This window comes from Oryctolagus cuniculus, chromosome 1 (assembly GCF_964237555.1).
Source record: "Oryctolagus cuniculus chromosome 1, mOryCun1.1, whole genome shotgun sequence".
Taxonomy (NCBI): Eukaryota; Metazoa; Chordata; class Mammalia; order Lagomorpha; family Leporidae; genus Oryctolagus; species Oryctolagus cuniculus.
In genome coordinates this window covers 175,588,208-175,660,296 of record NC_091432.1, presented here as the reverse complement: position 1 = coordinate 175,660,296, position 72,089 = coordinate 175,588,208, and the positions used below count along the sequence as shown (strand labels likewise).

Below are 72,089 nucleotides of genomic sequence, written 5' to 3'. Positions count from 1 at the left end.
GGATAAGAGCATGTGTGTATGTCTGTGGGCATGTGTAAAATACACGTATATACACACATGTATAATCCTATATAAAATTAAAAAGAAACACTTTTTAGTAAATACATTTTAGATTATACTTTTAAAAAATGGAAATGAACTTTCTGTCTGATTTGACCATAGCATCATATACATCATTCTCTTAGACTCATAAGTCAGTGTTAGCACAGTTTCATATTTTTAGCATTAGCCTTTCGGAAAGGGACGCTTTCTAATGAATGAGACTTTAATCTTACATCTAGAGAATTTGAGTCCTCCAGAAAACTAGCATCACACTTTCTTGTTAGAGATGCAGCTTGCTCTTTCAATGGGACCCCTGGAGTTGGTGGGAGGTAAATGACTTAAAAGGCTGCAAGTATGGTTTCAGGCTTGGTATAAAAGTAAGACACATTACCCTAACACTAATTTCATCCCAGTGGAGACTTTGGTTTCTTTTATCTTTCTTCTTCTCCAGGCAACAATTAGATTCTCTTCTGCTTTTAACTGTTCCCATCTATGAAATAAAGCTCACTTGAGAACAGAAATATAAGGAACAGGAGTGCTAAAATTTAATGTGAGAAAATCTGCCTAAGCATCACACGTGAAACACAAACTATCTCTGATTGCTCAAGTGTTTTTTTAAATACTTTCCATAGATTTTTAAGAATGGCATATTCAGCTATTGAATGCACAATTCTTCTCTCTCCAAAATACAACCCGATCTCAAGATTGCATAGAACATGAGATTCCAAAATTGTTTTATTGTCATTTTAATTTCTAAAATCCTTGATAATCATGGATCTCACTTACTCTACAAAGTTATTCATAACATTTTCCCAGCCAAACTCTTTGACTTCATTGTTCACCACTTATACTTCGTTCAAGCTTCTTTTCACCAAAACTGATGTATTGTCTTGTTTAAATCGACTCTGACAAGCACTACCATACATTCTTAATAATGCAATAATAAAAGCTCCACCACCTATTTCCAATCATATAAGGATCATCTCTGGATCATATCCCTTCACTAGATGTTATCCTTAATACTTTCAATTCTTTCTATAATGTGATCCCACAAGTCATTGTGCTTGCTATTTAATATGGTACAAAATAAGCCTCATAGTATATTTGGTTCATCTACCCATTTGTACTATTCTTAAAATGCTACACTTAATGAAGCATTTATGGTATGGAAGAATATATTGAAAAGTAGTTGTTCAAAACTATAGAATAAATAGGGGGCCGATTTGCGGCTCACTTAGTTAATCCTCTGCCTGAGGCGCCAGCATCCCATATGGGCGCAGGGTTCTAGTCCCGGCTGCTCCTCTTCCAGTCTAGCTCTCTGCTGTGGCGCAGGAGGGCAGTGAAGGATGGCCCAAGTGCTTGGGCCCCTGAACCCGTGTGGGAGACCAGGAGGAAGCACCTGGCTCCTGGCTTTGGATCATCGCAGCGCCGGCCGTGGCAGCCATTTGGGGGGGTGAACAAATGGAAGGAAGACCTTTCTCTCTGTCTCTCTCTCTCACTGCCTGTAACTCTACCTGTCAAATAAATAAGAATTTTAAAAAAACTATAGAATAAATAAATGAATAAAAGTCATCAGACATGATACAAAAATACAGCTCTAACTTCACAATTTATGATAGAATACAGACAGTTTGGAAACAAAGAACCAACATGTTTGTTTCCTTGTTTTTTAATTAAGATAGCTCTTTAAAATGGAATGACTAAATAATATGGAGTCAATTTGAATTGTCTGTATAGGTAGATCTAAACCTAGGCTCATTTTATCAGGTCTTAGAATGAAATGAAACAGAGGCTGTCGCTATGGTGCAATGGGTTAAGCCCTGCCAGCAACTCATATGGCTGCAGGTTTGAGTCCTGGCTGCTACACTTCTGATCCAGCTTCCTGCTAATGCACTTGGGAAAACAGCAGAGGATGGCTCAAGTGCCTGGGCCCTGGCACCCGTGTGGGAGACCTGAAAGAAGCTGCTGGCTTCTGGTTTTGGGTTGGCCCAACGCCGGCTGTCGCGGGGAGTGAACCAGTGGAAGGAAGATTCTCTCTCTCTCTCTCTCTTTCTCTCTCTCTCTCTCTGTAAATCTACCTTTCAAACAAACAAATATATCTTAAAAAAAAAAAGAATGAAATGGAACAATCTTTAGGGAGACTAAAATGAACTTTAATGAGTAATCTTTAAGAGAAACACTAAATATGCACCGCTGCATTCTGGTGAATTAGAGTAAGAATGACACATTCAAGGCCAGAAGTCAGCTGGCATAGGTTAATTTCATTACTACTATATCATGATGTACTCAAAGGAAGCTCACACAACTTAATATGTAGAACCTTGTCCATTTCCTGGAACAAGGGAGAAGACTGGGATTCATAATCGAAACATTTGTGGCTTTTTTCCATACTCATAATTGGGAATGAGATAAATAAAATTATACATGTTCTGACATTCATATAATCAGAAATAAGAAGAGATTGTACCTTAGGAATAATTATGCTTTTCCCCCTTTGATTTATGCTTTTATTATAATTGGTCAATTAAAATTGCTTTTAAGAAGCTTAAATTATCTTTAAAGGAATAACTAAGATGAAAGCTACTTCAAGGGACAGGCATTTGGCCTAGTAATGAAGACACTAATTTGGATGCCTGGGTTCAATTTGTGGCTTCAGTCTCAATTTCAGCTTCTGACTAATGAAGAACCTTGGAGGCATCAGATAATGGCTCAGATAGTTGCATCCTTGCCACCCATGGGGGACAACTAGATTACATTTCTGGTTCCTAGCTTTAGCCAACTCTAACCCTGGCCATTGCAGACATTTATAGAGTGAACTAGCAGGGTCTCGCTCTCTCTCTCTCTCTTTTCCCCTGAAATAAATGCTAGCTAGAGTCTGTGTATTGCTAAGGCCATGGTTCTTAATCTTTCTCTGTGTCAATTTCTTCACTGAGAAACAATAATTTCCCACTTTATAATAGTGCCAACTACACAATCTATATTTAATTTTCTAGCATTTATGTTTTTAAAGATTTATTTATTGATTTGAAAGGCAGAGTTATAGAAAGGCAGAGGCAGAGAGAGGGAGGAAGGGAGGGAGAGAGAAAGAGAGACAGAAAAGATCTTCCATCTGCTGGTTCATTCCCTGGATGGCTGTAATGGCTGGAGCTTCTCAGATCCAAAGCCAGGAACTAGGAGCTTCTTCAGGGTCTCCCACATGAATTCAGGAGCCCAAGGACATGGGCCATCTACTGCTTCCCCAGGCCATAGCAGAGAGCTGGATTAGAAGTGGAGCAGCCGCAACTCGAACCAGCATCCATATGGGATGCTGGCACTGCAGGCGGTGGCTTCACCAGCTTGGAATATAATACCAAATTAGAATATAATTTCTGTGTAAATCTCTAAATCATTATTCATTTATTTTTAAGGATACTTAAGGGCCGGCGCCGTGGCTCAATAGGCTAATCCTCCACCTTGCGGCGCCGGCACACCGGGTTCTAGTCCCGGTCGGGGCGCCGGATTCTGTCCCGGTTGCCCCTCTTCCAGGCCAGCTCTCTGCTATGGCCAGGGAGTGCAGTGGAGGATGGCCCAGGTGCTTGGGCCCTGCACCCCATGGGAGACCAGGAAAAGCACCTGGCTCCTGGCTCCTGCCATCGGATCAGCGCGGTGCGCCGGCTGCAGCGGCAGCCATTGGAGGGTGAACCAACGGCAAAGGAAGACCTTTCTCTCTCTGTCTCTCTCTCACTGTCCACTCTGCCTGTCAAAAATAAAAAAATAAAAAAAAAAAAAAAAGGATACTTAAAACATAAGATAGGAACCAAAGGGGAATCTAACTTTGGAAGAGTTTGCTGCACCAAATAAGATGTTCTTTTCTTTTGTTTTTATTTTCTACTCATTTGAGAAGATTCTCAAAACCAAGTGCAGATGAAGTGGCAGAAAATAGAAACTATGCTAATTTGAGATGTCTTCTTTTTAAAAAAAGTTATTCGAAAGGCAGAGCAACAGTGAGAGATAGACAGTTTCTATCACTGGTTCACTCCCCACATGGCTGCAGTAACCAGGTCTAGGTGAGACTGAGGCTAGGAGCCCGAACTCCATCTAGGTCTCCCATGGAGGTGGCAGGGACCCATTTACTTGGGCTGTCACTGGCTGATTTTCCGATGCATTAGCAGAGAGCTGGATCTGAAGTGGAGTAGCCAGGACTCAAACTGGCACTCTGATATAGGATACCAGCATCACAAATGGAGGCTTAATCTACTGTACCATAACACGGATCCCACCCAGCATTCATAAAACAGAAAACTAGGTGTAACACCGCTTTCTTCATAATGCTGACTTTGCAGAATATATGATTCTTTCTCTCTCTTTCTCTCTCTCTCTCTCTCTCTTTCTCTCTCTCTTCTCTCTCCTTTCTTTCTTTCTTTCTTTCTTTCTTTCTTTCTTTCTTTCTTTCTTTCTTTCTTTCTTTCTTTCTTTCTTTCTTTCTTTCTTTCTTTCTTCTTTCGAGATAGAGTTAGACAGTGATAGAGAGACAGAGAGACAGAGAGAAAGGTCTTCCTTCCATTGGTTCACCCGCCAAATGGCTGCTATGGTCGGTGCTGTGCCGATCCGAAGCCAGGAACCAGGTGCTTTCTCCTGGTCTCCCATGAGGGTGCAGGGCCCAAGCACTTGGGCCATCCTCCACTGCCTTCCTGGGCCACAGCAGAGAGCTGGACTGGAAGAGGAGCAGCCGGGACTAGAACCCTGCGCCCATATGCGATGCCAGCACCACAGGTGGAGGATTAGCCAAGTGAGCCATGGTGCCGGCCCCCCGAATATATGATTCTTGTCATATTTAAACAGTCATCTCTTAGTACACAAACCATGCATGAAGCAGTTTTACCTGAATCAGTTTAATAGCCCTAATAGGAAGAGGAATTGTGTGCCATGCAGCTAACAAAATAGCAGGATGGAAGATGGACGGTTGAAGACAATGAGGGCTTTGTATGGCAATAATAGACCTAGAACTTGGATGGTACATTTGTATTAGTGATGGCCAATTCTAGCTTATGGTGTAGACACTATTATAATTATAGTACATGAGAGAAATTTGCAAATTTCATAGAAAACATGTATTATGAAAAACTATGCATAAATTCAATTTTTTTCATAAAAATATTTTAATTCCATTTTGCCATGAACTTTTTGAAATGCTATGGTATGTTGGACAACAGCACAAAACATAATGTATAATATAAATTTATGAAAGGCTTTTATTCTAAACTGAGCTGATACTTCTAGGTCTGTTGCCTACTGGCTGTCTCATCTTGATTGAATATGAATATACTGATTTCTCTGTGATAATTCCTTCATCTATAAAATGCTGTAAGATCTAACATCCAGAAGAAAATAAAATAAAATACATATGATACATTTTACTTGGTTTCTAATATATAGTTAGTGTTCAATAATGGCAATGATTAACATTATTACTATGATCTTGTTTATAGGTGATAGGATTTAAAACTGATCCATGCTATACATATAGTTGGAGCAAGTACAAAAAGTGTTGGTTGCAATATAAGTTGTACCAAGTCTTAGATATTATATGTTAATTTTCATTATGTCCTCCAGATAACGTATTCTGTTCTTTTTGTTAAAAAAAGATTTATTTATTTGAAAGGTAGAATTACAGAGAAGTGCAGGTAGAGGCAGAGACAGAGGCAGAGGTTGGTCTTCCATCTGCTGATTCACTCCTCAAATGGCCACAATGGCTGGAGCTGGGCCTGTCTGAAGCCAATACTTCTTCCTGGTCTCCCATGTGCGTGCAATGGTCCAAGGACTTGGGCCATCTTCCTCTGTTTTCTCAGGAACATTAAAAGGGAGCTGGATGGGAAGTAGGGAGCTGGATGCTTATTTTAAGGAAATCTTAGCAAGGGCAATATTAATCTCACTTTTTTTTCCTTTGCTATTTGTGGAATGCCTATTTGTTTTATGGGATAAGGTTTGCAGTACACTGTTGTTATAGCAAACTGCAAATTATCTAAAAATTATACTTGTAATATCTTATTAATATTCAATTTTATTTTTAAAATGGGCAAACTTTCTTCCTAAGACATGGCAATTTATTCTCAGAATGACTATTGATAAATAGTTCCAGTATATCTGGGATATGAGGTATGTTTCTTATTTTTCTGTTTGCCTTTAAAAAACTCCACAAAACAAAAAGCATGAAAAATGAAGCAATAACTCTTGAATTGTCTACAAAAACTTATTAATTTACATTTGGACACAAATTTAACTCTATTATTTCATAATATATAAAATATTACATAATTTTTTGGCTTCTGCAAGTCTTCTCCCAATGAATTCTGCTTGTTATATGAATCCTTTCCTATTGTCTGTTGGACCCCTTTGCTTCTCTCTATATTGGAAAAAGTTCAAATATCTGCCTGACACATGAAACTCATAATAATCTGATAGTAACCCGTTTTACTACATTTATCCTCAACCACCCTAAAATATCCCTGTGTTTTTACCCATAACTTTATCAGTAATGCTAGAATATTGATTGTATGCTAATTTTAATACTAATATAATATGTGCAACACATGAGAATGTTTGTGTACTTTTTTTCTTTTTATGTCCATCTTCAGCACCATTTGGGCTTTTCCTCGTTCTACCGTCTAGTGTTTATTCTTACACCTTTCGATATTCTTATGTTTCTATTATTTGATTTTTTCAGGCTTAAGTAATTAGTTGTGTATATGTTATATGTCTGTATGTGTCTAGGTGAAATAAGCTGAGTAAATCAAATAAGCTGAGTAAATACCAAACCCAACCCTCTAGCTCCCATGAATAATAATTAATTTGATATACAAATGTTTAGAATTATGTGAAGCACTGGAGAATAAATAAAAACAGACCAATTTTAGAGATGAGTTGACAACTGGAAAAAGATAGTGATCTTATATAACTTTGCTGTTTTATGACAATTAAACCAAAAACATACTACAGTTGATCTTTCATGAAGTGACTGAAACTCTTAAGATCTCTGTAGTCTTGGAGGACCAAAGTATCCTTGCATAGAGTTTAAGGTATTTACAGTCACTAAGAAGTAATGGGAATTCTAGGAAAGAGTCAGAAAAGAGGAGTCCCAAATACTGTGCAAAACATTGTTTGCAACATTGGAACAAACACAGGACAAAATCCCACTAAGGATAAAGGACTGAAATGATACTTGAGCAGGTCAATGAGGAAGTTTACTTTTGAGTATGACCATATTAATTGTCTGCTAAAACTAATAAAATAGCATTCTTCAGGCTAATATAACAGAGTCTAGAATCTCTACAATGTAACATTGGCCGGTGTCAGCATCAAATCCAAAATAACTTCACAGATAAATAGAAAATATTACCCACTCTTAAGAGAAGAGACAAAATAATGGAAACAAACTCTGAGATAACCCAGATGTTGGAATTATCAAACAGGAATTTCATAGCACTAATTCATCTTATAGTCAGAATGTAAAGGATGATTTGCCCACAGTGAGTGAAAAAGGAGAAAACAGCAGGGAAATAGGAACATAAGAAAAATGGAAGCTCCGGAACTGTGTTTTCAAAAAGCAAAAACAGAACAAGGAAACTTACACTCTATTATCTTTATTTTAGTTTTTAGTATTAAAATTTTAAGACTACACACAAGGGGAAATAGTGGGCATCTGTGCACCAATTTATCAATTAAAAAATATTGGTTAGTTTCTTTTTTCAATATATGATCTAGTTTCTCTATTTTAACTGAGATATTTTAAAGTAAATTGCTGCCATGAATCCTTAATAAAAAAGTTTTTAAAATACATCTGTATTTATAATTAATATTACTTTTGTATTTATTTGAGAGATGATGAGAGGGGCAAGAGAGACAGAAACAAATGTTAATCTGCTGATTCACTACCCAAATACCTGCAAAATCCATGATCAAATTTGGAGACTGGGGAGGCAATTCACACCTCCTGCAAGGATGGCAGAGATCCACTCAGTTGAACCCAATCTTTGAGCTGGCTGCATGAGTAAAACTGGTGTTACAGCCCGAGCTCAGAACTGAAGCCAGACATTCTGATGTGGGATGCAGGCATCTTCATTATTAGGCTAAATGCCTAGAGCCGATTTTTAATTTTTAATATTATCTGATACCAGGTTCATTCAGATTTTCTGGATTGCCTCAAATAAAGCTATTTTTCTTCTCAGCCATTTTGTTTTAAAAGTTAACTCCAACAAGGTTCACGTATTATATTTGGTTCTAGCAGCTTAACTGGTTTTTCCTTTTTCTTTGACAATCCTCCCCCTTCCTCTATTTGTTTATTGCAGCTCAATTCACAATAGCTAAGACCTGGAACCAACCCAAATGCCCATCATCAGTAGACTGGATAAAGAAATTATGGGACATGTACTCTATAGAATACTATACAGCAGTCAAAAACAATGAAATCCAGTCATTTGCAACAAGATGGAGGAATCTGGAAAACATTATGCTGAATGGATTTTCATTTTTTAACAAGTCACTCTTTATAACAAATTCATCATTCATTCTCTACATTTCTTTCTTTCTTTCTTTTTTTTTTTTTTTTTTTTTTTTTTTTTTGACAGGCAAAGTGGACAGTGAGAGAGAGAGACAGAGAGAAAGGTCTTCCTTTTTTCTGCTGGTTCACCCCCCAGTGGCCACTACTGCTGGCGCGCTGTGGCCAGTGCACTGCGCTGATCCGAAGCCAGGAGCCAGGTGCTTCTCCTGGTCTCCCATGCGGGTGCAGGGCCCAAGCACTTGGGCCATCCTCCACTGCACTCCCGGGCTACAGCAGAGAGCTGGACTGGAAGAGGAGCAACCGGGACAGAGTCCGACGCCCCGACCAGGACTAGAACCCTGTGTGCCAGCACCGCAGGTGGAGGATTAGCCTATTGAGCCGCGGCGCCGGCTCTCTACATTTCTGTTTTATTGCTAGATTTATTGTTTTATTTCTCTGTTTTATTTCTAGGTCTTCTAGTATGTCATCAACTTCAATCCTCAAGCTTTCTCACCAATTATTGTTGTTCTCAAGTACTTGGATCTTAATCTCACACCTATTCAGTTTTTCTCTGTGAGCACCAATTCTGAAGGTTCTCCCATAGAGAGGAAAAAAAATAAGAAAATAAACAAGACAGGAAAACAGTAAACATACAATCAAGCTGTGTTTACTCTTTGGAAGGTAGAAATACCAATACCTGTTTTTACAAAAAAATTATTATTGCAATTTTTGCCACTGTCATTACAGCACTTATTTTTTATCATTGTATTTATGTATATGACTACGGACTATTGAATCTTGAATTCGGAGGAGTGTCTTGTGCACAGTGGGTTGAATTACTGCTTGAAATGCCCACATCTCATTTACTAATGCTGGTTTGAGTCTTGGCTCCTCTGCTTCTTTTTTAAAAAATAATTATTTTATTTATTTGAAAGAGTTACAGAGAGAGGTCTTCTATCCCGCTGGCTCACTCCCCAAATGACAACAACAGCCAGAGCTGAGCCAATCTGAAGCCAGGAGCCAGGAGCTTCTTTCAGGTCTCCCATGCGGGTGCAGGGCCCAAGGGCTTGGGCCATTTTCCGCTGCTTTCCCAGGCCATAGCAGAGGGCTGGATCAGAAGAGGAGCAGCCAGGACTCGAACCAGCGCCCATATAAGATGCCAGCACTGCAGGCTGGGGTTTTAACCCACTGTGCCATAGCGCTGCCCCCCCTTTTTTAAAGAATTATTTATTTTATTTGAAAGTCAGATTTACAGAGAGAGAAGGAGCACAAGTGAGAGAGAGGTCTTCCATCCGCTGGTTCACTCCCCAATTGGCCGCATCCACAGGTGCTGCGCCAATCTGAAGCAAGGAGCCAGGAGCTTCTTCCTGGTCTTCCACACAGGTGAAGGGGCTCAAGGACTTGAGCCGTCTTCTACTGATTTCCCAGGCCATAGCAGAAAGCTGGATTGGAAGTGGAGCAGCAAGGAATCGAACCCATGCCCATATGGGATGCCAGTACTGCATCCCGCTAAGCCACAGCACCGGCCCCTCCTCTGCTTCTGAGCCAGCTTCCTGCTAATCCATTCTGAAAGGAGAAGATTATGGCTCAAGTGCTTGTGCTCCTGCTACCCATGTGGGATGCTCTGATGGAGTTCCTGGCTGCTGGTTTTGACCTGGTCCAGCCCTGGGTGTTGTGTACATTTCGAGAGTGACTCAGTGGATAGAAAATTCCTCCCCCCCCCCCACTCCCTCACCCCTCTGCTGCACCCCCTTTCAAATAGATTAAATAATTTCAAAAAAAAATGGATTCAGACTTTTCTTTTACATTTCAACTCCATTGTAGCACTCATCTCAGTTTGAACACATCATAAAATGTTTGTTGAGTGAATAACCACCTGAATGATGAGAAGAATCTTCATGAAAATGTCCTCTCCCTCACATGATGGCTCACCATTCTTCTAACATATAAACCTGGATCCAGAACACATGAGTCCCACCTACTATGTTGTGTCCAAAATTTATAATAGTACAACATTGGTAATTCATGAAACCACACATAGATTAGCCTCCTACAGATCCTTTTTATCTGTGTATAAGCATCTTTCTCTTCAGAAATGCAAGAGATTCTATTGAAGTCCATGTTAAAATGAAGGTTTTGTTTATTTTGCGAGAATTAAATTCAGATTAACTTCAAGTCTAAATAACAAAACCAAAGTGGTAGTTAACTTGGCACACTAAGCAGAGAACAGAGCAAGCACTCATGTGCATTTGGACATGGACAGTTTCAAATGAATACATTTTCAATAAAAGCCATTTTACTCAGGTTTCAATTATGAAACCAAGCAGAACCACACATGAATAACGCACACATCAAAAAGTCATTGTGCAAGTCTGAGAAATAAAAAGCATTATTCCAAAATCAAGTTACACAAATCAAATTACAAACTTGACTTGAAACTAACCAAACAAGATTGAAAGACGCTCTGGAAAATGATGTGTTAGTGGAATTTTTTTTCTCATATTAGTCATATAATGTATACTTTCTGATGATCTACAATTTATTCGGTCCTAGATTAAAGAAATTCAATCATTCTCAGGGCTAATAGCTTTTGAGTAGCTTTTTTTTCTTTTTTCAAGTCTTTTTCATATGTAGAGATCAGATAGCCTTTAGTAGCCAGCATAGATCTTGAAACTAAAACAGCAGTCTTAGTTTCAATAATAGGTGATTATCTCATCTAGCTTTTCTGGAACTATGGCATTTTTAAGATGTTCTGGATTTATAGAATATTTCACTTGAAAAGCTTTCAGATGAATCATTAATACACATCACAATCACCAAACAGTAATAAATAATTGATAGAAACTTCCCTGGAGAGCTGCCTTCTGCAGAATCAGGTCATAAATCAAAAGGAAAGCATGTTTTCTAACTTTTGTGGAGGATTTTTCAGTTTAATCACGCTGTTGATTTACTCCTCACACAGCTCTGGAAGTTGAATTTTCAATCTGATGCACGAGAAAACACATTTGTAGATGATCATAGAGCTCAAAGTCTTTGGATTTTAACCCAATGGAATTAACTACGTATATGAAGAACTTCCTAAGAGCACAATGCTCTCACAGTGATAGGTAAATCCGACATTTCCAAATAACGAGCTATCTAAAAATTAATCTACAAATTCAGTCTTTAAAAATGAGAGGTATGTGAAAATGACATAGGACTAAAGATATGCATCTCTATACAGGGACCAATGATAAAGCTATCAACAGATGGCATTTAGAGCCAGAAAGAGAGGCTGGCATTGTGACAGCAGGTTAAGCTGCCACCTGTGATGTTGGCATGCCATACTGGAGTGCTGGTCAGAGTTCCAGCTGTTCCTCTTCAGTTTCCGACAGTTCCCGACAAATGCACCTGGGGAAGCAACAGAAGATGGCCCAAGTAATTGGGTCCCTGAAGCCAACATGGGAGACTGAGATGGAGTTCCTGGCTCCTGGAATTCAACCTGGCCCAGTCCTGACCGTTGTGGCTATTTAGGGAGTGATCCCTGGGAAAGCTGTGGAGGATGGTCCAAGTTTTTGCAACATGTATGGGAGACCCAGATGAATCTCCTGCCTCTTGGCTTTGGCAGGGCCCAGCCCTGACCATTGCGGCCATTTGGGGAGTGAACCAGCAGACAAAAGATCTCCCTATCTCTCCTTCTCTCTCTCTGTAATTCTGATTTTCAAATACATAAATCATTAAAAAAATAATACAAGGGTACTTCAAAAAGTTCATGGAAATTGGATTATATGCTAATTTTGGAGCAAAGGTTTTTTGAAAACATGCATATTTTTTCATAATAAACATTTTCCACAAAATCTTTTAAGATGCCTATATGCCTATGACTGCAACAGATGATTAACTCCCCAGAATCCCACAATAGCTGGCATTAGCCAGGCTGAATCCTAGACGCATAAGCTCAATCAGGGCCTCTCACATGGGTGGCAGGGACCTAAATGCTTAAATCGTTGCTGCTATAGACCAAGGTTCACATTAGATGGAAGCTGAAATCAGCAATAGAGCCAGAACTCGAACCTGATTTTGGACGCAGGGGTCCCTAGTTACATCTTAACCACTGCACTAAACACCCTACTTTCCACCTACCCCCACGCCTCTGCCAAGATCACTTTCATATATTACTTTTTTAATTGAACTCTTTAAAATTTTTTCATGTCTTCTATTCATTTATATAAATAAATGCATTGGTAATTTTCTCTCCTGTTCTGTTATTTATATTATTTCATTTTCTTCAATTATTTTTCCCAATCCCATCATTTTTTTCTTTTAAATTTCACAGTATTAACTTTTCTGAATAAAATTTTTAATTGTTTTGGAATCTGATTTTTATTCCAATATATTTTAAACTTAAGTATGTGTTCTTCTCTAGTTCTTTTATAGTTATTTTTAAAATGAACACTCTGATAAACATGGGATTTAGTTTTGTTTATAGTGAGTTGTACATCTAAAAAGATTTTTGTCTTCAAATTCCTGACATGTTATCTCAATGTCATAAATTAAATAAACTCTTTCCCCAATTTTGGGTGCTTATTTTTAGAAGTATTAAATCATTAAGTGTAATTTTACTTATGCTATTCCAGCAGATATTTTTGTACCAGAAACATATTGTCTTAATATTTATAACTCTAAAAGGATTTATTACCTGATAGAGAATTTTTTCTTTTATTCTTGATTTGCTCAATGGATGCTTTCATATTTTTGCTGTCCTCCAGCTAACTGAAATTCAAAATGTATTCTTTTTGTTAGCTTTTTCCTTCTATAACAATCTATTTTACACCATTATTCAGCTTCATTAAACATTAGCTAATGAGAAATATATATACACACACATATGTTTATAATAGCTTTTTATGTTTTCAAATTTTATATATTTTTTTCAGGTAGGACAGATTCTTTTCTCATTAAAACTGTTAAATATCTTTTTTTTTTTTTTTTTGACAGGCAGAGTGGACAGTGAGAGAGAGAGAGAGAGAGACAGAGAGAAAGGTCTTCCTTTTTCTGTTGGTTTACCCCCCAAGTAGCCACTACGGCCGGCGTGCTGCACCGATCCGAAGCCAGGAGCCAGGTGCTTCTTTGTGGTCTCCCATGAGGGTGCAGGGCCCAAGGACCTGGGCCATCCTCCACTACACTCCCAGGCCACAGCAGAGAGCTGGACTGGAAGAGCAACCAGGACAGAATCCGGTGCCCTGACCAGGACTAGAACCCGGTGTGCCGGCACCGCAAGGCGGAGGATTAGCCTATTGAGCCATGGCGCTGGCCACTGTTAAATATCTTTATGTAGTTTTTCTTATTGTGAATGAGATCTGTCACGTATTTTAAATGAGTATGACAGAACAAAACTAGATTTTAAAATATCTATTCATTCATTTTATTAATACCATTATCAACTTAAAATTTTTAATTTATCACTGGTATTTTTACCCACAATATTGTATAACTTCTCAATGTTTTTTTCTTTGACTTCTTTTATTTCTGTTCTGATATTTTTATCATACATTTAAAAATTTTAATAATAGCTATATTTGTTTCATAATTTAAATAATACTGATAATTACATAATAATATTATTAAATGAATACTTTGTCCTACTTATTTCAATGGCAGAAGATTTTCTGTTTTATGTAGATGTTTTAAAATGCATTCTATTAATTTAATTATATAAAATAGCTGATGACTGAGGATGAATATGATAAAATGCATAATAGTACAGGTAACAAAGAGCTAAAAATTTATGATCTCAACTTCAAGTTGTTTATGACATCACACACACACACACACACACATTAAATTCCTAATTACCAAAGTTTGTGGTACTTAAGATCAATGAAACTACAAGTTGACATAAAAATCCAATATCTAAAGAAGGTAGATCTTCAGAGGTGAATGAGTTTGGATGGCTAGGAATGAGACCAGAGACAAAAGCATTTTTGAACATGAGTAAGGAGAAGCATGGCTATGCAGATAGAATTTTCAAAGCATATTCAGAAAAATGGGGCAATCAATGTTGATGGTATCAATTCTCTAGCTCGACCTGCCTTGTATTTCTCTGCTAGTCTTTAGAGCTGCCTGCTGTTTTGTGTGGAGGATGGAATTTTACCTTTCTTTATTTGAACTCAAACCTTTTCCCCTAAAATTGCCTTTAATAAGGTTTCATACTCATAGCTGTATATCTTGATATACACTCTCTCTGATTATCTTCCTGGTCTCTGAATCCTGGTTGTTGAGCATAAATCATGGTTTTGCATAACTTTTAGCAGTGGTTTTTCTACTAGCTTTGTTTTCTTGTTAATCTCTTAGGTTTTTTTGGACATTTCCTGTGTTTTTGCTCATCTTATTAAAAAGGAAAAACGCTGTTACATTGCAAAACTGACATTGGGCACATGAAGTTGTAGGTTAAAGTGTCAGCCTAAAGAGATAATTTTAAAACAGAAAGCTCTTAAAAGTAATGTGTTGGAATACTGAAAATACTGGACAATTATGGCTAAAGAAAACCTTTACATAAAATATGTGGGTTTTTTTGTAATTTCTTTAAAATAAGTCTAATATGAAAAAAGAGATAGGATAGGCTATCATAACTAGAAGCACACATCTCTACATGAATGTGGAAATGTTTGCAACACTAAATGAAAGAACGGAGCACAATATTTGTTTAAAAGTTAATTGTTTAACTTGAAACCAAATAATTCCAGTTACAAATCATGGTGACCCCAGCATTAGTGATCCAGATTTTCTTGCAGCACTCTTAAGATACAATCTTGTGCTAAAAAGACATTGTTTGTTTTACTGTTCCCAATTCCAGAGCAAAACCTCAAAATTGAACTCTGAGCCTTCAAGACCTGTAAAAGTGTTCCTCATCAGAACAGAAACATCAAATAGATGTGAATGGCACTGTTGCTGGGATATCTTTGTTTCTTTTCAAAACAGAGGTTTTTTTTTTTTTTTTTTTTTTTTTTTACAGGCAGAGTGGACAGTGAGAGAGAGAGAGACAGAGAGAACAAAACAGCGTTTAATAGATCAGATTTGTCTAACTTTGTACATTCTCTGAGGAGCTCGAAGATTTAACAGTCCCTGCCTTGCTGGCCATCTTTGAATGCAATACATGGGATCTCAGCTGTTTTCATAGGGCTCCCAGTCTTGTGGAATTTGGGGATATTTGCATTATGCCTCTCATTAACCCAAGTGGGAACTTTCAGTCATCAACTTGGTGAGGACTTTTACCCTAACTATTGGCAAATATTTAGACATTTAACAATGCCAGTGAAATCCTCAAGGATTTAAAAATTCCTATGTACTATGAATAGCAGTAAAAGTGCAGGTGGGTAGAATCATAATAGATTTTTGACAAATTATTCAGTAAATTTGCTAAATTAAAATGCCCTCTTTGATAAATGGCATATGTGACTGTAAGTAGAATCTCTAAACATCATTTTGTCACCTGTTAATTTCTCACTGATTGATTTGACAAACTTAGAAGGAAAAAGTAGATCAGGAAGAGCTGCATTTTTAACTACTCTTATTTGTATTGGCCTTGTTTTACACTCTATAATAAATCTCTCAAAATAAGCTACCATTTATCTGGTATTACATCTGTAAGTGATCCAAGAGAAGAAAGTGACACATTAAATACATATTTCTTTTCCATTTTTAAACATTCAGCTCTGAGTGAAATTTGAGACATCAAATTAAGAATATTTTAGAAAGCTTTGATGTCTATTGAATTTTATTTGTACTTTGACTGGTTTTCAGAAACTAAATTTGAGAGAACAGTTGCTGGATTTAGTATCATTTCCTCATTCTGAAGACTGACTATTCTAAAGCATGTACTATAAAGGCAAAAACGTTATTTGCTTGAAAAACATTCCCATATCAAATAGATATAGATGGTGAAACCAAGATTAAAAAACTGTAAGTAGTTTAAGTAATTGGTGCACTGTGTAACACTTCTAAGATGCATATTATACTTTCAGTGCCTTTTCCTGCAAGACTTTTACAGATTCCATAGGAATTAGGGTATAAGAATCTCCAAATGGTCTTAGTTCAAGAATCGTTTTTATAAATAGCTCAAAGACAGCAAAAGATTTCCCAGGAATCTCTGTAACAGCTTATTTGACAAAACTTTGTCTCATGACCATGACTGGCTACAAGGGTGATTATTAATGTAAATATTCAACATTTGCAGGGTCTATAGAGAAAATTGTCAAGTAAAAATCTCTTCAGAAATGATTACTGGATTGGTCAGACAACAGTATATAATATTAAATCATCTACACTACAATGAGCAAGTCTTAATTTCTTCATTAAAAGATACAAATCAGATTATTTTGCTTAATCACTAATTGTAATGATAGCAATATCATTTATTAAAGATTTCTGCATGCTAAGTAGTATTTCAGGGACTTTATTTTTTTAAAAAATATGTATTTATTTATTTGCAAGGGGGAATTTCAGAGAAGGAGATGCAGAGGCAGAGAGAGGTCTTCCATCCATTGGTTCACTTCCCAGATGGCCACAATGGCCAGGGCTGGGCCAAGGTACACGTGAATACAAGGGCCCAAGGACTTGACCCATCTTCTGCTGCTTTCCCAGGAGCATTAGCAGGGAGCTGGATTGGAAGTGGAGTAGCCAGGACTGGAACCAGTGCTCATATGGGATGCCAGCACTGTAGGTGGTGACTTTACCTGCTTCACCAGAGTGCCTCCTCACAGGGTACTTTCCAAGTATTAATTAATTCTCCATTGGTATGCTTCATTACACCCATTTTACAGTTGATAAAACTGAAGCACAGAGAAGTTATTTGGAATAAGTTCATGCATCTAGCAACTGGTAGAGCACATAGATACAAAATCCAGAGACTATATTCTACACCACCCCTTAACTTACTATGCCATTTTACTTCTTAAGTATCTTTCTTATTAGTTTCATACTACATTATTTGTATTTTAAATGGATTTTGTTGCTTTGTTAATTTTCCATGAAAACACCTTGAGTAATTCATTCTGTGTGCAAGTGTGAATTATTTTCTGAAATATAATTTAGAAAAAACAACTTTCCGCAATGGCTACAGTATGTGCAAGTTGCTAAAGAAGGCTTCACTTCCCTTGTTTTCAAATTATTATTTTAAAATAATAATATTATTATTCCACATGTCCACATAACACCATAAAATCTCTGAACTATAATTAAAAAAACAGAGTTTTTAAATGTTTAGTAGAATATACATAATCACTTCAGTCCATTTTTTTTATGGCCAAACTTTTCAGAGATTGCTAGAGAGTTGTTACTAACAATCTTGCATAGCAGCTCCAATGAAACCACAAAGAAAAATGCTTTGAGTAAAAGGCCAAGTAACAAAAAGCTGGAATACATCAGCCATAAAGGAATAAGGGATCTTCTGATTCTTGAAAAGTACTCCTTTGCACAAGAGGAAAAATGCACATTTGATAGCTAGCACTATATTTGATTTATAAGCAGATTTGGCTGATGTGAAAATAATTGCAGTAAATTACTCCAAGTGTAATCTAAAAATATCAAGAATTCATACATTTCCCTATTGGTACAGGATTGCTCATTAGTAAAGAATGAAATAATGTAGCCTCTGAAAATTCTTTCTCCCACTTTGGATAAACAGGCCTTGCACACCATGTTAATGACTTGAAGGAATGCCAACTTTGGGCAATGTTTGGAATGTAAGTAGCACTCAAATATAGGTACATGAGATTCAATCTCAGTACCAGCTCTGGTTTGGCTCAAATAGACCTTGGGTTAAGCATGTGGCACAAAATAATCCATAATATAGGTGAGAATATCAAATGTGCATTTTTCCTCTTGTTTCATTGGATTTTGTTGAATGTTGGTTGGTATTTAATGAGAATGTTCTATTAAACATTTAAACAATGATAACTGTGATTACTTAGAAGTGGTGAAAGATTTATGCACAAATCAATAAAATCCATGTTGAGAAATAGAAAATAGACTCTGTACCCTGCTGAGTATTCTATTGCTCGTGGCCTCCTCTGTCAGCCAGCACTGTAACATTTTCAGCATCTTCACTTCCCTTGCTCCTCAATACTCTTGCCTCTCTCTTGTAAAGACCCTTACACTGGGCACAGTAGATACACCAGGGTCATCCCATCTCAGAGTCTTTAACTTAATCTTGTTTTCAAATTCCCTTTTCCATGTGAGTGGCATATTCACAGGTTCTGGTAATTAGGAAATAGAGAGCCTTAGGTGTATGGATTGGGAGCATTATTCTTCCCTCCAGAGAAGCATGCTATGCAAATGAACTCCTTGAGAAAGATGACAGATTTTGTAGTTCATGATAGGAATTTGGATTTGACTCTGAGGGAGATGAAGAACTATTAGAATTTGGAATTGAGGCTGGCAAAATCCAGCTTCTATCTGACAGGTTTACTTTGCAATGTTGAGCAATGACTGAGAAGGTAGAGATAAAACAAGGAAACAGGACAGGGCTATTGCCATGCTCTCAGGGAGAAGTGATGGTGGCTTTGAGTTTTGGCATTGGTAGCCTTGTAGGTATATTCATAAGATAGAGGTCATAGGATTTGGATGTTATATAGAGGAAAGGAGTAACTAAAGATACCTCAAGGATTTCAGCTGAGAATTTGATGAATTCAGGGAAACACCATTTATTAAACTGGATAAGAATCAAATCAACAGCAAACTTTCAGTTTGAGATGCTAATCAAAGAGTAAGTAGAGCTGCAACGAGGGCAAGTGGACATAAGACACTTGGTTTTAGGGAAAGACTCATGCTTGAAGCATGCATTAAGAAATCCCAGCAAATATTACTCCAATTTAATCCCATCAAGGTGGCATGTACCAATGCCATCTCACTATTCCAAGTGATCAATTTCAGTTCACAATTGATCATAATGAAAGGACTAAGAGTCAAAGGGAGCACATAAACAAGTCTAGTACCTGCTAACACTAACCGATAGAATAAATAAAGGGGAGAGTGATCCAACATGGGAAGTGAAATACTCAGCAGACTCATAGAATGGCAGATGTCCTAAATAGCACTCTGGCCTCAGAATCAGCCCTAAAGGCATTCGGATCTGGCTGAAAAGCCCATGAGAGTATTTCAGGCATGGAAAGCCAAGACACTCTGGCAAAAGATCTCTGTGAGTGAGATCTCAGTGGAAAGAACAGGTCTTCAAAGAAGGGGGTACCTTTCTCTGAAGGGAGGAGAGAACCTCCACTTTGACTATGACCTTGTCTAAACAAGATAAGAATCGGAGAACTCAGAGGGCTTCCATAGCCTTGGAAACTCATGACTGGAGCATAGGGAGATTACTGATGCCATAGACAGGAGTGTCAATTGGTAAAGTCAACAACAGGAGTCACTGTGCACTTACTCCTCATGTAGGATCTCTGTCCTTAATGTGCTGTGCATTGAGATTTAATGCTATAACGAGTACTCAAACAATATATTTCACTTTGTGTTTCTATGGGGGTGCAAACTGTTGAAATCTTTACTTAATGCATACTAAACTGATCCTCTGTAAAAAAAAAAAAAAAAAAAAAAAAGAAATTATCAACTCCCAACTTGACTCTCACTGGGATTAAACATGACAATAGGTCTGATCTGATTTCATCATCATTTAAAAAAAATCATCTATTATTTTTCACTTTATGTTTCTGTGTGGGAGCAAACTGTTGAAATCCTTACTTAAGGTATGCTAACCTGATCTTCTGTATATTAAGATAATCGAAAATGAATCTTGATGTGAATGGAAGGGGAGAGGGAGTGGGAAAGGGGAGGGTTGTGGGTGGGAGGGACGGTATGGGGGGGAAGCCATTGTAATCCATAATTCGTACTTTGGAAATTTATATTCATTAAATAAAAGTTAAAAAAAAAGAAATCCCAGCAAATAGCATTTGAAATTGTGACACTAGATAAATTATTCTGGGGAGCTGTTTTAGAAGAGGTAAGCCCAGGGGTACTCTTTTGGAGGTCTGGAAAACGAAGAGAAACCAGCAGTGGAGTCAGAACAAGCAAACAGTAGGAAAGGAGAGGATGAGTGGGAGGCCAAGTAAAAACATTCCTTTGAAAAGTAGTGATCAACTATGTCAAGGGCTACTGAGATATCAGTAAGTAGGGGACCTCCAGTGAGCATTTGTTTTGGTATCATGAAAGTGCTTGTGTTTTGCAGGAGCTGGAAAAACAAGTGCTTGCTTGACTGAAATTATTTGTGCCTGTATAATGCACTGAACAGCAAGATATGTTTGTTGCATTTCTTAACATTGATAAGTATTTAAATTTTTATAGTAAGCAGTTTGGAGCTGACTGGTAACATAAGTTCCACCATTCCCTTAAAGTTGAGGTAAGGCTTCTAAATTGGTTGTTCATCTAGAATTCCTTTATTTGCAAACACCTAAAATGTACTTTAACTCAATTACTTACATTAGTATTTCCTTACATTCAAGTCCAGAAAAAGAAAGACATTAATATAACATAGGAAAATTCCATTTTTTTTCTGGGAAAACATAACTCAGTGCAGGTATAATAGTATAAAACACACTTTAGTTTTAGCTTTTTGCCTCATTTCCTCGTGGTGCTGACAGAGATTAAATAGCAAAAGCTCTAGCTTAGAGATTAGTTAGGGGGATACTTTAGTTGAAAATTAGGCACTTCTATGCAATCATTGTCTTCAAATCAATAAATATGTTAGTAATTAATGTTGTTTGTACATTTCCCTCCTCTTAGTAAAAGCCACTATTGCAGCTCAATTCACAATAGCTAAGACCTGGAACCAACCTAAATGCCCATCAACGGTAGACTGGATAAAGAAATTATGGGATATGTATTCTTTAGAATACTATACCGCAGTAAGAAACAACGAAATCCAGTCATTTGCAACAAAATGGAGGAATCTGGAACACATCATGCTGAGTGAAATAAGCCAGTCCCAAAGGGACAAATACCATATGTTCTCCCTGATCGGTGACAACTGACTGAACACCAAAAAGGAAACCTGTTGAAGTGAAATGGACACTATGGGAAACGGTGACTTGATCAGCATAGCCCTGACTGTTAATGAACAACTTAATACATTATCCCTCTTAGTAGTTTTTTTGTCTGTTCTACTTAATATGACTGGTTTAATTCTGTAATTAATACACAGTTATTCTTAAGTGTTGAAAATTAACTGAAATGTGATCCCTGTTAAACATAAGAGTGGGAATAAGAGAGGGAAGAGATGTATAATTTGGGACATGCTCAAGCTGACTTGCCCCAAATGGTAGAGTTAGAAACATACCGGGGGATTCCAATTTAATCCCATCAAGGTGGCATGTACCAATGCCATCTCACCAGTCCAAGTGATCAATTTCAGTTCACAATTGATCATAATGAAAGGACTAAGAGTCAAAGGGAGCACATAAACAAGTCTAGTACCTGCTAACACTAACCGATAGAATAAATAAAGGGGAGAGTGATCCAACATGGGAAGTGAGATACTCAGCAGACTCATAGAGTGGCAGATGTCCTAAATAGCACTCTGGCCTCAGAATCAGCCCTAAAGGCATTCGGATCTGGCTGAAAAGCCCATGAGAGTATTTCAGGCATGGAAAGCCAAGACACTCTGGCAAAAGATCTCTGTGAGTGAGATCCCAGTCTTCAAAGAGGGAGGTACCTTTCTCTGAAGGGAGGAGGGAACTTTCACTTTGACTATGACCTTGTCTAAACAAGATAAGAATTGGAGAACTCAAAGGGCTTCCATAGCCTTGGAAACTCATGACTGGAGCATAGGGAGATTACTGATGCCATAGACAGGAGTGTCAATTGGTAAAGTCAACAACAGGAGTCACTGTGCACTTACTCCTCATGTAGGATCTCTGTCCTTAATGTGCTGTGCATTGAGATTTAATGCTATAACGAGTACTCAAACAATATATTTCACTTTGTGTTTCTATGGGGGTGCAAACTGTTGAAATCTTTACTTAATGCATACTAAACTGATCCTCTGTAAAAAAAAAAAAAAAAGAAATTATCAACTCCCAACTTGACTCTCACTGGGATTAAACATGACAATAGGTCTGATCTGATTTCATCATCATTTAAAAAAATCATCTATTATTTTTCACTTTATGTTTCTGTGTGGGAGCAAACTGTTGAAATCCTTACTTAAGGTATACTAAGCTGATCTTCTGTATATTAAGATAATCGAAAATGAATCTTGATGTGAATGGTAGGGGAGAGGGAGTGGGAAAGGGGAGGGTTGTGGGTGGGAGGGACGGTATGGGGGGGAAGCCATTGTAATCCATAAATCGTACTTTGGAAATTTATATTCATTAAATAAAAGTTAAAAATATATATATATATTTGCCTTATAGGAGGGTGCTTCAAAACTTTGTAGAAGAATGAAATTCAAAGAGAAATTTGTTTTGGTGCAACAAAATTCAGAAATTTTTACATTTTTTCCTAATATATCTTCCATGAACTTTTCAAATTTATATCTTTTATCTTTAAAAGAATTGTTTATATATTTAAAAGGCAGAAATACAGAGAGAGAAGAAGGGAGAAAAAGTGAAAGAACAGAGAGAGAGTGAGAATCTTCTATCTGCTGGTTCACTCCCTAAATGCTGCAATGGGCAGAGCTGGGCTGATAAGCAGCTAGGACCAAGGAGATTCCTCTGGGTGTTCCACGTGGATGAAGGGACCCAAGAACTTGGGCCATCCACTGATGCTTTCCCAGGAGCATTAGGAGGGAGCTGGATCAGAAGCAGAGTAGCTGGGATTAGAACTGGGGCCCATATGGGATGCCGGCACTGCAGGTGGAGGCCTTACCTTCTATGCCACAGTGCCGGTTCCTTCCATGAACTTTTGGAAGACCATTTGTATATTTAAATTATGCAATTTATATTTGCTATCTTTTACAAAATTAAATAAATATAAAATACTGAAACTCATAAAGCTAAGAAAATTTTCAAATGTTCTGTCAATGTTCATTATAGGTTCCTTAAAATACAATGCATAAGTGAAACTATTCTACACCTTTCTCCCATGTTATATACTTTTCTAATTTCCTTTCTGTAGAGGGAAAATTTATAGGTGTTATGAGGTGGAGAGATAGCAGGGGAAGCCTTTTGGAAAAAGAGGATATAAAAAACTACCCCTATTGAATCCAAAATCTAGGACTGTGATCTGAGAACAGAAACCATCTTTCATTGGCATGGATTTTCCTAGGCAACTTTGGGTTTTAAAGGAGTTAGAAGTTTCATTTTATAAATATACTCTTATTGACTGTCCACTTCTCTGTTAAGGATATTTTCCTTGCAAATGCTGTAGACATGGTCACATATTTTATTACCTTGTTTGTAATTCATCAGTTTTGGTTCTTAGTATGTTTTCTATGATTCATCGTGGTGTGTATTTTTGAATTTTACTCTGGTAAATTATCTGTGCTAAAAATAGCTTAATTTAATTCTAGATTAAAACCAAGTAAAGCAATAAACTAATTCATCTGTACTAGATTGATAGTGAAAGTATGAAGAAAGGGGTGGGGCAATTAATTAGGAAGGTTGAAGAGTGGGCACTTCTTGATTCACTTGTTTTTTTTTTTTTTTTTTTTTTTGACAGGCAGAGTGGACAGTGAGAGAGAGAGACACAGAGAAAGCTTTTCCTTCACCGCTGGTTCACCCTCCAATGGCCGCCACGGCCGGCATGCTGTGGCCGGCGCACCACGCTGATCCAATGGCAGGAGCCAGGTACTTATCCTGGTCTCCCATGGGGTGTAGGGCCCAAGCACTTGGACCATCCTCCACTGCACTCCCTGGCAACAGAAGAGAGCTGGCCTGGAAGATGGGCAACTGGACAGAATCCAGCGCCCCGACCGGGACTAGAACCCGGTGTGCCGGCACCGCAAGGCGGAGGATTAGCCTAGTGAGCCGCTGCACTGGCCATTCCTGATTCACTTGTAAGCATAAAATTGACTTCATTATACTTAGTGGAACAAGCCAGTACCAAAAAGACAGATACCATGTTTTGCCTGATCTGGGGTAACAAATAGAGTACCTAAAAGGTAATATATTGGAATGAAATTGACATTTTTGAGATTTGACGATTGTTTACAGCCCTTGTCTCTACTGTTGAGGAATAGTGTTCTTTTTTTCATACTATTTGTTGAACTCTTTACATAGTGTATGGTTAACCTTATGAGTATAAAGTAAACTGAAAATAAATCTTTGTAAAAATTAAGAGTGGGAATAGGAGAGGGAGGAGGAAGAGGGTTACAGTATTAGTGGGAGGGAGGGTAGAGCAGAAAGTATCATCTATGTTCCTGAATCTCTATGTAGGAATACATGAAACTTGTATACCTTAAATAAAATTTTTAAAAAACTTAAATAAAAAACCTGACTCTGGACATGTGATTTCAAGAGCAGGCTCAGCAAGCTCAGTATTGGAAAACATGGAGACCACTGATGGGAGGAAATACAGTTGATTACATTTTCTTTTTTTGTTTTATCATGGCACATATTTCCCTTTTCATCCATATTTTAATATTTAATATCATAGGTACCAAAGAGGTTATTGAATATTATTGTTAGGAGTAAGACATACTCAAGTTAAAATCCCAGTTTTGATGTTTTCTGTAGGATTTGTAGCAGTTATCTTCTTTCTATGTCTCTGTTTCTTCAAACATCGACTGGTGAAAATTCTCATTTGGTGGAATTTTTGTGTTGAGGACTATATCAAGCAACTTAAGGGAAAAGATGTGTAAATTATAGGTCCTGGTAGATTTTAATTGGAAATTGAATAATATATTTTATAAATAATGAATTTAGGGGCCAGCATTGTGGTGCAGCAGGTTAAGCCTCTGCCAGCAACATAGGGATCCCATATGGGTGTCAGTTTGAGACTTGGCTGCTCCACTTCTGGTCCAGATCCCCGTTAATGCACCTGGGAAAGTGGCACAAGATGGCCTAAGTTCTTGGACTCTTGTACTTGCGTGGTATACCCAGAAGAAGCTCCAGACTCCGGGCTTCAGTCTGGCCCAGTCCTGGCCATTAAGGTCATTTGAGGGTAATAATTTCTTGAATACAGGTATTTATAAATAGGAAGGCTTTTTGATTTGTATTACAAAGTATTAATGCAGAAGAGTCTATCATTACAAAGAGTTTGAAATCTTAATTAGATTCTCACACTAGGAATCAAAAGAAATGTAGAGGATTACTAACATCGCATCAAAACTAAATATTTGCTCATGTCATGAGTTATGAGTTGCAATATTTCTAAGTGACATTTCAGAAAGCTAACAAATTATTTATGCATCCTAGCATGAAAGAATAGCATACTGGGCTTTATTAATGAGGTGTTCTACTCCCCAACTATAATCTCCTCCTCCTCCTTCTTCTCTCTCTCTCTCTCTCTCTCTTTCTCTCTCTCTCCATCTATCTGCATCTCTCTATACTTGTATGTGTGCATCAATGTGGTTATACATCCTATCAGAATTGCAAGATGCATACAGCAAATGTCAGGAAAATTTCAAAATACAATTAAATTTAAGACATTTTTGTCTTCAATCACTTTCATATATATTCTCAACTGTTCTTTAAAATTTGGAAGAATAATACCATTATCACACAAATCTACAGTTTGGACTAGAATTATTGATGACAAAATGCTAATGTGCAGCATCAAGTTAAGGGTAGTCACAGAGATTGCACATAGTGGGACCTTTCCAAATGTTTGGCATGTAAAACTGTATAACTAACAGTATTGTTGATTATATACTGAGACACTGTAGCCCAGAACCATGTTTTATTTAGTCTCAAGCATTTTGTTCAGCCTAACACAAAAACAGTAATAGAAGTCAATATCCTCTAGAAGATGAAATCTTTAATCATTTAAGAACACAAGCAAGCAACAAAATACATTACTTTTGAACTTTGATTTATTGTAAAATTTAGCAAAGATTTTTTTCTGTAATCCCTGACCCCAGAAAACCATAATTATTGCTTATTTTTCCCCCTGCTCGTTTGTGCCATTGTAAAAGAAGGGAGAAAATTATTATAATAAATAAAAAAGAAGTATAACAGAGAAAAATAAATCAGTCCAGATGAGAAATATTAGGAGCAACAAAAATACCAGCAAGCAGTTTCAAAATAAGCTTCTTTAAAAAAGGTTGCCTCATTAAAAAAAATCACATCAAAAATACAGCAGCAGAGAAGAAGGATAAATACAAGTTAATTGCACACCAGTCTCATGCAGAAAACTGGGTCATTAGCCAAAGCAGTAGTATTCAGAAGCCAATTTGGGATGCTTGTGCAGTGCCTGTGAGTCCTCTATTATGGAGCTGTCACTAAACTGGTCCAAGTCTGAAGGGGTCTGATGGCCTGGTACGTCATCTGCTAAAGTGTCCAGGTAGCTCCCCACAGAGATGCCGTCCATCCCGTCACTGCCATCATGCAGACTGTTGTAGCTGCCACGTAAGGAGGTGCTTTGACTCTCCAATAAACTGCACAGGCTGCCACTGAGGCTGCTGCCGCGGCTGGTAATGGTGGCTTTCTCCTCAATCATCCATTTGAAGGACTCGATGCTGTCATTGATAACGAGCAACTGGCGCATGAGCCTGACATCTGTGGCTCTGAGGTTAACCTGTGGAGAAGGGGGAGAGAGGAAAGATTTGCCAGTTATTATACATTCTTGAAAAATGCTTCTGATTCATTTGGATTCTATTTCATGCAGTCCACAATTTAAAGTAATAAAACGCAGTTGCACCTGATTGTAGGATCTTTTTGTGAATTGCTGATCCATGGTTTGGATCATAATTAGAGAACCCACTTCCTGCCAGATGCATCAGACTCCAAGAGAATCAATACAGCTTCCGCTCATCTCTGATCCTAATCAAGATGCCTGAAAATGTCATATTGAATCCGATCTGTCTATGGCCAGATTAATAGTTAATCCATGTTTACATGAGAATCTGTGTATGAAGAAGAGGGGAGAAGAGGAAAGTGTAGAAATTATGGCTCATCACTGGCATTATAGGAGTGTCTATTGAGTGATAATGTGACAGATATCATTATAAAATTTCAATATTCATTAATGAAATCGAATAATACTGTACTACATGTATTATCATTCTTTTCCACTTTGTATAGACACCCGCAACCCACAGAAAAGTAAGATCTCCCTTAATTGTCCAGTTTCTTGTTGGTACTGAAGTCCTTTGCTCAGAAAAGGAGACAAGGACTTGCGTGGCCACTAGAGGTCCTACTCACATGCACTATATTTTGAAAATGGATTCTTGCTCCTCTGATTGGGTATTAACCCAAGAGGCTGGGCAATGCTAATTTTCTCTTTAAGATCCAGGGTTAATTCAAAGTTGTGGGTTTCTAGATTATCAAAGGCACTCATTCTTGGTGACTCAAGCCATAAGAGAAAAAAGAGCCCATTGTGTTCAAAAGTATGCATTCATATTGTAAAAATGTTTCCTGTTGGGGAGTTAATCCATAACTGAAGGCAAACTTTGGAACTGAATAAGCATGATGAGCAAACACTAGCAGAATTATGATCCATAGATGCAAGATTACAGGTTTCAAAAATTTAAGTTGAAAACAAAAAACATGAAGTAAAATTGTCAAACCTTCATTTTACTGGGATATTAAAGTGACTTCAGTGATCTTCTCAGAGTAGAGCACCAAAACTAAATCACATAGATGATAATGGCGAAAATTATTTTCTTTCTGAAATGGCCATCAACAGAAGGATGTGAATTTAGTATATCCTGAGATTTTTCTCTATTTGTGATGTTGTCTCTACGACCTGGCAATAATCTTGTGTTGAGAGAGGAAGCTTTCTGGCAGTGTTTATGCTCAATTTCATCCACACACATACCATGAGTCAACAAGACACTGTTGAAGTTAAAAAATATTAGACCAACAATTTGCCTAGTTTCACTGATGAGCCTAGAAAATCAATAGAAGTAACATTCTCAGCAAATTCTTCAGAAGACATCTGTAGCTGGTAAAACTTGCTGTGCCCAGAACCAGTGAGACAGAACATCAGTCTGACCATTTCATAAGAGCTCCAGTGTTCATATCCCCACCCTGTTGCAGGAAAATGCTCTGGTTCATGCCCATCCTGGGAATTGCCCTCCCTTGAAAAGCTTCACTGTCTTCTTCTCCAAATCCTCTCTATTCTTCATATCCTGTCTTCCTAATTTAAGCACTGCTTGCTGACTTCTGCCTTCTCTACTGGTTCATTTAACCTTTGTAGTATTTTGAGTTTTTATCTCACAATATATCTTAATTTTGTTCCACTGTGTGTTAGCACTGTGTGTTAGCAGTGTTAGCAACTATTGTGTCTTTTAGCCTTTTCTCCAACTAAGCTGTAAACACCTAAAACAGAGAAACCACACCTTAACACATCTTCCATATCTTAAGGTTTGTCCTCAGTGATGACTGATTTTTACAAATAGTCATAATTTTAGGATCTGTGGAAGCTCAGCTCTCAATACAATAATAACATAAGTTCCTAGCAACTGTGTCACTCAGGGGTTAAAACATACTTACAGTAAATTTTTTGTCAGCATTTCTGTCTGACACAGTGACTGCATCAAATACAAATTTTTCAATCTTATTGAGCAATAAGAATAAAAGCGGGAACAGACTAGGAAGTAACAAAGCTTCCTTTGACCATGAAATGATTTATTTAAATAAGAAAGCATTTTTCTTTTGAAAGCAAAACATTCCCAGGCAATTGAACCATTGTTGAGGGGAAAAGGACGAAACCAAGTTGGTTAGAACGGGTTGATCTGGCTGATAATGATTATAGATGTTAACTGTGTCCTCCACAGAGAGAGTAAACAGCTTCCCACTGTGGGAGCGCTGGGCAAGCCGGTTCACACAGCCACTAGCCCATTACCGGGAGCTTCAGGCACAGAGAGCTCTCACCTGCGGTGTGCTGCTTCCTCCAAGAACTAAGGTGCGGTTACACTGCTGTGAACCTTGAAAGTATGAGCAATCCACCACAGAACTCAATCACAACGTCCCTTCTGTCTGCTGGAGCTGCCCTGCCTTTCTGCACTATCATTCCTTCCCGTCTTTTTAAAGTGTCACCATCAGTGGAGAACACAGTGGCTTTGCTCTGTGGGCAGGAAACCATGGAGTTCCTACAGTCAGCACCTAAAAAGTTCTCATTATTTTACTCTAAGGATATTGGGTGTTGGCACCCTCCTCAGGGCCAGAGTTTAAATGTCACCTCTTTGTAGAGCTAATTCCTGATCAGTTATGCTCTCCAGTACTCCCACCCATTTTATTATTACATTTCCGTTTCCATTGTTTCTATATAATACTTATGACTAGTTGAAATCATCATCCTGCTTATTATTTGTTTGCTTACTGTTTTCTTCCTCCTCCATGAACCTGGAAGCCCAGGAGATTAGGTCTGTTTTATTCATCCCTCTGTACCAAGCCTTAGAAGAGGCCTCAGCGTATCATAAGTTCTCAATTAATATCTGTTTAATGGCTCAATTACAAGCTTTGCTTCAGATTGGAACCCACAGTTTTTATATGGGTTACTTGATATGTGACTTGAAAGGCAGGAAACAAAATTTCAGCATCGATGCATTCCCAGCATATAATCTAATTTCTATATCTTCAAAGGAGTCAAACATGGAATAACTGGCATAATGTTATTTCTAGCTTAAAATTACAGAGTAGGAGGTAGTGTCTAAAAGAAGTGGACTTCGAGGGGTGAGTCACACTCTAAATATTATTCTGTTTGTTCAGAGGTGATAACTGGTTCTAGCACAGCACAGTTCTGTAAACACTTGGTGAAATGAATTGAAGAAAAGGAACAAACACAGTTGGGATCAAGAAAGAAAAAAAAAGATGAAGTTTGAACCTATTGATCTAAAAAGATACAAAAGATATCCTTTCCTCTTCCCTTCCCAGCCCATCTCTGGTCTTCAGTGTTTTTCCCACTGGATTCTTCTTCACCATAATCTCTTTTGCTTTGGAATGGTGGCAGTAAAGGGTCTTGGCACTCTAGAGAGAATGCTGAAATTTCTTTTTTTGACTATTGATGAACCGGGTCTATGGTAGAACTTGAAATGAGGGATACTGAAAGAGAAAATTCTTCATAGTAAACTTTCAAATCTGTTTTCTTTACCCTGTCAGGTTAATGCTGCAAGAACATTCAAAAGTTATGAATTGGCACAAAGGAATTTAAGAAAGAATGTAGTCAGATTATCAATTGCTTAGGGAATGGTTGATCAAATTGACTTCTTTTGTGGTGTTACACAAGAAATGTGGTACAAGAATCTACTATGCCACTGCCATTATCTGCCTCTGTGACCATTGGACAAAATGGCTTAGTATACAGGACCTCAATTTTGTTGTGTGAGGCCATGTCAAAAGTTAATAGAAAATGGAATTAATAGATTAGTTTATTTCAGTGCAAAACATTTTTTAAATTCCATGTGTATGAAGGGATCTTCAAAAAGTTGCCAAAAAAATTCCATGAAAAAACTGTGCATGGGACTTCGCACCAAATAAATTTGTATTTTAATTCCTCCTTTCTAGGAATTTTCTGAATTACTCTCACACTTGAAGAAAAATCATGAGGGCTTATTTCTAGTGCCAGTGGACCACAGAACTCAATGGAGGTGGCAATGTCATGTGAACAAAGATAAATTCCACTCAATAACGAAAATTTAGCTCAACTAAGGCATCCAACACACAATATTTTTATTAAATACTACTTTTTCCTGGTATACTTTTGTCTATTCCATATTGAGTCTTAATTTCAGATGCTACTTGATAAGAAGATGCTACAGATCAAATCACCCCAGAATTTCATTCCATTCTCACATCACTCTAATTAGTTGTTATTCCTGTAGCTATTTGATTACTAAATTGCTTTTTCTATGAGAACATTGTTCAAGCTATAACATACAGAAAAATCAATTTTGCATCTCAATTGTTCCAGCAAAAGACATAGCTGGTAAAAATCCATTGCTAAAGCCAGAAAATTGAACCCTGTATAAATTTTAATGACTTTATCAGAAATTGCATAGTAGTAATAATTATCTCTCATTATTTGGAATTAAATAAAAGTCATATTTCTGTACCAAGACAAACATATATACAATCTTTGGCTTTGTTTGAAGTTAACTGGAATGTCCACATGAATTACTGAATATATCTTCCAAACAGGGACGTTTTTCACTGTATCTTGTTATCCTGGAGGCTTGCGTAGAAGCATATAGTCATAACTTTCATAAAGTCCACCCCACTATATTCATTCTTTGATTTATGAAAGCCAAGTAAACAGATAAAAGAAGGAAATCTCCTAGTTATGCATTCCTATTGTAAAATCCCCAGTACCCATATTGTAAATCCCAAATGTAGTGCCAGCTGGAACATGAATTAGAAGGGAGAAAGCAGCCTTTGCAAGTCCATAATATCATACATGAATGAGGTAAAAAATAAAAGATTAGCATCACTTTTTAATCTAATCCTAGTTTCTAGTTAGGAAAAGCAAATCAGCACTTTCTTCCAAACTTGTAGTTGGTACAGGAGAGTTAATTCTCATAAGGTCTCTTTTGCAGCCATATTTATTTCCAAACACACATACACACACACCCCACACAAATTGAAGTATCTGTATGAATTGAAGAGCTATTGTAAAGGCATTTGGTATATGGTTTTCCTGGCAGATTATTCCAGTTTATCTGCATGTTCCCTTTGCAGAACCCCCTCAGGTCCAAATCTGCTCCCTCTTCAAATTCACCATCTCCACCAATTCCCAGCAAGTGTATTAATAGCTACATTTATAAAGCACTCCTCTGTTTTCTCAGATAATCAATAGGATGTTATTTTCCCTTTGCTGAGAGGATTCTGTGACACGTTGCCATCACTATATGGGTTTGGATTGGTCTCTGAGAAAAGCCCGTGGCCAGACACAAATCAGTGTTATTCCTGCCACCAAAGCTTTCCTTCACTCTCTGTTAGTTCAATATTTACATCAAAATTTGTTTCTTATTGGTTGATAGAGCATTCCATTTTTATATTAGTCAGCTTTCTCTTCCTCCATTCAGGTTTCTGTACGGAACTGAACAACACCTAAAACTGTTCACCTTTTCCCTAAAACCTTTAAAGAGTAATTTCCCTGAAGACTAAAGTACATTCATAAAAATACCACCATCAGCACCGCTGACTGATATGTGATGTTTTGATAAAGTAAGAAGCTGCATCTGGTACATGTGACTCCTTTGAATCTAATTCCTGCCACCAGGCCTGCTCGTGAGATGTGCACAATTGCTTCTGGAGAGTCTTCAGATTACCAAAGCAAGACATACAGCTTTTCCATATTATTCCACCAGGTTCTAGGCCAAATTGATATTTCGATGACTGTGATATCTGTTTCTTTCTCATTTTCTAATACAGTGAAAATTGTTTCCTGAAGTACTTTCTCTATGCATATGTAAAGTATGATTTTGGCTAATGCAACAGACTATAAATTGTCAGACCATGGATTCCTCTGCAATGATTTAACAACCAAGTGAACTCCTCATTTTGGAAACAAGACTCTTAAACACACAGTACATCAACCTGACAAGGAGTTTTTATATTAATTTATAATAAATGTTAAACATAAAAATTTTTCCAATTTAGAATTGAAAATGTATTTTCACATGAAGAGACTAAAGCATGGTACAGAAATTCAGCAATGCATTTAAACGTTGTTGAGGAAATAACTCCCTCCCACCTTTTAAACATAGTTCCTGACCTTTCTCTCCACCCAAATGCTTAATCTTCTTTTTCAGTAATTTCTTGATGCTGTCATTAGAACTGTTTTTCATAGTCGTTATATCCCCTCCTTCTTCCTCATGTCCTTAGTTCTATTTCCATTCTCTCATCTTCACACAAGTGTTGCTTCATTAATCTAAAACTTTTTCCTGTTTGTTGAATAGAGAACTGGTTTACAAGGAACACTGATTTTTGTTCTTTGTAGAAAGTTAATCAACTGCAAAAATAAGGTAAGTGAGGAAGCAGTCTCTGCCACAAGATAAAAGCCATGACTCCTCTTCCTAGAACAGAGACTTTTAACCTTGAATGTACATATGGATCATTTAGGAATCTTGTTCAAATTAAGACTCAACTCACAAGTTGTAGGAAGCCTCTTAGTATCTATGTCCTCATGTGATTCCTTGCTCTTGAGTATAGATCGGGCTTATTGATTTATTTCTACGGAATAGGATTTGGCAAAAGCAGTGATATGTCTCTTCTGAGAAAAAATCACTGAAAGATTGTGACTTCTGCCTTAGGCACACTTTCTCATGTGCTCTGAGAGAAGCCATGTGCCATGCTATGGACTCCCTATTATGAGGTCTAAAGTGTAAGAGACTAAGATGTCCTGACAACAGTTAGCAAAGATCTACAGCTGCCAGCAACATGCTACTGGCCACAAGAGTGAAGTTGGAAGATCTTTTCTGAATGGTTCCTTAGATGGTGCAGTTCCAGTTGCCATCTGGATGGCAGACTTCTGAGAGGTTGCAAACCAGAGGGACCTAGCTCTTGACTCACCGGAGCTGTGAGACACTATGTGTAGGTTGTTTTAAATTGCTAGATTTGGGGATATTTGTTAAACAGCATGAATAATTAATACACCAATGGTGTTTTTATATGGGTCACACTCTAAATAACAATAGTCTAAAGATCTTTCTATTGTATATAATATGGGAAGATGGATTCTGAACTACTGTGGCTATGGAAAGCTACTTTATTGATACATTGCTTTGCAGTTTCTAAAAAGAAACAAGTGGAGTAAGTAATATATTTATTGATGGACATAAAAAATGCCCAAGGCAACTCAAAGTGAATATTGAGGAGACCATCTGCATTCCCCACAGGACAACCTTTCTTTCCTCTAGGAGAGAATAGAATTGCTTACATTAAAGAAATGAAAGATGATTCATCTGTTACTAGTGGAAAAGATTATGCTTGCAATGGATGCCACTTATAAATAATACTCCCTATAATTTGAACATTATAAAAAGTAGGGAAAATACCAATAACATAACCAAATTTAGATAATAATATTCACATATAAATTGAATAGCTTAGAATATACCTAGAATACACTGTTGACATTACTGAATGTTCCATATAGGCAACTTATTAAATGGTCACCTTGCTTTTCAGCATTCATTTGATTTGAAATTATACTTTAACTTGGCTTCAGTTAGGTCTCAGAACAGACACTAGGAATAAGTGTTAAATTTATTGAGTTGCCTCCTATAAGCCAGATCCTTTGTTTTATATGTCAACTCATTTTCCTAGGAAGGGTCCTCTACAAAATGTTCCTTCAACATAGAAAATATAACAGAGGCACTAGCATCTTACTGAAATTACTCACATATATTACACATTTGGTAATATATGAAATGCTTCACTATTTATTTTATTGTGTTTTGCATGTGATGCTTAAGTGCTGGCTAAATATTTTCATTTTGAATCTTTGGGTGGGACTTTCCAGACAAGAGAGTCGCATCATCTGTAAGTAGTGATCTAACTCTCTATAATTTGGTGCAATGAACTGAATAACATCCAATAAAAACACCTGCCACATTACAACATTCACAGATAAAACACTGACTTTTCAGTCTAATGACTTATTCAGCCAACACCATTTTTAAAAGCTGAGAGGCATTATCAGGTTTTATCAGAGACTTCTTATGTGCCATGTACTTAGGGAAATAACTTAAATATTTATCTATCTATTAAGTATAATGTCATTGTCACATTAAATTTGTGATGAAGTTGATTATTAATCTTATTATGTTTCCTGTCTGAAATGCATAGAATTTGTCACTCCTCTTTTTGCAAAAAGAAGGAAAACTGAACAAATTGAAAATCAACAATCATTTAGATTGGTCTGAGAAATGAGGTCACAGGACAAATTGCATCCCTTGAAGAGAGATAGGTAAATACAGAGAATCATAGCTTACCTGGAATTGAGGCTCAGAAACAAAAGACCCTGAAGAGAAGCCAATGTCAGTAGGAACATATTAAATGGTAACAGATTAATTGCTAGGTATTCAGTGTGAACAGTTGGTGAGTTAAAAGTTCCAAAGGGATCCAGTCTCAGGGGGACACTGCAACTTCTTAAGTTTTACCATCAGAAAACCTACTGAGTTCTCATTAACCCTGATGCTTCTGGCAGGAGGAGGGAAGCTCTGAATTACACTTAGACCTCTCTCTCTGTCTCTCTCTCTCTCTCTCTCTCTTTTTATAGGGTCTGCCCTTAAGGGAGACTTTTATCAGAGCCCAACAGAGTAAGGTCTTATCAAATGCTAATAATACTGAGGGGAAGAAAATACTCAAATCAGACCTAATTTTGAACTATGGAACACTTCTCCTTTCACACCTTATTACTACATTAATATAGTTACTGTATAAGAAGGAGATAATGGCTAAAAGAACTTCAAAGTTCTGGAGCTATTTAAAGAGTGCCTAAAAATATAAAGGCAATATAATAGACAAAAACAAGAATATTAAAGGAAATTATAGTTTCTTACATCCAGTTACAGCATCTAACTCACACTCAAACTAAAGACCTATGTGTTTAAGTTACTTTCCAACCCTCAACAGAGAATTACAAGACATACTAAAAGTTAAAAACAGAACCAGATTCAGATAAGACAGAGATTTTGGAACTACCAGATTAAGAATTTAAAATAATTTTGATAAATATGCTAGGTGTTCTAATGGAATAAGTGAACAAATATGAAAATGAGTGTGCAATGTTAACAAAGAGATCAAACAATTTAAAAATTCTGGAAATAATGCTATAACAGAGATGAAGATGCCTATAATCAACTCATCAGTAGACTGGACATGGCTAAAAAGACAATCAATTATCCTGAATATATGTCAAAAGAAACTTCCAAAATTATAATTTAAAGAGAAAAAAACATGATATGTGATGGGTACACAGGAAGGAGAAAAGCAAAAGGAACAGAAACAATATTTAAAGCAAAGGAGACTGAAAATTTCTCAAAATAAGATACCTTAGAGAAATAAGCCAGTTCCAAAGGGACAAATACCATGTTCTCCCTAACCTGTGTTAACTATTAGAGCACCTAAAAGGAAATCCGTAGAAGTGAAATTGACATTTTGAGAAGCAATGACCCAAACAGCCCTTGTCTTGAGTATTGAGAAACAGTTTTTTCATACTACTTGTTGAACTATTTACTTAACATAGAATTAATCATATATGTATAAAGTCAACTGAAAGTTGATCTCAGGAAAAAATAAGAGTGGGAATAAGAAAGGGAGGAGGAAGAGGTGTTGGAGTATGGGTGGGAAGGTGGGCAAGGTAGGAGGAATCACCATGTTCCTAAAGTTGTAGTTATGAAGTGTATGACACCACAAAGACACACAAAGTATAAAGTACTATGCTTGCTTTGTATTTGTGTGAGTCATGACTTGTACTTTTTTTAGAAAAATGTAAAAGTGGTCTTCGAAAAGTTCATGGAAATATGTATTGGGAAAAATTGCATGAATTTCTAAATATTTTGCCCCAAAACCAGATTATCTTTTCATGAATTTTGTTCATGAATATGAAGTACCCACATACTTGGATAGAATTATCATAGTCACAGAAATCTGGACACAGATGCAATGGACCCAGAACAGAACAGACAACACAGAAGATACAAAGAATTTTTTAAAGGGACTCTAGGACAGGGTATTAGATACAGTGGATAAGATGTTGCTTGGGACATCCTCATACCAAATCAGAGTGTTTGAACTCAAGCCCTAGCTCTGATGCCAATTTCAACTTCCTAGTAATGTACACCATGGGAGGCAGGAAATGATGACTCATGATGGGTCCCATCACCTACTCAGGACACCTGGATTGAGTTCCAGTGTCCTGGCTTCAGGCAAGCCTAATCCTGGCTTGTCAGTACTTGGGGAGTGAAGCAGTAGATGGAAGATCTCTGTCTGTCTTTTTGTCTTTGTCTCTGTTTTTCAAATAAATAAAAGATTTCTTTTAGAAAAATGACTTCCATGGCAAAAATTACCATGAAATACCAGGCTTTCAATTATTTTTCCACTTTTTTATGTATTCTCTGATTCTTTCTTCATTAGAAAAAGGAAATTTCACTTTTTGCTGAAGAGAGTTACATACTGAATTTAATACTTCAAATCAGACAACAAGCTTTGACTTTTCTATGAACCTTGATGAATTTCATGAGGAAGGAGTGGATCTGCTCTTTTTTCTTCTAATGGATTTATATCTCTGATTATGTATGTCTAAGATTATAGGGAAAATGGCCTTTCCTATTTTCTTTCTTCTTTTTTAAGATTAATTAATTAATTATTTTATTTTATTTTATTTATTTATTTTTTTGTGTGCCCTACCTACCCATGGGTGGTGATGGTGTAGTTTAGTAGAAATGGCAAGGAAACCTAACTTTGGTGGTGTTAGTCTTGGTTCCACTAGTACCTCATTCTGTGTCACACAGCTCTGTTTTCTTGTCTATTAAATGAGAATATTGAGATTATTTTTATAATTCCTTCTGGTTAAATGCCTTGGTTCTCTGAGATTGCATGTTAGAAGTGCATGATCAGTGTTCAACTTTGAAGAAACAGTGAAAGCTCCTACTTTTGTCCAATAGGATGTTGGAATGATTTTAAAGTTTGACTCTGGAAGACAACTTCATGATTAGAAAGGATTTACACATATGCAAAGGCATTTTAAGACAAGTGACAAACAAGTGGCAAAGGTGAATTCCTCTAGTCCAGTGGTTCAATCCTACCCAATAATCCTAATTTATAGTGTGGAACATAGAGGAATGGATAAGTGAGGAAGATTGGGTAGAGAATGGATTTATTTTGTTGGGATAAAAGACACGTTAGTGAGGTGTGTGTGGGTGGTCGATGCCAAGAAAGACATAATTTGAGGCTGGAATGGGGAAAAAAGCAAAGTTCCAGAGATGCAAATGTTCCTTTCTGTGCTTATGAAGCAGCTAGGCAACAGCGGGGCTGGAGATCTGTCTGTGATCAGAGGCAAAGGTGGAAAGGCCATTTGGAGACCCGGCATGGAGGATCTGGAATGCTGTGCATGAACAGCTCAGAGAAATGCTGTGACATCCCATTCCACAGCAAACCTCACCACACTGTCCTAAACAGAAGCTCTTGATCAGAGCTTTAATTCACTTCTGTTCTGTGGGTTACTAACATGGAGCTGCCCTCAAAAAAGCTTAGGTGGATTTAAGTAGCATCTCAGACCCATTATCTTGTATGGAGCAAAATGCACTACTAACAACAAAGGATGTCACAGAGAAATTTATTTGGCTGTGCAGGAAAGACAGGAGGGGCTCAGCTTAAACTGACATGGTGCACATCGCTTTCTGGAATGGTTGTTAATTCTTCCAGGCCTCATTTTGTTAAACTATAAGTGAAAATTTTCATTTTCCTGATTTGGGAGTGACATATTCACTCTTAGGAGGGAAGAGGCTGAGAATCATACCATAGTTTATTAGCCTATGTGAAGCTTAACTGTTTTGTATTTCTCTATTGGAGAGTGCATTTCAAGTATGTGTCACAGAAGGCCCAGAGGGCTTGACTGAAGATTCTTATTATGATCTCTCACTTCCTCCCCATAAGCCCAGTCTTACTGTTTTTTTTTTTTGTTTGTTTTGTTTTGTTTTGTTAATTCTCCTGACAAATATATTCTTCTTCTCGGTTTTTTATTTATCTCCCTTTTTGGAGACAATCTTTGATTTCTCTGAAGTTTGTGTTTGTGCCAGTTTTTTTTTTTTTTTTTAAGGACACAAAGGAAATTTGTCATATGACTTTCACATGCAGCAAAACTCATGGTTCTCAATTTTAATTCCTAAATCCACTTTATGTTTTAAATTAATCCATTGAAAACATTTGTAAAGCAAGATTTCCTTTAAATTATATGCTTGTAGCAGTTTAATGAAATTGATAGAGTAAAAACTTAAAATGCAATCAGATTTGAGAATCTCTCATTTCTCTTTCGGGGGAAAGTACACACACACTCACACACACACACAAACACACACACATATGCCTGATGGTTCATTGTAAGGAATAGGGGTACAGATTCCTAAGATATACTTCCAATAATTCCTAATTCACAACTTCGTCATAAGGAAATTTCTTAACCACTCTCACTGTCTTTAATCTACTTAACCACATTCAAAATAATGTTCTGGCTACTTCAGAGAGATGTAGCTAGACTTAATAAATTATATCTCATGGAGTACTTAGACGTTCTTAGATGAATGGTAGTACATGAAATTGCAATATAATTATTATAACTGAGAGACCACCTTATCTGGTTATGTGACTCACTGAGAACATATTTTTGTGCCAAAGATAAGAACTGTGATTTTTATCTTTACATAAAAGCTCTAAATATTTTTATTGCTATTACACCTTAGGTATCACAGTTAATATTATCCCTAATCAAAATTAATAAGTGGCCACAATGTCTGTTTGAGCATGTCAAGACAGACTACCACAAAGACATTACTTCTTTCTGTGGAAATCACAAACATTGGCAAATTGTTGCTCAGACATTGATTATATCACTCTACAGAAAGAATTTATCTGAATTCTTTCTCTAAATCTAAATCTAAATTCTAAGAAATAAATATGTGTTTTGTTTATTTTTTTATTTAGTATGTTTTTTTTTTCACTAAACCCTTATGAAGTCCTGAATGTATAAAGTGTAATAAAAGGGTATCCCAAACACCTCAGTGTCTTACAAAAGATATTTGAATCTCAAACAACTGGTGTGAAAAACGTCATTTTCCCACTAATGAGCTCTTGGATCTTCATCAGTTGAGTATATGACTTAGCAGTTCATCTGCACTAACCCATTAAGTGATCTATATTCCCTGCTTGACAATATGGGTGTAGAACTACATGAGCCAATGTGTGCACATAGTACAGAACCTGTCCCCACACTGCATAATGTACATGAGAGGGTAAAAAAGCTTAAGTCTTATGTGCTAAACTTAATTCTATTGCATCTTATACTGGAAATTTGGTAAGACTTTCGATGCTTTTACTTCAAAAAGTTTTTTAAAGGTAACTATGAGAGGATGTGTATATAGATATGCATGACCATAGTAACCATTTCCTTATGTGTATCAAAACATCACATTGTACACTTTAAATATATACAATATAAATTAAAATGGCATCGGGGTTTAATGCAATTAAGAAGGTCAATTAAACCAACTGAATTTCTTTCCAATAAAAATAAAAATCTCATTTTCTTGTTAAAAAATTATTTGTTGGTTTCAACATTAAAAAATCTTTCCCAATACACATTGATTAAGTAATTTTTATTTCCATTTTAAGAAATAGTGTGACTCAAATTTAAATATCTAATGTCATTAATGTATGTATTGCTCTGAGACACACATGAATATATTAGAAAGATGTGTTGGTAAGTGCCTAAGTGATTTTTTCATACAACAATGGAAACATAGCCTAGTGAGAGGCATATGAATCACAGATTCCTAGTGCTAACAGAAAGCATAGTTAATGATGGAGTCAGACACCACATTCCATGAAACATAAGATTGATTACTCGCCCGAAATTATATGACCATCTAGAGCTAGAAATAGGACTAACACTTCTTGATTTTCTGACTCCAATTCCCTGATATTTCCCCAATGATAAAAAATTGAGATATATATTTTTATGTTCTGATCAGTATGGTTTTAGCTTTTGTCCTTCAATACTTCCTGATGACAGTTTTCAATTTGATAAATATTAATCATCTTTTTCAAGAAAGAAACAATTCTATCACTTCGCTCAACAGAATCTAATTTGTGAGGTTGTTCATAAATGATTCTATCCTATTACATTTGATATCATATTTACCTTGATACAAAAAAATTCAACAAAGTATTTATATGCAAGGATCACTCCTCACATTTTGTTGATAAAGAAATGGCAGCATGGAGATGATTCAGTTACCTAAGTGTGATATACTGAATCAAAAAATGTGGTTGAGAAGACAAATATATTTCTTATTTTTATCCTTAGCCTCTTGTATTCCTTATATCTGAAAATTTTTATTACCACATTAAATGGTTTGCAAATATCTGTTCTCTAAGTACAAATTAGCAAAAATTCAGTGTTAATTCATCACCTCTAGCTTTGAAGGACTACAAATGAGGGTGATAAAAGCACATGTCTGGCATATGGCAACAGATGGGTCACCACATTTTTAAAAGCTTCTGGGATTAGGCTGGCTCACTCTTTTCAGTTTTTTCACAAAAGGTGAAAAGGATGGTGATGAAGGAAACAACCTAGGCCGTGCAAATTTTATTTGGGCCTTGGCTCTCCTACAGTTTTTAAGTACCCTATCAAAGCATAGAACGTAAAGGTTGTTGGTTTGCTTCATATTTTAACTTTGTCCATAGCCAGGCAGAAATTTCCATGAAAGTAAGGGTGAAACAATGAAAGGTAGGATCCTCCAATATCACATGCAAAACATGGCTGCTGTGAGCAAGAATTATTGCAGCAGATGGCACGTGATGAAGGCATCCAGACACTCAGCTTTGTAACACCAAGTTTTGCTGCTTTTGCCCAGATTATATCATACTCTTATGTTAAACTGAAAATTTTACTTCTGAAGTATTTACAATTTTTTACTATAATTATGTATGTCTTTTATTATAAATTAGAAATAAAAATGATGCTATGTCAAAATCCATAAACACTGCAGAGATGCCTTAAAACAGGATACACACCTAAGGAAGTAGTGCTTAAATTACTATTCATTTTGAGAGGGATATTCCATTTGGAATATTCACAGGTAAGACTCATAAATTCATAATGTAAAATAGAAAACAAACATTGTTTATATTCATACAAATGTCTAACTAAATAAAAAAGGAATTTTAATAGATAGATTTTGTTGCCATATAATTAGCAAAGATGAAGCAAATTATATGCTTTCTCTTGCATATAAATTTTCTAAGTAAGGCTCTGGTGAGTTTGGTACCTCTTGATAAAAGTAAATAAATAACTCTTAAATCAAATTCTTGGAGAATATTATGAAGTTGCAACAAAACACAAACCATGTTCTAAATTGAAATAAAGAAAAAAGACAGTTACAAAAACAAAAACTAAAATTTTGCTCAAACTATCACTATAATTTGAGATGAATTTCAAATAACTGAAATCTTGTTGCATGCATCTTTACTTTAAAAGTACAATCCTCTCAATGCAGTACACGAAAATTAAAAAAAAAAGACAAACAAGACTTGATTTTCTCTCACCTGGTGTCTGTGCTACTGGTTCAGAAATATAATTTTTGCAGCCAAATAAATTTGGTATTGTTTTTTTTTATTATTTATTTGACGATAGAGTTAGACAGTGAGTGAGAGAGGGACAGAGAGAAAGGTCTTCCTTCCATTGGTTCACTTCCCAAATGGCTGCCACGGATGGAGCTATGCTGATCTGAAGCCAGGAGCCAGGTGCCTCCTCCTGGTCTCCAACACGGGTGCAGGGCCCAAGCACTTGGGCCATCCTCCACTGTCCTCCCCAGGCACAGCAAAGAGCTGGACTAGAAGAGGAGCAACCGGGACTAGAACCCGGTGCCCACATGGAATGCTGGCGCTGCAGGCAGAGGATTAACCAAGTGAGTCATGGCGCCGGGCCCCTGTATTGGTTGCTTTTAATATCTTCTTGCGTTTCTTTATAAAGTTATTAGTATGTGATTCCCATTGCTATTCAATAATGGCAGTAGCATCTTTCCAGTCTGGTTTTGCAATGCTCAGCGTTCACTACTCAGGAAGTAAGGTAAGGAGCAGCTGGTAGTGAAATATTGAATTCTGAGAAGTCACAGTTTTCGTAAGTAAAGCCCTCTGTTGGAAGGCAAAAGTGGGCCCTGTTAGCAATGTATTTCAAAGGTACTGGATATTTTTCTTGTTTTAAATGTATTGCTGTATTGATTTTTCTTATTGGTTTTGGTTTGTAACCCCATACACAAATTTTTAACTCACCTACATTAACTAATAATGACAGCACAGAATCCTAATAATAAAAATAATAGCATAAACAATAATAGCTAACCTTCAAAGAGCTGTAATTCCAGGCACTGTGACAAGTACTCAAAATAAACCTTCTTTCACCTATTCTTATAATTTGAAAAATCCTTAGTGGAAGATATCACTGTCTTCAAACTGCAACTTAGAGAGCTAACGACCCAAAATCACACAGCCAGAAAGTGACGGAGGTCAGGGTTCAGGCTGTATCTATCAGGCTCTGAAACCCCTCTGAAAGAACTCATAAAACTCAGCATTCATGCACTCTTTTTGAAAAAAAAAATACTATCATATTGAGTCTGGCAAAAGCAAGTCAAGAATTGGAAAACTGTGTTATAAAAGGAATATTTTTTATTGCACTAACCTAGGAATTATTAATGGATTGGCAAGAAATGTGGAAAAGATAGTCATCACAACAAAAATGTAAGAACAACTTAACTATCAATGTTAGATGAATAGACACAAGCTAGAATATTTTACAAGTGATACAAATGAAGTTTAGGGAAACCATATAGGAAAAGGTTTATAGCGCCATCTTAAACAAAGTTGGGGGCTCTACAAAAAATAAGATTTAAGTTATAAACTATAACTTCAACAGTATAAAAAATTAGAAAAAAAGTACATAAATAAAATTTAAAAATAGTCTCTGGATAATTTAATCATCAATTTGGGTCTACCTGTGCTGATGTTTTATGTAATTTCTAAAATATTCACTAATATTATAGCAATAGGTGCCTACATAAAAAAATTGGAAAGGCACCAAATAAATGAGCTTTCAATGCATCTCAAGGATGTAGAAAAACTGCAGCAAACCAGACCCAAATCTAGCAGGAGAAGAGAAATAATTAAAATCAGAGAAGAAATCAACAGGATTGAATAAAAAAAAATTACAAAAAATCAGCCAAACGAGGAGCTGTTTTTTTGAAAAAATAAACAAAATTGACACTCCATTGACCCAACTAACTAAAAAAAGAAAAGACCCAAATCAATAAAATCAGAGATGAAAAAGGAAATGTAACAACAGACACCACAGAAATAAAAAGAATCATCAGAAATTACTACAAGGACTTGTTTGCCAGCAAACAAGGAAATCTATCAGAAATGGACACGTGCAACCTACCTAAATTGAACCAGGAAGACAGAAAACCTAAACAGACCCATAACTGAGACAGAAATTGAAACAGTAATAAAGGCCCTCCCAACAAAGAAAAGCCCAGGACCAGATGGATTCACTGCTGAATTCTACCAGACATTTAAAGAATAACTAATTCCAATTCTTCTCAAACTATTCAGAACAATCGAAAAAGAGGGAATTTAAATTATTTCTATGAAGCCAGCATCACCTTAATTCCTAAGCCAGAAAAAGATGAAGCATTGAAAGAAAATTACAGACCAATTTCCCTGATGAAGATAGACACAAAAATCCTCAATAAAATTCTGGCCAATAGAATGCAGCAACACATCAGAAAGATCATCCACCCAGACCAAGTGGGATTTATCCCTGGTATGCAGGGATGGTTCAACGTTCACAAATCGATCAACATGATACACCACATTAACAAACTGCAGAAGAAAAACCATATGATTATCTCAATAGATGCAGAGAAAGCATTCGATAAAATACAACACCCTTTCATGATGAAAACTCCAAGCAAGCTGGGTATAGAAGGAACATTCCTCAATACAATCAAAGCAATTCATGAAAAACCCATGGCCAACATCCTATTGAATGGGGAAATGTTGGAAGCATTTCCACTGAGATCTGGTACCAGACAGGGATGCCCACTCTCACCACTGCTATTCAATATAGTTCTGGAAGCTTTAGCCAGAACTATTAGGCAAGAAAAAGAAATTAAAGTGATACAAACTGGGAAGGAAGAAATCAAACAATCCCTTTTTGCAGATGATATGTTTCTTTATTTAGGTGATCCAAAGAACTCTACTAAGAGACTACTGGAACTCATAGAAGAGTTTGGCAAAGTAGCAAGATATAAAATCAATGCACAAAAATCAACAGCCTTTGTATACACAGACAATGCCATGGCTGAGGAAGAACTTCTAAGATCAATCCCATTCACAATAGCTACAAAAACAATCCAATACCTTGGAATAAAATTAACCAAGGACGTTAAAGATCTCTACGATGAAAATTACAAAACCTTAAAGAAAGAAATAGAAGAGGATACCAAGAAATGGAAAAATCTTCCATGCTCATGGATTGGAAGAATCAATATCATCAAAATGTCCATTCTCCCAAAAGCAATTTATACATTCAATGCAATACCAATCAAACTACCAAAGACCTTCTTCTCAGATCTGGAAAAAATGATGCTGAAATTCATATGGAGACACAGGAGACCTCGAATAGTTAAAGCAAACTTGTACAACAGAAACAAAGCCAGAGGCATCACAATTCCAGATTTCAGGACATACTACAGGGCAGTTGTAATCAAAACAGAATGGTACTGGTACAGAAACAGATGGATTGACCAATGGAAGAGAATAGAAACACCAGAAATAAATCCAAACATCTACAGCCAACTTATATTTGATCAAGGATCCAAAACCAATACCTGAAGTAAGGACAGTCTATTCAACAAATGGTGCTGGGAAAACTGGATTTCCACATGCAGAAAACTGGATTTCCACCTTACATAAAAATCCACTCAGCATGGATTAAAGACCTAAATCTACGACCCAACACCATCAAATTATTAGAAAATGTGGGAGAAACACTGCAAGATATAGGTACCGGCAAAGACTTCTTGGAAAAGACCCAGGAAGCACAGGCTGTCAAAGCCAAAATTAGCATTTGGGATTGCATCAAATTGAGAAGCTTCTGTACTGCAAAAGAAACAGTCAGGAAAGTAAAGAGGCAACCGACAGAATTGGAAAAAATATTTGCAAACTATACAACAGATAAAGTGTTGATAACCAGAATCTACAAAGAGATCAAGAAATTCTACAACATCAAAACAAACAACCCCTTCTAGAGAAGGGTCAAGGACTTCAATAGACATTTTTCAAAAGAGGAAATCCAAATGGCCAACAGACACATGAAAAAATGCTCAGGATCACTAGCAATCAGGGAAATGCAAATCAAAACCACAATGAGGTTTCACCTCACCCCAGTTAGAATGGCTCACATACAGAAATCTACCAACAACAGATGCTGGCAAGGATGTGGGGGAAAAAGGGAAACTAACTCACTGTTGGTGGGAATGCAAACTGGTAAAGCCACTATGGAAGTCAGTCTGGAGATTCCTCAGAAACCTGAATATAACCCTACCATACAACCCAGCCATCCCACTCCTTGGAATTTACTCAAAGGAAATCAAATTGGCAAACAAAAAAGCAGTCTGTACCTTAATGTTTATTGCAGCTCAATTCACGATAGCTAATACTTGGAACCAACCTAAATGCCCATCCACAGTACACTGGATAAAGAAATTATGGGAAATGTACTCTATAGAATACTATACAGCAGTAAAAAAAAAGGTGAAATCCAGTCATTTGCAACAAAATGGAGGGATCTGGAGCATATCATAATGAGTGAAATAAGTCAGTCCCAGAGGGACAAATATCATATGTTCTCCCTTGGTGACAACTAACTGAGCACCAAAAAGGAAACCTGTTGAAGTGAAATGGACACTATGAGAAATAGTGACTTGATCGGTCCTTGTCCTGACTGTTGATGTACAACTTAATACTTTATCCCTTTTAGTATCTTTTTGTTCTACTTAATACCATTGGTTGAACTCTTTAATTAACACGTGATTCTTCTTAGGTGTTAAATATAAGAGTGGGAATAAGAAAGGGAGGAGATGTACAATTTGGGACATGCTCAAGCTGACTTGCCCCAAATGGTGGAGTTAGAAATGTGCCAGGGGATTCCAATTCAATCCCATCAAGGTGGCATGTACCAATGCCATCTCACTAGTCAAAGTGATCAATTTCAGTTCATAATTTATCACACTGATAGGTCTAAGAGTCAAAGGGATCACATAAACATGACTAGTGTCTGCTAATACTAAGTGATAGAAAAAAAAAGGGAGAGAATGATCCAACATGGGAAGCAGGATACACAGCAGACTCATAGAATGGCAGTGTCCTAAGCAGCACTCTGGCCTCAGAATCAGCCCTTAAGGCATTCGGATATGGCTGAAGAGCCCATGAGAGTATTGTAGGCATGGAAAGCCAAGACACTCTGGAAAAAAACAAAGAGGACCTAAATGAAAGATCTCTGCAAGTGAGATCCCAGTACAAAGAACAGGCCATCAAATAAGGAGGTACCTTTCTCTGAAGGGAGGAGAGAACTTCCATTTTGACTATGACCTTGTCTAACTAAGATTGGAGTCGGTGAACTCAAAAGGCTTCCATAGCCTTGGCAATTCATGACTAGAGCCTAGGGAGATTACTGATGCCATAAACAATAGTGTCAATTTGTTAAGTCAACAACAGGAGTCACTGTGCACTTACTCCTCATGTAGGATCTCTGTCCTTAATGGGCTGTTCAATGTGAATTAATGCTATAACTAATACTCAAACAGTATTTTACACTTTATGTTCTGTGTGGGTGCACACTGTTGAAATCTTTACTTAATATATACTAAATTGATCTTCTGTATATAAAGATAATTGAAAATGAATCTTGATGTGAATGGAATGGGAGAGGGAGCAGGAGTTGGGAGGGTTGCAGGTGGGAGGGAAGTTATGGGGGGGAGACATTGTAAACTATAAGCTGCACTTTGGAAATTTATATTTACCAAATAAAAGTTAAAAAAATAAAATAAAATATTCACCAATAGTGCATATTATGATGTAATCAGAAATTATCTTTAATTACAAAAGAAATCACTCAGAAAATCATGGAAATTTATAAATCATAAATCATGGAAAAATGTAACTTTGACTCTTGATTCAAAATTATTTGCCATCCTTGATTTTAGGTCCTGCTATCATTCTTCAGTAATCAAGAGTGTGCTGTCTTGTTCATGACTATTTCAAAACTACAGCATCTCTCTACAGCCCATAATATAAAACACATGGAAATTGTTTTGTTTTGAGAAGAGAACTGAAGAAAAAACTAAAATAGGCAAGAGTACAACACAACTTTTATTAAATAGCTTCCCTAAAATAGCAGCTACAGTTGGTCCTTTTTTGTCTATCAAACCATATTCAAGCTTCTTTGGTTGGCATTCAGTATTCTTTATTACTATGAATTACTTTACTTTTTCAATCTTGCTTTCATTAACTCCAATGTAATCAAACCTTCTATCTCAATCATTCTCATTACAATTTCCTGGGCAATGTATGCTTATCACTATCCCCAAACTTCTTCAACCTATTAACATTACTTACTGGTACCCTACTCTAAGTACTGTCTCATGGGGACAAAGCGAGATAATTAATTCATTGTTATTTATTATTTATTTATCCTTCAAATACTGAGCTCTTACACTCTGCTTAAGTCTAGAGCTTGAAATAAGTTGGATGGTTTTAGCTATGGAAGAATGTATTGTCTAGTGAAACATACAGAAAAGTTGAAAAGGCAAAACCAAATAAAATAATACAATATAAACATGTAATAATATAATAAACAATGTAATACAAATAATGTAACAAATAATAATATAATTATGGTATGACTTGAAGGATAACAAGTTAAAGTTAACTATATGTATTTAGGAATAAGGGTGGGGAAGCACGAAAAACTCAGGCAAAAAAAATAGTACCTATTTAAGTGTTAACAAGCATAAGAGCACACAGGGCAAGTCAGAGGAATTAAGATGTGGCTTGGGCTGCAAATTAGGATGCAAATAGCCAGCTGCTAGGCATAGCATTCAATGGCTATGAAACAATTTCTTTCTTATAAAGATTACATTTTACTACAGATAATGGAACCTTTGAGCATAGACCAGAATTTTCAATACCAAGGAGGTTAAATGGTTTTAGTAATATTCTCATGTCTATTTACCTGACTGATTTGCAAGTAACATGAAATCCATGACTTCAACTTAACCTGCATTCCTTCTTGGGCTTATTACAGGAGTGGGATATAGCTGATCCTTAAAAATAGGTACTGCGTTCACCGATGCTGACTGTTGAAACATTTCTAGAAGCAGAGATGGGTAAAATGTCCAGCATGGATATTGAAAAGCTGGATAGTGTGCAACTGAATGTTTCCATCTGTTTCTATGGCCCACCAAGAAGTGAGAATCTGGAAATGTGTATTTGAGAATATTTCATAAATTTTGTGGAAATTAGAATTAAATAATAGGCTTATCTTTGGAACAAAAATTTGAAGTTTTATATATATATGTAGGATCTTTCAAGTTCATGGAAAATACCTACTATGAAAAACTAATTATGGATTTCTAAACTTTTTCACCAAAATAAATTAATTTTTAATTTCATTTTCCATGAACTTCTTGAAATTTCCTTATATTTGCTATGTATTTCCATCATCAGTACTTTATTGAAGCAAACAAGATTTTTGGCTGGGAAAAATATTAATTCCATGTGTAAGGTCATAGTGATGGAAAATAGATTCCTGTTAGAATTATTTCCTGGTATATGAATCAATCTGACATTCTTTGCATAGACTTAACTCACTTTGTTTATTCTCAGAAGAGTTAGCACACTTTAGTCATTCCAAATTCTGTTTACAAAAGAACATTGGACAATTTTCATATAGGGGATAAGGTTTTCAACTTTTTTGATCTTACAGATGTAAACTCAACTCCATGATGCTAAATAAAATAACAGTACATTTGTTCTAAAGTTTTGGGTGAAATCCAAATTTAATCAATTTGTCTTAAGATTGAAAGCAAACAAAAATGACCTAATACTCTATGTTATGAAATTTTCAGTAATGGTGCCTGGACTTTTGAAATTACATTTCCTCTATTTATATTGGCCCCTCCATTGCACCTGATCAACCAGTTCGGGGAGTGTGAAAGCTGGTTTTGTCTTTATCTACTATGAATCACTCTGTCTCTCTATCTCCAATTCCAACTCAGCAATTCAAGCATTGGATATTGTTCCTAGGAGATGCAGTTAATGGTTAGTGGTTTTGAATAAAACCATGTTACAGACTGTAACAGTAATCACTTCTACCCACTTACTAGCTAATATCAATAAGGCAAGATGATTGTCTTGTGATTCTTTAAAAGCCTGTAACACAAAAAGTGATATCTACTTGCATTTGTATTCATCCTTTTTGTTTCTTATTATCTTCTAATGACCGTTTTCTGAACTCATTTTATTTATTAATTAACTCAAAGCATGTGAGTAGCTCCATTTTGTGCTTGTAGTACCCTTCAAACATGTTGGTTTTCCATACCTGATCCAAATCAAGCTATCTTTTTCTAAGAGATCTGTTTGTACCATGACTGAGAGGAGTATCACTTTAAGCAGCTTTTTCACTGTGTCTTTTTTTTTTCCTGTTTATTTATTTATTTGAAAGTTAGAGTTTCAGAGAGAGAGGGAAAGACAGAGAGAGCTCTTTTATTTGTTTTTCATTCCTGAGATGGCCCCAGTGGCCAGGACTGGGTCAGGCAGGGCTGGGCCAGAGTTGAGCCAGGACAAAGCCAGGAGCCAGGAGCCAGGAGCCAGGAGCCAGGAGCCATAAGATTTATCAAAATCTTCCGCATGGTGACAGGGACCCAAACATTTAGGCCATCTTTTTCTATTTCCCCAGGCTATTAGCAGCCAGCTGTATCAGAAGAGGAGCAGCGGGGACATGAATATGCACCCATAAGGGATGCCAGCGTCACAAGAGACAGCTTTACCTGCTGTCACAAAGCTGGCCCATTCACTTTTTTTTTTTTTAAGGTTTATTTATTAATTTGAAAGAGTTACAGAGAAAGAGGAGGGGAGGGAGAGAGAGAGAGAGAGAGAGAGAGAGAGAACCTTCCATCTGCAGGTTCACTCCCCAGATATCCCCAACAGCCAGCGCCTGGGCCAGGCCAAAACCAGGAGCCAGGAGCTTCTTTCAGGTCTCCCATGATGGTAGCTGGGGCCCAAACACTTGAACCATCCTCTGCTGCTTTCCCATGCCATTAGCAGAGAGTTGAATCAGAAGTGGTGGCTTTACCCTTTATGTCACATGCAGGCCCCACTGTGTCCTTAATATAGTATATATTCATTAAGATATCAAAATTTCTGATCATCATATGTGTATATATACACAAGATTTCCATTTCAATGGGATGGAAATAGTTAATGGCTTCACTCAAAAAGCTTTCTACCTTCTATAAAATTAGTCTCTTGTAATGTCACTTATTAACATAAAATTATTGGACAGAAGAACAATGAAAGAGCACTCTCTTTGAGTAGTCAAATAAGTCCAAAAAGTGCCTAGAAGAAAATATATGTGTTTTAGTTTAGCTCTATACAGTCAAGATCATGGATGTCAAACACATATATATACACATACACACATACACTGGCAATCATCAACTTAATTGGCAAACTAAATCATATCAATCCAGACATTTAAGAGAATACTTTTATTTATATCTACTATTGTGGTGCAGTGAATCCAGATTTCATTTCCTGATAGTGTGAGACATGGTAGTAATTTTCTAATTCCCTAAATTACTTAATTGAGGAAAAGGGATGAGACAGCATAGGTAAAATTTCAAGATCCACTTCTAAGTCACTATTTAAATTTGATCCTTGTTAAAATCTGTAATTTGAGTTAATCTTCATGAGTCTAATATCTACCAAAATAGTCATTGTCATAGTCTAGTTTATTTTTCCCCACTGACAAAACACATATATAAAGAAGACTATAAATCTCTTAGTTATTCTGACCTTCTTCTCATATATTTATCCTGGCATTTCCAAACTAATGTTTATAAACTTCCAAATAAGGAATAAATGGAACAAGTTTTACATTACAGAAACCTTTTAAAACTCAAAATTGGAGCCTGCATTGTGGCATAACAAGTTAAGCCATTTCCTGCAATGCCACCATCCCACATGGGCACTTGTTTGAGTCCCAGCTGCTCTACTTCCAATCCAGCTCCCTGCTAATGAGACTGGGAAAACAGTGGAAGATGGCTCAAGTGCATGGGCCCCTGCACCCACGTGAGAGACCTGGATGAAGCTCCTAATTCCTGGCTTCCTAATTCCTGGGGAGTGAATCAGTGGATGGAAGAGCTCTCCCTCTCTTTTTCTGTAACTCTACATTTCAAATAAATACAATAAATCTTTAAAAAAAACTTAAGAAGCTAAAATAAAACAATTAAAATTCTATCTCATTTCGCAGGGTTGTCAGAGCCACACACCCTTGCAAACACTACATAATAGAACAAGATTAAAGGAACAGTTGAATAATTTCCAAGAGTTAGTTCAAAATGTGGATTTTGAGGCTAGCTCTGTGACTTAGCAGGTAAAGCCACTGCTTGCAGTGCTGGCATCCCAAATGGGTGCCGGTTTGAGTCCTGATGGCTTCATTTCTGATCCAGCTCTCTGCTGTGGCCTGGGAAAGCAGTAGAAGATGGCCCAAGTCCTTGGAACCCTGCACCTGCATGGGAGACCAGGAAAAAGTTCCTGGCTCCTGGTTTCCCATTGGCAAAGCTTTGGCTTGTAGCCATCTGGGGAGTGAACCAGCGGATGGAAGATCTCTCTTTCTCTCTGCCTCTCTGTAACTCTGCGTTTCAAATGAAAAAATAGATCTTTTTTTAAAAATGTGGATTTTAATATTAAATACAATATCAAAAAAGAGTTTGAGTTTTAGAAAACTAATAATTAATTTGTAAAAAAATTAAAAAATAATTAATTTGTTTATTATTCAATGCAAGGAGGGAGGGAGGAAAGGGGAGAGAGACAGAGAATGAGCACTTTCATCCACTGGGTCACTCCCCAGTACTTACAGCAGCTAGGACTGCAAGAGCTAGGACTGTGCTGAAGCAGGCATCAGAGAATTCTGTTTAGGTCTCCCATGTGGCTGGCAAGAGCTCTATGACTTAAGCAAATACCAGTGCCTCCCACATTCTGTGTTAGCAGAAAGTTGAAGCCAGGAGTCAGAGCTGGAAAATCAAACATAGGCATTTCAATATGGGTCACTGGTTCCTTCATTGTGAAGCTAAATGCTTGCTTCCTTAAAACTAAATTTAATGTAGTTCACTGCTTCCTTGGCCATGCAATTATAATATCAGGCAAAAGTTTATTACTAATAGTCACACTTATTGGGAAAATATCTATTATATTTGCAAACATTGTATTGGAACATATGCTACTATTATTATACTCATCATGTAATTGTTGTAATATCATAACTTCAAGATGAAAAAGGAGGAAACATGAATGAAAGTACTTTGTAAACTCTGAAAAATATGTACAATGTAAAATGTTGATTCATAGGTGAAAACTATTTTAAAGAAAAATGCTAAAATATTATGTCTTTTTCCTATGTCCTCTCTCTTTTTCACTCATCAAACAAAACTTGTTCTCAGTGCTGGCATCCCGTTTGGCATAGGTTCAATTACAGCTGCTCCACTTTTGATTCAGCTCCCTGCTAATGTGCCTGGGAAAGCAGTAGAGGATGGCCCAAGTACTTGGATCCCTTGTACTTGTAGGAGACTTGGAAGACACTCCTGGCTCCTGATTTTGGCTTGGCCCAGTCCTGGCCAATGTGGCCATTTGGGGGTGTAAACCGGCAGATGGAAGTCTGCACTCTCCTGTGTGTGTGTGTGTGTGTAACTCTGACTTTCAAATAAATGAACTAAATCTTAAAAAAAAAAGAATACTGGCTCACACACAGCTGAAATATTACAAGACAATTCTAATATTCAACATTCAAAGTGTATTTACTGAATATCACATGTGGTCTAAAACCTCCCTGTTACTATTTCACATTTGCATATGGATCAGAAGCTATGAGTGAAAGCATGACTTTGTGAAATGAAATTTGTTGCCTCAAGCCAATGGGGATATAAGAAATTGAGGGCATGTTCTTTTCATTGTTCCTTCTCCGCTTCAGTTAAAACCACTCGCAGCATCTATGTGAGTGCTGGCCACAGGTAGGTATCTGATGGATGTGCATTGCTCCCTTGAAAATGCTCTTTGGATAGATATGAACTCAACAGCAGTGATGTGAATCATTAATATGAAATGACTTATGTGACAATAATGTGAACAGGAGGGAAGATGCACAAAGTTTATGCCTTTTAACAGATTTTTATGCTCACTTAAGTATTTAGAGATAAAGTGACATTATGTCTGCAACTTTTAAGAAAGTTGAATAATGTTTAAGAAAGTGTGTGTGTGTGTGTGTGTCTAGAGAAAGAAAGAGAGTGAAGAGAGGGAGAGAATTAGAACTGTAATGTAAAAATGTTTGCATTTGAGGGAATCTAAATGAGGGACATAGAGTGATTTTTTATCCTATTTTTGCAACTTTTATATAAAGTCTAAAATTATTTCAAAATAAAAAAGGTTAATTTATTGAAACGCTTTCCAATTTTAACCTGTTTCAGGAACATTGAACAAACTAATACTTCCTCATTCTTTTCACTCATCTTACTCATCTGAGTACTACTGATGTGATGCTGACTTCAAGTGTGCTGACTGCTTCAGGTACAATATTCCTAAATCACAGTCCACTCATCAATTCTTGATTTTGTAATGAGGGCTGAGTTAAAGATAGTCACAGTATAATGCCCTAATGATTAGTGCTGCCCAGCATATATGAATATATATGATATATTATTATATATAATATATATTAACAATAAACATATAAATTATATATTTATATATTATAATGGTATATAATCAATATATTAGCAATACATTATTTTATATATATTAAAATATACTTCTATATAAATTAAATTGTTTTCAGCTAAAATCACTTAGATCATAGCATATTCATACATACACATATATATAGAGAGAGAGTTCAAATTATGCTACAAATATTGTTTTTCTTTTAAACTCTTTCTTTTTCTTTTCGGTTGGAAACTCATAAAACCTCTTTCCACAGTAGGAAAAGAACATGACACAAACTATGGTGTACAGCCTTTGTGTATAGTCTTTGTGCACTTACAGGTAAATTAAACCAACTACCTTTCATTCTGTGCTCTGCCAATACCCCACAGAAGAATGGTCACTGAGATTGACAATATCTGAAGATAGAATAGATCTTGCAATCAAGAAGAAAATCTGCTGCATCATTTCAGAGCAGGCAGAATAGTTGTTTCCTTTCTCTGTCTTCCACCCCCTCCTTCCTTCCCTCCCTCCTCTCCTTCCCTACTTCTTTTCCTCCTCCTTCACCTCTTTGTTTCCTTTCTTGCTTCCTCCCTCCATCTTCTTCCTTCCTTTCTTTCATTCTCTCTCTTTCCCTCCTCCCTCTCTCCCACCCTCCTTCTCTCCCTCTCGCCCTCCTTCTCTTTCTTCCAGGTGATTGGTCTCTGCTGCTCAGAGGCAAAGGAGGCACTGGGGTCTTTGTTCCACTCCAAAAATGGAAATGCTGCTAGTATTCTCCATAGCCAAAAGCTGGAAGTAGGATTAAAGTGTACTTAAGTCACACATTATGCATATATATTCCTCAAATTATTGGTCAGGGAAGTACAAGCACTCATTAGTCACAGCCTATGCCCCCAAGATGCAGGAGTAAAACATGATTAGAAATTTTATAAACCAACTGGGAATACAGAACCCAATATTTGGCATAATAGGAAAGTGAAAGATGAAATCATGTATATAGAATGTCAGATTTTCACTCTGGGAATTTTACCCCAGAGATGTATAAATATTTTTAAAGCAGTAAAATTCTTAATCTGTGGAAAGATTTTTGTCAATGCATACTAGTTAGTTAACCAATAACCCCATAAGTTTTCTAGTGTGTCTAAAATCACTGATCTAAGTGATAAAAAAAAAGTCGTATTTCAGGCTTCCTTGTGCATTATGGCTTTGCAATACAATTTTACCATCACATTCTAAAATGATAGCATACTAGAGTATGGTTTGATTTGTGTTCATGGTTACTGTGTAATCCTAAACAGACATTCAGGTATTTTTATCTTAATTAGTTCTAGTCCCTTTCTTTTCTTTCCTTTTTTTTTTTTTTTAAAGATTCATCTAGTCCCTTTCGACTCTCAAAAAGAACTAATTTTCTCTCTAGAAAACCTATGTGAACATCTGGGTGTGTTCTAGTATTTTCTAATCAAATAGTTATGGCAAGAAGCAAAAGGCTCTCAACAGGTCCTACGAGGAAACCACAGGAAGCTTTATCCATATTTCTGAGAATAGTCTTACGATGGACCTGTGCATGGTTTGCATTGGTCACTATGATGAAAATCCCAAGGGGTCAATTGGTTATCAATTTGTGTTACTCTGTGCAATGCATGTTTTGGAATTTATGTAGCTGATTTACTAGGGCAATAATCATTCTAAGTGATGTTTCTGTGTGGAGATGATCAATACCAAATTTAACAACTCAGATTTAGTATGTGCAGGCAAACACATTATTTTATATATTTCTACAATACCTTCTCCTATGAAATAGCATAAAAAGAAGAAAGAGACAGATGAATGGTGGGAAACATTCTAGTCTCCTCTGTTTGATAAGAATCAAAGGGTTAAACCATGAATCAAATGGAAAGAGCAAAACACAAATGGTTAATGAGTGCGTACTATCTAGCAGGGAGGATCTCAGCTATTTTGCATAGATAATCTTATTACTTAAATTATATGTTTAATTATTCATAGCTAGTAAAAGGCAGAACTATGACTCCTTAAATTTAGCTATGCCTTATTCCAAAACTCATACTCTTTGATTTAAAAATACGTAAATTATATTTATCTACCTATATTTTTTTAGCAAAACATAATATATGCATAGTGCAGAAGAAATTCAAAAAAGCCCACAAGAGAAAAACATGTTGCTCACAACTCCACTATGCAATGATTCCACTGTTAACACTGTATTTTATTACATTGGTTTCTTCTGCACATGCATACAACCACAAAAATTTTCTCTAGTCCATAACTACTTTTTTTTTAATAGGCTTAACAATTTCTATCATGTGCACATAAACAACTTACATGTCATATTGGTAATTTAGATAATTCCAACTTTTATTTCAATGATATATGATTGAAATAAAATATATACACATGAACTACATTTTTGTACAAATTCATTCTTTCTTTAGAATAAATTTCTGTAGTGTTATTTGCATCAGCATTTCTAGGTTAAAGGGTATCTCCTTTCTTTTTCTTTCAAAAAATATAGCATTAAGTTTCCCTTTATGAGTACCTTTCAGAATCACTTCCAGAAACAGTGGAGTCCCTGTTTCCATCCTTATCCCTGCAGAGCATTGCATTTTACAAGAAAGGCTAGTGGAGAACTGGTCGAGATGACCTTTCATATATCTTCCCACCAGTAGTTGTATGATGTTCTTTTCTATTTGTGAGGATTGTTGACTGTGTTTCTTTGCTTCTCCAACTGCAACATTTTTGTATAACAGAGTGACTACCTGTGAATTCTGTCCTTTGCCAATAAGCTATCTGAAGTCACAGCACTAAAAATTGTACATCAAAGAGAAGTACATGTGTGTAGTGTATATATATGTATATATATACCCACATATATACATGCATATATATATGTATATATATAGACAAAAGGAAAAGCAGAATATATGCTGAACCTAGGAAAAAAAAGCTGCAACATGAACTCCTAGGAGTTTCAAATTTAAAACTATACACACACACACACACACAAACATACAAAGATAGATTTCTATAATGATAGCTAAAGGTATAGAGAAACTAAGCATCCTTGTATATGTTCAGTAAATTTCTAGAAAGAGACATAAAATATCATTTGTAGTTGTCATTTATAGAGAATGGAAATCAATTGATAGATCATCCATACAAAATATTAACAGAGAAACAACAGTGTACAATATAGAACTAATTGATATCCACAGAACATTCCATCCCACAGCAGCAGAATAGGAAGTGTTACAACTAATAGCATGGAAATACGAAGAATCATTAGGAATTATTATAAACAGCTAAATACCAACAAATAAAAAAATCTAGAAGAAATGGACATGTTTCTGGACATTTATGATTTACCAAAATTAAGGCATAAATATATAGAAAACCTGAGGAACCAGCATTGTGGTGTAGCAAGTAAAGCTGCCACATGTGACACTGGCATCCAATATGGGTGCAAGTTTCTGTCCCAGCTGCTCCACATGGTCCAGCTTTCAGCTAATGGCCTGAGAAAAGCAGCAGAAGTTGGCCCCAGTGTTTGGGCCCCTGCCATCCACATGGAAGACCCAGATGAAGCTCCTGTCTATTGTGGTTTGGTACAACATAGCCCTGGATGCCAGCTGGGAAGTGAACCAACAGATGGATGATCTCTCTCTCTCTCTCTCTCTTTCTCTCTCCCCTCATCTCTCTCTGTAACTCTGATTTTCAAAATAAATATAGATAGATAGATATATAAAAATAAGTTTTCTAAGAAATCCGAATAGACAAATAGCCAAGACTGAGATTAAATCAGTAATAAAGACCCTCTCAACAACAAAAAGCTCAGGACCTGATGGCATCAGTGCTGAATTCTACCAAAAGAACTATTCCCAATTCTTCTTAAACTATTCAAGAGCAATTAAAAAGAAGGGAACCCTTCCAAACTCATTCTATGAGGCCAGCATTTTTTAAATTCCAAAACCATAGATAAAACCATAAAAAAGAACTGTAAACCAATATCCATGATAAACATAGATGGAAAAATCCTCGATAATATATTAGCAAATCAAATCTAACAGCATATCAAAAAGATCACCCACTTAAATCAAGTAGGATTTCTCCTTGGTATGTAGGGGTGCTTCAACATACGCAAATCAATGAGTGAGATGTCACATTAATTAAATGGACAAAAAATCAAATCATTTTCTCAGTAGATGTAGAGAAAACATTTTGTAAAATACAACACTCCTCCCTGATAATAATCTGAATAAATGGGTATAGATGGAAGGTACCTCAATATAGTAGAAAGGCAATATATGATAAGCCCACTGCAAACATTGTATTGAAAAAATAAAAGTTGTTAGCATTTCCAGAAAGTTCCAGAACCAGACAAAGATGTCCACTCTCATCATTATTATTCAACATAGTTTTGGAAGTTTAAGCCACAGCCATTAGGAAAGAAAAATAAATCAAAAGAATACAAATTGGAAATGAGGAAATCAAATTATTCCTGCAAGCAGATGAAATGATCCTTTAAATTGGGGAACCAAAATTCCACAAGAGACTCATAGGAGAATTCAGCAAAGTTGCAGGATATAAATTCAATGCAAAATATCAATAGTGTTCTTATAACCCAACAATGACCACGCTGAGAAAGAACTTATAAGAGCAGTCCCAGTCACAATGAGTACAAAAAAATTAAATACCTTGGGATAAACTTAACAAAGGATGTGAAAAATCTTTGCAATAAAAATTTAAAAACAACAACAAAAGAAACAGAAGACATAAGAATGGAAAAATCTTCATGGATTGGAAAAATTAATATCAAGATGCCCATACTACCCAAAGTAATTTACAGATTCAATGTGATTTCAATCAAAATTCTAAGGAAATTCTTCATAGAATTAGAAAAAAATCATAAAATTAATATGGAAACATAAAATACCCCAAATAGCCAATGCATTCTTAAACAATAAAAACACAGCTGGAGGCATGATGATACCAGATTTCAAGACATGCTACACGGTTGTTAGAATCAAAACAGCCTGGTACTGGCACAAAAAATAGACATGTAGACCAATGGAAAAGAGTAAAAATACCACAAATTAATCCACACATTTACAACCAATTAATCTTTGGCAAACAAGTTAAAATTACTCCCTGGAGAACGGACAGTCTCTTCAACAAACAATGTTGGGGAAATTGAATTTCCAAATGCAAATGTTTGAAACAAGATTTCTACCTCATGTCCTATACAAAAATCAACTTAAAATGGATCAAGGATCTAAACTGAAGACCTGAAAGGATCAAATGACTGGTGGAAAAAAAATAGGGGAAATGCTGCAAACATTGGCCTAGGTAAAGACTTCTTCTTTTTTTTTTTTTTTTTTTTTTTTTGTTAATTCAAAAGTCAGAGTTATACAGCAAGAGAAGGAGAGGCAGAGAGAGAGAGAGGGAGAGAGAGGGAGAGAGAGAGGTCTTCCATCTGCTGGTTCACTCCCCAATTGGCCGCAATGGCAGGAAGTGTGCTGATCTGAAGCCAGGAGACAGAGCTTCTTCCAGGTCTCCCATGCAGGTGCAGAGGCCCAAGGACTTGGGCCATCTTCTACTGCTTTCCCAGGCTACAGCAAAGAGCTGGATCAGACATGGAGCAGCTAGGACTTGAATCAGTGCCCATATGGGATGAGCAGAGGCTTTACCTGCTAAGCCACAGTGCCGGCCCAGGCAAAGCCTTCTTAGATAAAAACCCAGAAGCTCAGACAATCAAAGAGAAACTACAAAATGAGATTACATCAAGTAAGATGCTTATTCACAGCAAAGGGAACAATTAACAAAATAAAAAGGCAACAAACAGAATAGGAGAAAATATTTACAAACTATGCATCCGAAAAAAGATTGATATCAGGAATATATAAAGAGTTCAAGAAACTACAATAAAACAACCCATTTAAGAAGTGTACAAGGAATATAAAGTTTTTTTTTTTCAAAGGAAGTTATACAAAGCCAACAGACACATGAAAAAAAGACTCAGTATCACTAGCCTTCAGGGAAATGCAAATACAAACTATAATGATGTATCCCCTAACTCCAGGTAGAATGTATACTATCCAAAAATCAATAATAACAATAATAATATAACAAATGCTGGTGAGGTTGTGCAGAAAAGGTATCCTAATACACCACTGGTAGGAATACAAATTGGTACAGCCATTATGGAAAATAGCATGGAAATTTCTCAGAAAACTAAAAATAGATCTACCAAATGACCCAGCTATCCCACTCTTAGAAAATATATCTAAAGGAAATGAAAGCAGCAAATGAAAGAGATAACTACATTTCCATGCTTATAGCAACTCAATTCACAATACCAAAGGTATGGAATAAACATATATGTTCATCAACTGATCATGTGGTATATACACACAATGGAATATTACTTTGTCATATAAATGAAATCCTGACATTTGCAACCAAAATGGATGCAACTGGAGATCATTATGCTGAGGGAAATAGGCCAAATACAGAAAGACAAACATCATGCTTTCTTTTTTCTTTTTTTTTTAAGATTTATTTATTTATTTGAAAGGCAGAGATACAAAGAGGCAGAGGGAAAGAGGGGGAGAGAGAGAGAGAGAGGTTTTCTATCTGCTGGTTCACTCCTCAAATGGCCACAATGGCCAGAGCTGAACTGATCTGAAGCCAGGAGCCTGGAGCATCTTCCAGGTCTCATAGGTGTATGCAGGGGCCCAAGCACTTGGCTCATCTTCTATCTCTTTCCTAGGACATAGCAGAGAGCCGGATCGAAAGTGGAGTAGATGGGTCTCAAACCTGAGTCCATATGGGATGCCGGCACTGCAGGCAGCAGCTTTACCAGCTACGCACAGTGCAGGCCCCATTATGCTTTCTCTTATTCATATAAGTTTTTTTTTAAGATTTATTTATTTATTTGAAAGTGTTACACAGCGAGGGGAGAGGCAGAGAGAGAGAGAGAGAGAGAGAGAGAGAGAGTCTTCCATCCGCTGGTTTACTCCCCAGATGGCCTCCATGGCTGGAGCGCGCCGATCCAAAGCTAGGAGCCAGGTGCTTCCTCCTGGTCTCCCATGTGGGTGCAGGGGCCCAAGGACTTGGGCCATCCTCCACTGCTTCCCCAGGCCATAGCACAGAGCTGGATTGGAAGAGGAACAGCCAGGACTAGAACCGGCGCCCATATGGGATGCTGGTGCTTCAGACCAGGGTGTTAACTGGTGAGGCACAGCGCTGGGCTCCCATGTAAGTTAATATATAAAGAAAGTATAACACTTTTGTGGATATCATATTATTGGTTCACTGAATCATACCATGTAAATGACAATGCACTCTACTTTCCAAATGTCAGGATTACTGTCATGAATCCTTCATTCTGTGATATTAATATTTCTGTTTTCAAGTAAAATAGTATATATGTGTATGTATAGGTCTACATTTGAAGTCTTGATGTCTTTATTCTTAATAGTAAATTCTCAACTTGCATAGCTACCAGCACTTTTAATTTCTTGTACAAGACAGATTTCCTTTGAGAAATCCCCTGAGCTCTATCTGCTCATCTCAATCTCATGCCTGATCTCTGCTGTGGCATCTGGTACCTGCTGACATGTTGGTTTGTAATCTTTCTCTGACCAAATTACATTCCCACGTTATCTTTTCAACTGTCTTGTAAGTTCATCAAATTAGATGCCTCCCCCATTCAGCTTCTCAGCCATACACCTAAGGGTATCTAGGTGATGGAAATCGCCAAGCCTCCTTTGAAGCATGTCTAAAGCAATTGTGAAGTTCAATTAGTGAAATTTTCTCTTTTATATGAATTTAAAATATTTTTTTTCTTTTCATTACAAAGCAAGGAAACAATTTTTTAAAAAGAGGAGGAGGTAGATGTGGAATAGACCAGTTAGAGAAAATATGAACAACAACAAAAACCAAGTATAAATCTACCGTCCTCAAGAATTTTAAGAATTTTGACATTTTTGATTGATGTTCTACCTTGTTTGTATTGGTCTGTGTACATCTTTGTGTCTAGTCCTGGGTATTACTTAGAAAACCTTATTAAAGCAGACGTTGAGGAAACAGGCAGGGCATTTTAGTGCCTCAGTAGGAAGGGAGCAATAAGTAACTACCTTCATAACTTTATACTTCTCTGTTATTTAGCTGTTTGCAAACTATTGCCAAAAATATGGAAATAAGGACATAATATTTTCAAGTCAATTTTCATAATGGCATTACATTCACTTAATATTGATAAATCATCTTCACATCAGACATAATTGACTAAATTCTAACATGTGGCATCAACAGGTATTTTAAACTATATTTTTTGAACAGTAATTACTAGAAAGGCAAATATGGGAGGCTCCCTTAGACCCCTTCTCATTTCCATTTTCTATTATTTAGTGATAGCCTTGACAATCTTATGCATTTAAGAATTCTTGCAGAGTAAAATGATGAAAATAATGTTTCATTCTCAAAGTATGACACTGAAATAACACTAAAACCCTTTTAATATCTTATATGACAAATGTGGAGCATAAAATTTAGTAATAAATGTTTAGGCACAGATTTTGACAGGTTATTTATATTTGTTGAAAATTTGGGGAATTATGAGTAATTGGACCACCTTCTGCAGCCTTCCCAGGAGCATTAGCAGGGAGTTGGATTGGAAGTGGAGAAGTTGGGACTCAAACTAGGGGACACTGTTGTATGGGATGCCATTCTTGCAAGCCAGAACTTAGCCCATTGCACCACAATGCCAGTGCCCAAAGACTGACATTTTTAAAGCAGTCTTTTTTTATATATTCTCATGTTCTTGTGGCACATGTTGATTATTTAATGACTGCATATATTAAGCAACCCTTACCACATTGTTTTTCTGGATCACTTAGTACTGTGGAGTTGCTGACATATCACAGACTTATAAAGGCTATACTGTAGATGAAGAAAAATTCCTGGAATTTAGATAGTTGTGGAGAAGTAACAATGTATGATATGAGTTCAAGTTATGATTCTGTTCACTAATTAGCTATGTGATCTTAGGTCTACTTTCCAAATCATCTCTAAGCCACAATAATCACATTAAAAACTTGGATGAGAACACCTCCTCTTTCTCATTCTGATCTTAGGCTCAAATACAACAGACGTTAAAGTACCCTGTGAACCAAACAGTAGTGAACAAATATTATTGGGCAGACTTTACATGGAAGACTTGACCCTTGTTTCCAATTTTATTATAAATTCCTGGTGTGTATCTCTGCATTTGTTCATTTTATCATCAAATTTCCTCATCTCTAATTCAAAGTGAAAGCTCTTTGTATTGGGAACATTTGTCCCCTTCTTAAAACGTCTTGATGTCTACCTTGGATTGGACTATTATATCAAATGTATCCTTGAAAATTGTTTTCCATCCTATACTCTTTGTTACCTGTTGTATTTTTATATTGTTTTAAGACCTTTAGCATTAAGAACCTTGGCCACAGAATCAACTACTTTCTCCTTTTCCATCTCCTTTGTAACTCACCTGCTGTATAACTCCTCTCACAAATCTCAGAGAGCAGTAGCAAGGACATTTTCAGATAATAATGAAGGAAATTATCCATGAAAGCATGAAAAGAAATGAAAGGGACAATGATGAAACCCTGTGTGTAGAGAAGCTTAAGTGTTGAGAACACTTTGCTGTGAAACTATGATGTAATCTGTCAATGGACACACATCCACTGTAAAAGGAAAAGAAGAGTGATGCGGTTGGCATTGCAGTGGGTTCATCTGCCAAAGCCAGCATCACATATGGGTGCCAGTTCGAGTCTCCACTGCTCCTCTTGCAATCCAGCTCATTGCCAATGCACCTGGGAAAGCAAAAGATAATGAACTCGGGAACTTGCACTCATGTGGGAGACCCAAATAGAGGTCTGGGCTTCTGCCTTCAGCCTGTCCCAGCCCCAGCTGTTGAAGCCATTTGGTGAATGGACCAGCAGATGGATGAACTCTCTGTCTTCCCACCCCTGTAACTCTGCATTTCAAATAAATAAATAAATATTTTGAGAGAGAGAAGAGAAGGAGGAGGCAGAGGAGGGGAAGAAGCTTAATTCTTGGAGGTCTTTGGGAAGGCTTACACATGGCTAAAGCACTTCTTAGGAAGGAGTTCTGAGGGCAGGCCAAAGTGTGACAATGCCAGAGCATCCAGAGGACTAATCTGTGAACAGCACCTCAAAGCAATAAGCACGAGATGTGGGATGAGGCATAACATCAAGGGTTGTCATAAGGGACAGAAACGCCATAGAAACTATAAGTCACACATCAGTTTTAATCCCCTAACTGCTACATGGGCCAGGAGGAGATAGGAAGAACTGCAAAATTGCACCTGTGTAGTGTTTGTCTCATTACACTGTCATCTATACATTAAAATGCCTGCTAACACTCATAAGAGTCATATAAAATGAGGGGGAGATGGTCTCCTTTGCAAGAGAAGATACCTATTATAAACCCCTCCCTCTACTCCCCCACTGTCAAGCTTGGTATTTGCTTGATTGAGACCTTTAGTGGAATACAAAATTAAACACAAAAACATCTATCTGGCATCAATCCTTCTAAATACATAGATGTTGATCTTAACATAGAAAGTATAAGGAATAATCAGTTTAGCAATCGGCTGTTGGCTGCTGCTGTTTATGTTTCTGTTTGCTTTTGGCAATTGATATGCTGTGATCAATACACACAGCAAGATCTGGTTCAGGAAAACAAATTGCTATCAAATCAATGAAATGTTCATTAAGAAACACAGATGTCTAGAAGATATCCTTATTCGAAAATAACCAGAATTTTTCTTTACCCTGTAGTTCTTGAACACACTTACGTTGATATACCACAAAAAATAAAGGGCAAATGAGATCTGAGAGCCCTTAATAGGCAGGCTTCTTGACTCCTTCATTTTGTATTTTAGTGCCTATTTAATTACCAGGATATAGTAAATGCTTAATAAATAATTGTCAAATGACTAATATGTATAAACCTATAAGTGTGTGTACTTAGTGAAATATGAATATAGTAATTGAATCATTCGCTGTACACATGGAGCATGAATACACACATACATATGGGTACAGGTATATATACATAAAAAAGAGCTCAAAATTCATGGAAATATGCATTACCTTTTAATTTCACTTTCCACAAATATTTTTGAAGCATCCTTATGTGTGATTATATATATTTGTGTGTGCTTGTGTATGTATACATATACTGACATTTAACATTTGGAACATTCCAAGTGGCAAGAAAAAAATTCTTGAGACACAAATATTAAAGGCCTTAGGCAGACAGCCTTCATCATCTTGGAAGAGGTTTCTAGAGTGACATCCCAGGGTTCTAAACATAGGACATGACCTCTGAAGACCAGATTTCTACACAAATATACTTGCCAAGATTATTTTATCCTTGGAATTTATTCCCTGCAGTCTTCCAACTGCAGAAAGAGAGGAGCTAGGGCAACTTCTTTTCGATGCTAATCCCCAGTGGACCGGGTCATTTTTGTAAGAAAATCTCACCTTCCTGCTGGTGACAGAGGCCCACTGTTCCTGCCTTCCTCCTCTCCAAGCTGGTAGCCTATGTTGTTGCTTTGTGATCACTTTCTTCAAAGGATGTAGGGGAAGCATAATATCCTCCAATCAGTTCATCCATGTAAAAATAAATAGGTGTACAGGTGCAAATGACTTGCCCAAGAACTTACGCCAAGTAAAGATGTCTCAGCCTCGATATATCCAGAATAACTAGCACTGTGAAACCCCGTACTAGTCCCGTTGTCCTATGCTTAGGCTAACATTTGCAAACGACAGAGACACCAATTGATGATTTTAAACTGAGGGACAAGGGTAGGAAGTGGTTAATTAGCTAATCCCTAGGCCTGGGGATCACCTGTTTCATGGATCAGAACAGTAAAGCAAGCTATCCACAGCAGTTTCAGGACGAGTGGGCCATTGTTTTCAGAACCAGCTGTAGTTCTTCCACAGTGGCCTTAAAACAGCTGCAGCTGGTGCATTTAGGAGGGCGGTGGGGCGGGGCGCGGGAGGCGGAGCAGTCCTGTTGGAAGACCCAGCAAAGAAGGAAAACCGCAAGGACCCCGGCGCGCCACCTCCCGGCAAACCAGGAAGTCCGTCTGCAGTAAGCGCATTGGATTGAGCCACCTTTGGAACCTGTGTAAAGTGTGAACGGCGCACAGCAGGCCCCAGATGTGTGCTGTAACTGCAGACCCTCGGCAGCCGGGTGCGGGAAAGGCTGCGGGCGGGCACAGCCTGGGCAGGGTGCAGTGAGTCGGCGATATCGGAAAGTACACAGAGCAAAGCAGACTCTGTCGTGGTAGCAAACCATGACCGAGCAAAGTCCGTGGTAAACAAGCCTGGCTGCAGCAGCTTCTAGACGCGCGCCCTCAGCGCGCTCCTCCACCGCGTTTCCGCCCCATCCTTGGATTCGCCCCCTCTTTCGGCCCCGACCCTCTCCCCCCCGCGGCCGGCGCCTCGCACTCACCATCTCTTGCCTGAGGTGGTGAAGCTTGGTCTCCAGCCTCTCCACGCTGCTGGAGTGGCCACGTCTTGGGGAGCCAGAGGTTGGGGAGGACGATGAGGAGGACGACAAGGAGACAGGGAAGCTGCAGCTGCTGCTGCTGGTACTGCAGCCACCGCCGGCGCAGCTCCCCCCGCAGGGGTCCCCGTCTCTTTCCCAGGGAACCGGCTCCTCCCCGCGGAGCGAGCGCACTAGGCTCTCGGGGACTTTGCGCCCCAGCTTCAGCTCGATATCTCTGAGGTCTGGCAGCGGGCAGTCTTCCATGACTTTGCGGGGACGGGGATAATGGTGATACAAGGCAGCAGAAGAGGGGCAGCCTCGACCTCAAAGGCTGCAGCGTGATCAGCAGCCCCCTCGGGTGGTGCCCGGGTCTCTATCCTCAGAGGACCGAGGGCACCGTCCTCGCCATAATCCCCAGTGCGGAACCAGCCTTCAAAGGACGCGGCGGGTGGCAGTCGCGGTTCCCTGACCGTTGCGACTCCCGTGACACTAAGATTGTCCAGATCGCTTCATTGTCTTCCTTTCTGGCCACTCCACTGCAAAGTTGGGTTAATTGATATTGCAGAGAGGGAGGGAAAGCCAAGTATTCAAGATTTTTTTTTTTTAAAAAAAGGGAAATAAACTCTGTTTTCGCCTTAAAGGTGAAAAATTTTCACATTATAAAACTGTCCATTCACACCCCTGCGCCGGTCACTGCCTGCCCATCTGGTACTACGCGACAGAAAATAATGATGTGGCCACACTCCTGGGTCGTTTCATTTTCCAAGCCATATGTCTGCAAGCTTTCGAAATATCCTGGATTGGCAGATAAACTCTCCGCTCAGTGACAGAGGAGGTCGGTGGCGTGCGTAGAGACATAAAAAAAAGAGATAGTTTAGCAGGAGTTTACAGCTTCCTTGATGCCGCAGAAATGTCCTTCTTTCCAACGAAGCTTTTGATCCAAGTCATTGTGTTCCTCTGAGCCTTGGAAACTTTAAACTCCGCTGGCAGGTGGACCAAACCAGGGCCAACCCTACTACCGTATTTCACAGGCAAGAAGAGCCACCGTAATTTCCTCAACCCTGCAAGCTCTAGCAAGGTCTCAACTTCAAGCCTTAGTTGAGAGTATTCTCAACCCCCTACCTTCCTAAAAAGTGGGGGGGGGGGCTAGTTTAGAAAACTTTCCTTACAAGTTTACACAATGGAAAGAATGAAATGGCTTTACCAAAAGTTCAATGAAAAATTCCAACCAAAATTAATTGTCTTACCAAATGTTACAGTGTGTCACTGCAACAAACTAAATATTCAGGATAAATTGTATGAGTACTGAGCCAGCAGTGGGATTTTAAAAGGAGGATGTTACTGAGTTACTTTTTAAATTTCTTTTAAAGATTTATTTATGGGAAAGTTGGAGTTGCACAGAGAGAAAAGACAGAGAAACGAGAGAGAGGTCTTCTATCTCCTGGTTCTCTCCCCCAAATGGCTCCAAAGGCTGCAGCTGGGTAGCTCTGAAGCCAGGATCCAGGAGCTTCTTCTGGTCTCCCACACAGGTGGAGGGGCCCAAGGACTTGGGCCACCTGCTGCTGCTTTCCCAGCTGCATTATTAGGGAGCTGGTCCCGAATTGGAGCCACGGGTCTGGAACTGGTGGTCATATGGGTTGCCAGTGTCACAAGCAGTGACTTTACCAGCTATGACACAATGCCAACCCCAATACTTTTTTTTTTAATTGTAGGATAAATACTATTGAAAACAACTAAGTCAGAAGTTGTACCCTTATAATTTTTCGGTAATTTTTCAACTATTTAATAAAAATACATGTTGTACAAATTCTTATTCTGAGATTTCTGCTGAGTAGGTTACTATGAGCCATATGGATTACATGTTTGATTCAGCAATCAGTTTGTATCAGTAATCAAGTAGAAGATACTTTTCAATCCAGCAGACTGTAGTTTTTAGATTCTATTGGAGTAGTTTTGAATATGAGTCTTTCTATTTCTAGGACACATAATTATTTATGTTTGTTAATATGGTCTCTCTAAGGCTCCACTCCCAGAAACTTCATTACTCAAATTCTACACACATAAGAGCATAGGCAGATGCATCCCAGAGTTTTTGTGTGTTTTCATGGTACTTTCTCCTTATAGCACTATAAGGAGAGAAAACATAGGTCTTCCGAATGAATTTCATACAGGAAGAAAGCTGCTGAAATTCTCTTGTGAACGTGCCAGAAATGTGTATGTTATATCTCAATTTATTTCTTTTTTCTCTTATAAATGTAATTTCACTTTATTTGAAAGAGAGACAAAGAGAGATTTTTTTTTGACAGATAGAGATAGACAGAGACAGAGACAGAGAGAAAGGTCTTCCTTCCCTTGGTTCACCCCCCAAATGGCCGCTAAGGCCGGAGCTACGCCCATTCAAAGCCAGGAGCCAGGTGCTTCCTCCTGGTCTCCCATGCCAGTATAGGGGCCCAAGCACTTGGGCCATCCTCCACTGTCTTCCTGGGCCACAGCAGAGAGCTGGACTGGAAGAGGAGCAACCAGGACTAGAACTCGGTGCCCATAGAGGATGCCAGTGCCGCAGGCGGAGGATTAATCAAATGAGCCACAGCATGGGCCCCCAAGAGAGATTTTTCTATCTACTGATTCAATTCCTAAATGCCCACAATAGCTAGGGCTGGACCAGGCCAAAGTGGAGACCCGGGAACTCAGTCTGGGTCTCCCAGATGGATATCAGGGACTTGATGGTTAAGCTGTTACTGGATGCCTTCCAGGGTGCACATTATCCAGAACCTGGATTGGAAGTAAGGTGGACACTCAAACCACGGACTCTGAAATGGGATGTGGAGTCTTGACTGGGGCACCAAATGCCCACCCCCATTTCTCCCTCTCAAAAAGAAATTAAGAAAATAGTTGTGCTAGGTGACCCATTTCAAAGTTAGAATCATCATTTATGAAATCAAAGAACAATGGCTGGTGCCGCGTCTCAATAGGCTAATTCTCTGCCTGAGGCGCCGGCACCCCGGGTTCTAGTCCCGGTTGGGGCGCCGGATTCTGTCCCGGTTGCTCCTCTTCCAGCCCAGCTCTCTGCTGTGGCCCGGGAGTGCAGTGGAGGATGGCCCAAGTGCTTGGGCCCTGCACCCGCATGGGAGACCAGGAGAAGCACCTGGCTCCTGACTTTGGATCAGTGTGGTGTGCTGGCCGCAGCAGCCATTGAGGGATGAACCAACAGAAAAGGAAGACCTTTCTCTCTTTCTCTCTCTCACTGCTGTCCACTCTGCCTGTCAAAGAAAGAAAGAAAGAAAGAAAGAAAGAAAGAAAGAAAGAAAGAAAGAAAAGAAAAGAAATCAAAGAACAAGATTAAATTTCAACTTACTGATAAAACTACATGTTTTTTTCTAAATATGGAAAACCACAAGCTCATTCATAAGAATTACATTGTTCTGTGCAATTATGGGGAATTTGTGCTTCGATCAAGAAGTTTTTGTCTTATGCTTACAAAGTTCAGCACAGGTCTGGTTGTGCAGCACTTTACATATTCAATATTCAGCTTGAACTAGGTCAACAAAGATTTTTATTGTCAAATCGTCACCAGTGTAACTATAGAAAATGGAACACCTACTTTTGCTATGAGTCACAAACAGTAAAATTAGTATTTGATGCCAAAGCTAGCTCAAAAATAAAATGCATTGCTATTTATTTTAAAATCTACCCAAGGAGTATTTTATTTAATTTTTTTTTATTTTTATTTATTTGAAATGGGGAGAGAGAGCGAGAGAGAGAGTGATCTCCCATCAGCTGGTATATCCTACAAATATACACAATAACCAAGGTGGGGCCAGGCCAAAGTCAACAGCCAGGCAATCAATCTGGGTCTTCAAAGTGATGCCAGGGACTCAAGTACTACTGTCTCCAAGAGTACCTACTGGCAGAACACTGAAATCAGAGTGAGAGCCAAAAGCTGAACCTAAGAACCCAGATGTGGGATACTGGAGTCTCAAGCAGTGTCTTTGTTGCTGGGCCAAACACCTGCTCCAGTTGTGTGTGTGTGTGTGTGTGTGTGTGTGAGGGGATTTACATAAACCTGCAGAAGAAACTCATCAGTTAGCTAAAATGTGACATAAATATAAAGTAACGCT

At 37.4% G+C, this 72,089-nt stretch overlaps 1 protein-coding gene across 1 annotated transcript; it reads right to left on the bottom strand.

The window, feature by feature from the left end:
• Positions 1-26,489: 26,489 nt before the first annotated feature.
• LURAP1L (leucine rich adaptor protein 1 like) lies at positions 26,490-68,979 on the bottom strand. Its single transcript, XM_002708094.5, has 2 exons — positions 67,936-68,979; positions 26,490-27,211 (listed from the first exon to the last, which is right to left on the bottom strand). Exons 1-2 carry the CDS (start codon positions 68,233-68,235, stop codon positions 26,837-26,839), a joined length of 675 nt encoding a protein of 224 aa, XP_002708140.1. The 5' UTR covers positions 68,236-68,979; the 3' UTR covers positions 26,490-26,836.
• Positions 68,980-72,089: the final 3,110 nt, after the last annotated feature.

Coding starts and splice junctions, on each gene's coding strand:
- LURAP1L (XM_002708094.5), bottom strand. CDS start 68,235: ATGGAAGACTGCCCGCTGCCAGACCTCAGAGATATCGAGCTGAAGCTG. Junction 27,212..67,935: donor ACCACCTCAGGCAAGAGATG/GTGAGTGCGAGG, acceptor CCTTCTCCACAG/GTTAACCTCAGAGCCACAGA.